General features: G+C 39.0%; 5 protein-coding genes across 5 annotated transcripts; 2 read left to right on the top strand and 3 right to left on the bottom strand.

Annotated features, from left to right (window-relative positions):
- Positions 1-6,200: 6,200 nt before the first annotated feature.
- On the bottom strand, positions 6,201-6,698 carry LOC122646758. Its single transcript, XM_043840359.1, has 2 exons — positions 6,512-6,698; positions 6,201-6,423 (listed from the first exon to the last, which is right to left on the bottom strand). Exons 1-2 carry the CDS (start codon positions 6,667-6,669, stop codon positions 6,240-6,242), a joined length of 342 nt encoding a protein of 113 aa, XP_043696294.1. The 5' UTR covers positions 6,670-6,698; the 3' UTR covers positions 6,201-6,239.
- Positions 6,699-12,850: 6,152 nt separating this feature from the next.
- LOC122646586 (auxin-responsive protein SAUR77) lies at positions 12,851-13,367 on the top strand. The gene has a single exon (XM_043840167.1). The coding sequence runs from the start codon at positions 12,973-12,975 to the stop codon at positions 13,348-13,350; it is 378 nt and encodes a 125-aa protein (XP_043696102.1). The 5' UTR covers positions 12,851-12,972; the 3' UTR covers positions 13,351-13,367.
- Positions 13,368-14,721: 1,354 nt separating this feature from the next.
- Positions 14,722-32,717, top strand: LOC122644763. Its single transcript, XM_043838149.1, has 9 exons — positions 14,722-15,086; positions 23,935-24,062; positions 24,182-24,253; positions 24,408-24,553; positions 24,691-24,805; positions 24,889-24,981; positions 31,061-31,198; positions 31,728-31,815; positions 32,464-32,717. Exons 1-9 carry the CDS (start codon positions 14,825-14,827, stop codon positions 32,601-32,603), a joined length of 1,182 nt encoding a protein of 393 aa, XP_043694084.1. The 5' UTR covers positions 14,722-14,824; the 3' UTR covers positions 32,604-32,717.
- Positions 32,718-33,306: 589 nt separating this feature from the next.
- On the bottom strand, positions 33,307-38,781 carry LOC122645101. Its single transcript, XM_043838446.1, has 5 exons — positions 38,049-38,781; positions 35,746-36,779; positions 34,581-35,649; positions 34,045-34,442; positions 33,307-33,951 (listed from the first exon to the last, which is right to left on the bottom strand). Exons 1-5 carry the CDS (start codon positions 38,779-38,781, stop codon positions 33,307-33,309), a joined length of 3,879 nt encoding a protein of 1,292 aa, XP_043694381.1.
- A 22,771-nt stretch (positions 38,782-61,552) lies between these two features.
- On the bottom strand, positions 61,553-62,553 carry LOC122646439 (AT-hook motif nuclear-localized protein 23-like). Its single transcript, XM_043839991.1, has one exon. The coding sequence runs from the start codon at positions 62,472-62,474 to the stop codon at positions 61,632-61,634; it is 843 nt and encodes a 280-aa protein (XP_043695926.1). The 5' UTR covers positions 62,475-62,553; the 3' UTR covers positions 61,553-61,631.
- Positions 62,554-72,089: the final 9,536 nt, after the last annotated feature.

Raw genomic sequence — 72,089 nt, forward strand, 5'->3', positions numbered from 1 at the left:
CTCCCTCATCAACGATTCCCTTGATAACCTTTTGAGTTTGGAATAGTTTCAATGGTTTGGGCTATTTCACGAGCAGTCATGGAGTGCGTTTCTTTCGAGGAGTTTACCCTTGGTAATTTGGGTTGGTGTTTGTCTACTTATTGTGGTTGCTTATTCGGGGTTGGTGGTTTTTTCTGCTCCCTGCATTTACTGAGACTGGATTCTAATGTGGTTTTTTCGGCTTTGGATGGTGCTTATGATCTATTAGTGGCCACCCTCTCTGCTTCCGTTGGGCCTTCTCGCCCTCTAGTGCCTTTAGCCTTCATCCATGAGGTCTATGGGGGGTTTCTCTTCTGTCGTCCTTATCCGTTAGCTTGGGTTTTGGTTTCTATTCCCATTTCTTCTTATCTTGCCTTTGAGTTTTCAACTGTTCTTTCTTTTCTGAAAAATTCTTTTCTTTATGATCCTTCCACTTTCATTTCCACGGTTTTTGACTTGACTGGACTGGTGATCGTTCTGGTGGTTCTGAATTGGGCAATATTGATTACTATTCTGTGGTTGGCATCTCCCATGTCTCGTATCCTGAAACGACTGAGGAAACACAGACACTTGACTCAGTACCTTTCTATTTGGCTACCATCCTTTCTTTAATTCTTCATTGTATTCCTTATCATCTTTTTTTATCTCCTTACATTTTTACCTTTTATCGTCGAACTTTGCTGCGCTCCTTCTTTCCTCTACGTGGTTATCGCTTCCGTTGGTACCTTTCTTTTTTGCTTATCATTTCCTTTAACCATGTTGTTCCTTTCTTGGAATACCCGTGGTTTTAATAATTTGCTTACTAAGACAAGCTTATCTTACCATGTGAATAAATTCCATCCTGATTTTCTATTTCTGTGCGAGACTAAGTGTTTGGATCACTCACTAGTAAAGCTCAAAGCTTCCCTTTCACATTATAATTCTGTTGCTTTTATCAATTGTGTTGGTACTAGAGGTGGTAAAGGAGGCCTTTGGGTCCATTCTAACCCAATTGTGCGAATCTTGACTGTTCGCAGCTTTAATTATTTTATTGGCATTAAAATTGCTGATGGGGGTGATGTTTGTTACTGGATAATTTTCTTATATGCTCCCCCCCATATTCCTAATCGCAGCAAATGTTGGGAGCTGCTATTTGACTTCCTTGTAACACTTGACTGCATGTTCTGCATCATTGGAGATTTTAATGAGGTGCTTAATCCCTGGGAGAAAATGGGAGGTCTACCCTTTCAACCCTCTTCTTCTACCCTTAAGCTCAAAAGTATTATCCATTCTTTTTCCCTCGAAGACATCAAAACGGATGGTTCTTACTTTACTTGGTCAAATAAACAAAAACCTCCCCGTCTTATTAAAGAGTGCCTAGACAAAGCTATGGCCTCCCCTCAATGGCTTGATTCTTTCCCTCTTGCTTCCCTTTCAAAGCTATCCCCCATTGGATCTGACCATAACCTCATCCTTCTTTCTACTTCTGGTTCTAGACCCTCATATAAAAAATTATTTTACTTTCAAGAAGCTTGGATCCATCACCCTGATTTTCTTTCTTTTTGTAACTCATCCTGGTCCAACTTTCCTATGGACTCTCTACCTGCTAAGTTGGCCTTTTTTTCTAACAAACTGAGAACTTGGAACAGGGATTTTTTCGAGCGCATTGAAGTTCTTAAACACAATTTGTTTAACAACGACCTTTGTAAGTCAGAAGAATCTAACCCCAATCTGGATTTGATGGCTAAAACCCAACAAAACTTTAAATGGATCTTTGATGTTGAGGAGTTTTTTTGGCTTAAAAAATCCAGACATCTATACATTCGGGATGGGGACAGGAATACAAAATTCTATTATTATGTTTCTAAGACCAATTTGAGGAAAAGGAAAATTAATATTTTTTGGTCTGAGGATGGTCAGAAACTTGATGACCCTAAGGACATGGCTAATGCTTTTGCGTCTCATCTCAAAAAGATGTTTTCGACTTCTAGCCCCTTGGATGCAGGCTTTGTGGAGTTTTTGTTCCCCCAAGTGTTATCTGAAGAGGATCCCTTGTTCCTTTGCACTCCGCCTTCTTTAGATGATCTGCGAAAGGTAGTTTTTTCTATTGGCCCTTATAAAGCTCCGGGAATTGATGGTTTTCAGGCTTGTTTCTTTCAGAAACTTTGGCCTTTGGTTCAGAATGACTTATTTTCTTTTGTAACCCATTTTTTTGAATCTAAATCCCTTCCCCAAGGCTTGAACCACACCCTTATTTGTCTTAATCCTAAGACAGATACGGCTTCTCACTTAGGAAATTTTAGACCCATTAGCCTGTGCAATGTTACCTATAAGATTCTATCCAAATTGATTGCTAACAAACTTAAAGTACATCTGCACTCTTTTATTTCTCCTTTTCAAGCCGCGTTCATCCCTGGAAGGCAAATTACTGATAATATTATTATTGCTCAGGAAATTTTTCACTTCTTCAAACATACCAAAGGTAAGACGGGTTATGTTGCTATTAAAATTGATATGTCTAAGGCTTACGATAAGCTGGAATGGAACTTGATCTTTTGGGATTTGGGGAGAATTGGTGTCAGTTAATCTTTGCTCTTATGTCTTCCACCTCTTTCTCAATTAAAATTGATGGCAGCCCCTTTAATTTTTCCCCTGCTTCTAGGGGCATTCGTCAGGGCTGCCCTTTGAGCCCTTACTTGTCTATTGTGGCTATGGAGGTCCTCTCCAGACTTTTTTCTGCTTATTGTGATCTTAACCTGTTCAAAGGGGTAAAGGTGGATAGAACAGCTCCGAAAATTTCTCATCTGCTTTTTGCCGGTGATATTCTCATTTTTTGTAGAGCCACCTCTAAGGACCTTTTAACCGTCAAGGCAATTTTGGACCTTTTTTCTGACTTATCGGATCAAGAAATCAATTTTTCTAAGAGTGGTGTTCATTTTAGCAAAAATGTTTCTTTTGTGGATAGGGCTAACCTATGTTCGATTTTAGGCATTAAATAAATGTACTAATCTTTTCCATGGCAGATCTAAAGTGAAGGAGCTTGCAAGTGTTGTACAAAGGATTCAGAACAAGTTATCAGCTTGGAAATCTAAATTCCTTTCATATGCATGGTGCTCTGTTTTAATGAAATTGGTTCTAGCCGCTACCCCTGCTTATCTTATGAACTGTTTTGAGTTTCCCCTTAAGGTTTGCAGATCCATTGATTCTATTTGTCTTAACTTCTAGATTGGCAATTATGGCTCTCAGAAGAAATCTACCCTTATTGCTTGGGATAAAATATGTATTTCTAAATCTCTGGGAGGGCTAGGATTTCGTAAAGCTGAGCATCATAATAAGGCTTTGTTGATGAAGTTGCGATGGAGATTAATTACTAATCAATCCTCCTTGTGGGCTCAAGTCCTAAAAGCCCGGTACTTCCCAAAGGTTTCTTTTTTTGACCCCAAAACAGTCTCTAAGAATGGTTCCTGGACCTGGAATAGTATTAGACATATTATTCCTTCTTTGAAAAAAATTGTGGTCAAGAAAATAGGTAATGGGAAATCGATTTTTTTTTTTACTGATCCATGGATTCCATCTATACTGCATGTTCTATCCCATCCCCAATTATTGCTGGTTTGACAGACAAAGTTGATAAATTCATTACTAATGCTCAGTGGAATTCTAGTTTGCTTAATTCTATTATCCCTGTGGATGTTTCTTTACATATTCATAGAATTGATTTGTCTGCCTCTGATGATAGTTGATGGTGCACTCTGACTAAATCTGGTAAATTCACCACTAAACTTGCTGCTAGATCTTTGTCGGCCCCAAATCCATCATTTAATTTTCTTCCTTCCAATTGGTGGAAGTTTTTTTGGCGACTTAAATTACATCCCAAATTTAAATCATTTTTCTGGCATGTGCTACATGCAAATCTCCCAATCGAGGCAACTTTACATAAATGGCTTCCGATCAACCCTTATTGTGCTCTTTGTGGAAACTTCGTTGAGTCATACTGGCACATATTCCTTTCATGTGACTGGGTTAAACGTATTTGGGCTGCTGGTCCGTTGGGGCTGAGAACCGAGTTCTTGTCTCACCCCTCTCTGGAAAAGTTATGTCTCTCTATGATGGTTAAGTTTAAGATGGACAAACAAGCTTTATCTTGGTTCTTTGGGGTTTTTATTATTTCTTGTTACTTTATTTGGTCTGATCGAAACAAGGTGGTCTATGGTCATGAGAAACCAGATCCAATTTGGTTATGAGAAACATTAATCGTTGGATAGCTGATTTGGATTTATCCCCCCCCCCCCCCCGCCCCACATTGTTCACTCCCATGATGTTTTTCCCCAGCTTGAGGAGGTGCCTCATCCTTCTAAATTTTCTAACTTACCTAATTTCAATTTTCCTGTCTTAATCTGTACAAGATTTCAAACCCCAGGTCTAAGTACAGCAGGATGGGCGTACCTTTTTTTGATAAATGGCAAGGTTAAGCTGCTCGCTGCAGGTTCGATCAAATTTACTCACCAGCTGGAACCCAAGCTTTTTTGTATTCGCACAGGGTTCGATCATGCTTCCAGTTTAGGACTGAAGATGAAAGAAGTGGGGTGTGCGAATCAACAGATCCCTGATCTTCTTCCATCACCAACTACTAATCCTGAGCCATGGCATCTTCTTCAGGACCTTCTATATATTAGCTCTACTGGCCAGGACTTGAACTTAAAGTTTAAAAAGTTAGGGAACCCTTTCTGTTATGCAATTGCTTCTAATCGGCCATAAAAGCCCTACACTATAACTCTATTGTATTTTCCTCTTGTTAGTTTGTTTTTTTGTTCTCATAAAAAAAAAACACCCTTTGCAATTTTTTGGCAAACCTTAACTAGGTTTAGCACATTGAGGGGATGATAATATGCATGGGGGAGATCCTTCCATACCCCAACTCATCATTGCAATGGATGGGTGTCAAAAAACTCTAGAGGCATTTTTGGACATTCATCTAGTGAGGGTAATAATACTGTACCTACTCGGTTTGGTTTTATTTGGCATCAAATATGGTTTTTATTCGATAAAAAATACAGTTTCTTATTCGATATCAAAATTATTTGACCTGCTAACAATGGAATCAGCTACCATGGACAACTATTCAGCCGGAATTAGCCAGGAATCGACCACAATCAGCTAGAACCCTAGAAATCAAATACAAATCTTAAAATTCACGATCCAATCCCAATTCCTCAAGCCGTGCAATGGATGCAAGCGCCAAGAACCAATATAACAAAGGAGTCCTTTGAAATGTTAGATTCTAGAAGACAAAATGACAGAATACACATCCACAGTTGTGTTTAGTTCTATTCCATATTGTTCATGACACAAACTTGATGATATGAACTAAACACCAACTCCATCAGATTAATAATTCAAGTTAATAGACTTTTTCTACCATAGAGAAATTAGGATTAAAAATTTAAAATGGTTATTACGTTTAGGGTTTTTGCATTATAGTATATAATTCGATTCGGTTCGATTCAATACATACCAAACAGTTTTGTCTTAAACACCGGTTTTTGTATCCAGTATTTATTTTTAGTTCTAAATTGACACCTTTATATAAGCAGCTTATGCATATAATGAGGATGCTTTAAAGCCATATTTTTTAATTTTTGCTAAAAGATCAACTGTATTGAAAAAAAAAAAAAAAACCAATAAAAAGAAATACAGGATTGACGACACGAATTTCGGATGAATACAAATACACAGAAAGAAACGACAATCCAAAACTGATAATCCACCTTCGACATTGCCATCACCGACATTGCCATCACCAAAACACCCCAAACTACAAAGAGGAAAAGATCAAAATATCTAGTAAAAAGCGATATGTCGGTCTACCCAAGATATCTTTTAGCAGATCATCTTGAACATGAGAAGGGAATATTCTAATCCAAGATAAGCTAATCCACTTTTAGCCGCCTCCTGGAAGAGAATCTGATATGGGATTTGCTTCCCTATATGTTATAGCATTGAGAGATCTTTCAAGTCGAGGCCACCAAGAAATCTTAAAGAAAACACCAATCTTGCATCACGAACCATGGAATCACTCTCGACTGAATAAAAAGCACCACCGCACGCGGAGGAGGAGTTACTCTCTATCCAAAAATTCTGCACGCCCAACTCCTTGATTCATACCAAAAATGAAGCCAGAGAACATAGATATAATCATTAATTACAAAACCTAATTAATACATAGATTCCCAAATCATTAATCACAGATCGTTTTGCTGCCTAGCGTGACCGGAGACGCTTCTTTTGACCTTCTTTGCCGCATCATTCACTGCATCTCCGGCAGCTTTAGCGATCCGTTCAGCAGTTTCTTCACTTTCCTCGAGACTCTTTACAGCAGCGTTTCTTATAAACTCCCCAGCATTTGACCCTCCTTCCTTTATTCTCCTGAAAAACGCAAAAAACAGATCAAAACAACCCAAAACCCATTTTTCAAATCATTCAGAGAGAGACAGAGATGAAAGAAAGAACTGACTCTGAATCAGGGATTTTGAAGTGATTCCAAGCAAGTTTAATAATAGATGTAAGTTTTTCAAAAGGGGTTACAAAGTTGATGCCTCTTTCAATAGCGTTTGGGCCTGGATCAGCACCTACACCTCCTCTATCTCCAACTGTGGATATGATCATCATCATCAAATGAGAGAAAACCAAAAGTGAAACTACCATTAGGGTTCTTTTACTGGTAGACCCTTTGGATATATCCATGGAGTTTTTAATTTTAGTTGCAGAAGATTGATTACCTAGGAAACCGTGTGTGTGGTATAGTTGTCCATAGAACAATATGGAAGAGAACATGGCGTGGAGGTCGATCCAGCCATTACATGACACGTTGGCTGACACGTGGAACATATATAGAATATGTTGGAGGCTATGCCGGTAGATTTATGTATTTAACTGGAGAGCTTCTGTTTAGATCTAGAAGATTTCATTTAGCAATTTGGATCCTATTAAATTCAATCACGGGGTTTCTGTAGACTGGTTTAGGATCAGCTCTGGCTCATGAGTTATCCATCAAGGCCCAGTTTGGTTGGAATTTATTTTACTTCACTTCTCCTTACACCTAACAAGGTAGGGCCCAAATAGTAAAAGGTGTCAAAATGGAATCGAAACCAACTGTTTTACGATCGAATAGAATCACATTGTAAAAAAACAATTTGACTCTAATTTCATTGGTTCTATTATCGATTTGATTCGATTCAAAATCGAAAAATCATCAATTAATCGAATAGAAATCAGATAGAAAATCGGGATTAAGAATATTCTGATTGGTTTAAGAAAGAGGTTAAACACTCTAAAATATTAAGACTTATACAGAGATGTTTTTGAATTTCAGTTTAAGTACCAAATTCATGAATGGACATCTCCAATCCATACCCCACTCAATTCATTAATAAAATCTATTAAGATATGCTCATTGCAATGATATTTTAGAGTGATTACTAGAATCCTCTGTTCGTTCATGAATTTGACACTCAAAACAAGATGATCCCATTGATTTGCGAGAAAGTGATATGCCGTTTTGGCTGAGAAAATCTAAAATGAAATATATTTTTTTGTAACTCAGTTCAATAATTGTGTACTTGTTTTATATATATAAAAAACTTATGAACTTGTTTTTACTTATACTTAAGGGTGTCAATGTGTACCGCGCATATCATATATCGATATCAGTACCATATCGGTTTATCTGTATTAAATCGTACAAAATAAATTCGGTATAGTATCAATATGAGATATATAGTACTTAGTTGGTATTCGATATAGACAAAACAATGAAAATGCACCTTATCGTATTAATACCGTACCAAACAATACTAAATAGATTCGATACGATATCGATATGAGATACCTGTACCGATAGGTTTTCTATAGTATTGATATGAGGTATATGTGCAATATACCATACCGAATACCAGAATCGTATCGATTGACACCCTGAGACTCTCACTCTGCAACAACCTTAAGAGCCCATGGATGAGCTATAAACAAATGCGGGCCCATAGAAGGCCCACTATACTGAGATAGGTTGGGATACTGATGTTACACCATAGAAGGACACGTGATCAAAAAAGAGGATTTACCAAAAAAAAAGTGATAAAAAAAGAGGGCCCACTGTTAGATCAATGAATTGAAAAGGATCCAATAGCCAAAAAATCTAGAAGGAATTAGAAGCAAGAAAGGACTCGGCTGATCAGATACGTATGTAAGAAGAATTGGCAAAAATACAAAGTGATGTTTTAATCAGAACAATAGCATTCACTGGGGTTGGTTGGAGATTGGAGTCGAGTAAAAACTATCTAAACTCACTTAATTCTCTCAATTCCTTCGTTTGGTTTCAAACAAAACCTTTTCTTTTCTAATCTAAAATTTTTGTTTCATGCTACCTCCAAAATTCCAATCAAATTCGTAACTCATTTTAGAACTCGTTTTGATTTTACTTCACTTCAAGATCAAAGTTCATTGTACGTTTCTCCTAATTTTACTTTGCTTCTATACCAACTTGTACTATATTGAACAAAGGCAGTCATTTTTCCTTTTGGTAGAGAGGGAAAAAAATGAGTTAAATCAGAAATCCATGTTGAACCATAAGGTTCATGCTGCTTTATGTTTTGATGATGAAATAACCTTTTTAGATAATGTATTTTGGATTATTAAATTCTGTATGTTTGTAAAAAGTCCAAACAATCCCTCGAGTATAAAGAAGAGTCCCAAGATTTTTCGTAAGTGGGCAAACAATATCGAGAAAAAGTCATGGAAATCTTCAAGATTTAATGGGAAATGTCTTACCAAGACTCATGTCAATCAGAGGATGAAGAAATCAAGTATTTTGGAGCATTAAAATGAAGATAGAAGAAGAAGAAGAAGAAATCTCCGTATCATAGGATTTTGTTCTTATTTTATAGGGGAAAGTTTTCATAAACGGTCATGTAAGCCGTGCATGTGAGAGAGTGGGAATTTTAAGACATTAATTAATGGGTGGGGATTTATAACTTTAACTTTCACATCCGTGTATGAAAACTTTCCCCTATTTTATAATATCTTCTTAATCCTATGTTTGTAAGTCTCTTACACCTAAAAAACCCTTAAGGTTACTAAAGACTTAACTGGAATTTCCCTTTATTTAGGTGGATAGCCATTCCGGATCAGGTAGTCCTTTCTAAGCGGAAAAGGCAGGCAATGAAAGCACCAATGTTATGGTTGGAAGAACATACCCTCATAAACCGGTCTAAAAGGGGGAGGGAACCCAATATTATATATGCCCACATCCAAGCCCTTACGAGACCGATGTAGGACTATTGTACATGATAGTACGTTTGTGTCTAGTAGGAGACGTTCGTACTCTTGTGAAGATGTTTGGTACTAAAATGGAAAATAGCTAGGTCCTTAGCCAAAATACGTCCGCATGTCAAAAAATTTGTTTATGCTCTCAGCTCGTGATTCTACTTTCTTAGAGGTTTATTTTTCTCTCTCTCCAAAAGAGTGTTGTTACCTTATGTGAAAGACACAAGAAGAATTGCATGGTGACTGAGCTAAGGGTTGGATGTGAGCCATTTGAAAAACACTTAGTTTGTAATAATACAAGAAAAAACTACGTGCTGAGCTATTTGAAAAAACACCTACGGGTTTGTGGTGAACCAAAGAAAACTGCTATATGGGTTTAATTATTACCAGGTGTTGTGACAAATTCTGACTTGAGTTGCGGTTGGCCTGGTCGGGTCGTCCTGCACAGGTAAATCACAAGAAAGACAAAAGCAGTGCAGGCCTGAGCCGGTTAGTACACTCTGATGCTTAAGTCAGAGTTTGCAACAGATAAAAATCTCAAGCTAGAGAGCTTAAGCAAGAAGAAGTGAAGTGTCCATACATTGACTGGGCATGGCCATTTATAGCTTTTAGATACCATACGGTACTCAAGCTTTACCTGTTTATGGATGATAACCTTGGTTTCATGTCGTCCTTGGTGGCATGATCTCTGATCGACACGTGTGTGACCTAGGGTCATGCGAAAAGTGTGATTAGGGTCATGCGTGAAGCATGTCCCTAACCTGACCATGGTTCCTTACTAGGTTGATTTGTTCGTTAACTATGGTTAACCGGGATTATCCCGAAGTCTATATACCAATCCGAGCCTTTGGTGTGTGGGCCAGAGCCGACCTGATCATCCACGTGTATGGTGGGGATTGATCCAGGTCAACTATGACCTATCACCAGGAAAGCAATTGAGAATGAAAAGTCAAGGCGATTCTGTAGAATTTGGAAGTAGATGTAGGGAAGGTTACCGGACCACTATAAAATTGTTGTCAATCTCCTTGCATATTTTTTCTTTTATTTATTTCTTATTGAGTGTGTGTGTTAAATACAAAATCTTATAGTTTCCATAACTAATTTATGGGGAAGAATTTTTTATTCGGGAGCGTGACCCTTACGTCAATGCGGAGGCCAATGGGACCGTGCAAGAAAGCGTCAATAATAGTGGGATTTATCCCCTTTATGCAGGTGGAGCGGTCATTTCACGCCATCATGTGTCTGAGCACGGAGACTACACTCGTGAATAGAGTCCTTTCTACCCTAATTTATTAAAAAGGTTTTCGAACTCTTAACTTTAGTTTTTAGAAACCCAATTCACCCTATTAGGATTAGGGGTGTAAATGAATAGCTGAAATCCGTTTCCGTATCCGTGTCCGTATACGTTTAACACTATTTGAATCCGTTTGAAAGCTAAACGGATGCGGATACGGATATGCTATAGCTATTCGAAAAGTTATATTTACATATAAATGGATAAAATATTCGATCCGTATCCGTATCCGTTTAGTATTATCCGAATCCATCAAAAAACTAATCGGATGCGGATGCGGATATAGCACTGTCCGAGCCGAATCTGATCCGTTTACATCTCTAATTAGGATAGCCTCCGGTCCAACAACCCCCATTGTGATGCATTTGGCTGTTAGGACCAACTGCTTGGAAGACTTAAAACACAGTTCAAAGTTCAAACTCACTTATAAGAATAGCAATGTAATGTCAAAAACAGCTTATGACTTATCACATCACCAATTTCTCATTCATTGATCAAGCATTGACCTAAAGGTGCTCATTTGTTCAGTTTCGACTCTTCATGAAATAGGTATATAGTTTTCCAAATCAAAACGTGTGATCTCTCCCTGGACTTAAGCTAGAACTTTATTGTATTGAAAGCCAACGCCATGCCACGCCAGAAGGCTCTTCCCCAACGAATATTTTCAACACCATGTAAATACATTAAAAATCTAAAACTTTCCAAAATCAAAGAATTGTACGGTTGTAATGATTTTGGATTGATTCAATCAAACTTCAATTTTGTTTCTATTTAGTTCACTAAATCGAGTTTTCCGCCACTCATGGTGAATGAGATCACTGCGAGGCAGGAGAGGATAGGAAAAGATATCAAAAGGGTATTTTGGAATATACTACAACCCTAGAAGGGGTTTGTGAACCGTCCTCTATGGATGGAGAGAAACTTAGTCTTAATTCACTAGTGTTTATAATTGATTTGGCTTTCAATTTTATTTAATTTATTGTTTCTTAATCAATTTAGAACCGACAATTTATTGGTTCACATGCAAACCGAATCGAAGCCTTATAATCCAAATGAAAACCGAACCGGTTAATGACTTTAAAGCGTATCTGATTAACCTATAGTGTGACACGAAAGGGGGAGGAGGGGAACAAAGTGACCGAGACAGCGAGTTTGAGAAAGAATCAGCCACGGTTGGTGACGCAACTACTCACAGTGGACGGGGTGGAGCGCGGTGTGGACTTTGGAGTGTGGACACGCACCGAGAAGGAATCACTACCGACGTCGCAGCGCGTCAAGGCAAACCGTGTCGTTGCCTCTGTCACCTCTCTCTGTTACTCAAGGTGCTTCTACAAACATCACTTACAATTGCCTTTACAATTCCGACTAAATGAACTTGTGGGCATGGATTGAGGTATCGGTACCTGTATGATTTGATCGTATCAGACTATCAGTATCAGTTGAGGCCGCTATTGATACCCAGGGATTGAGATATTGGTATCAATCTTTGTCGACACCGATCTGATATCGATTCGGATCGGCCTGTATCAATCTAGATCGAACAAATTCATCTCTAATTTTCATTAAAAATCGGGTTTTTTTTACTATTTTACCATCGATCTGATACTGCTTCCTAATCCAGGATCGGCCAAGTATCGGTATCAACCTTGACCAATACAATTTGGCTGATCCAATATTGATACCTGACTGATCCTGGATCAGGTATCAGTATCGGATCAAGGGTACATTAGTAAAAAACTCAATTTTGAATGACTATTATGAGTAAAATTGACCGATCCAAGCTGATACGATCGATTTGGATCGATATCGGTAGAGACTGATACCGATACCGATATCTCAATCCCTTCTTGTGGGAAATTCAACATGGTCCCTTGATTCAGCAGCTTAATTGGAGGGTCATTGAATCAGACGGTGTGGACTGAACTTGTGGCACAGGTGGGTCCAACTCCAAGTGGGTAGGTTTGTAATAGTAGCACTGTAGCAGAATAGGCTAGTTTCTACTTTCTACATAAACCAAGAGATTCTCACCGACCCAACACCAACGGCTCTTTACCAAAGCAAACTCAAAAAATCAACGATGGAGCTTGCTTATAAAATGGTCCGTGATAGCTTTGGTTGACCTATTCAATCAGAAACTTCTCCATCTCTCTCTCTGTCACTATCATCTGCAAGTGCAACAAGTCCATTACTCCCAACCAAACAAGCAAGCGCAATCCCATTCTGAGAAGATGCCCAATTGACAATAAAATCTATAAATCCTTGCATTCCACCAAATTCTAAACTTCACCAGCTCAGGATCACCTTCTGCCTCTGAAGCTTTTCAGCCTCAGTTCTTGCAGGACAAAACGCAAACACCTACAATGGATTGCTTGGTTCTACCTGTTACGATGTTACGACGGAGATTCTCGAATTCACGGCTTGGTTATCGTCCTCTTTCCGGCGAAGGATTTGAGAGCTCAGGTGGTCGGCCGGTGACTGTGGTTGTTGGGGAGGAAAAGAGAGAATTCTTGGTGGATCGTTATGTGTTAGAAGAAGACCCTTTTCGGATCTTGATAGAGACGATGAAGAAGGATAGCAAGGAGAGATTTGATGGAACCCGAGAAGAGAAATCCGTGATTTTTGTTGATGTTGATGCCATTTTGTTTGAACACATGCTATGGTTGATGTATAATGACTGTTCCTCTCTGTTTAAGCTCAACGTTGGGGACATCTTAGATTTCTATGGTGAAGATATCTGAAAAGAAGAATTGAAATGGAGAAGATCAGAAGGTGCCCTCTTTCTAATTAATTACCATTTTTTTTAATTTAATTGTATATTATATATCTTGATTAATGGAAGGACTGTTTATATTTACCATTAATAATTAAGTTCTAAAAAAAAGTGATATTGACTCAATTATTATGAAAGAAAGCTCTCATTCTTCTTGGTAATACACAAATTTTTGAAGTGTGAGAGTGAGACCCATTATTTGGGAACTATGTTGTTTTTTTTGGCGACTAATTTTGACAGATTTGGGAAGAATTAATTGGTAATTCCATGAGTATGTTTTGCTAGTTCTAGGCCAAAGATACCATTTCATTGGATTTAAAATTCCTTAGATAGAGCCTTTGGTTTGGAGTTGGCAAGAATAAGAGAGCTGGAGATGAAACAAGAAAATTAATCTTTGAAACTTGACATATAAAAATTTGAATTTTGCTACTATCCTCCCTCTATCCAGGCTCGCAGCTAAAGAAATGAAAGAAATCAAGTTCCCTTTGGGTTCAGAAATACCCTCTTAGATTTTAGTATTTCTTAAAATATCTTTTGAAATTCTATTTCTTTGGCTGCGTACCTAGGTAGTAGAAAAGTTCTTGCAATCCGGGTAACAACAAAATCTCATCCTTAAGAGGGAGACCTTTTATGTTTTAACTCATTACACGATCGCATGGTGTAGAAAAATGCATCTCTAAGGTGTTCTTATTAGCAAACGCAAGGGGTCAATGCAAGGTTGTGTGGCCCTTGCACTAGCGTGGGACCAATGGGAGTATACACAAGGCATTGACGAAAGGGATTTTCATTTTGTAGAAGGGTGTGGGTTTGTGTTTGGGCACATGTTGCATGCGGTTAAGCAATGCTTTTATTTTTTCTTTTTTTTAATGTGGAAAAAATTTTTATACGCGGTTTATAGTTGTATAAGCCGTGTATGTGAGAGGGTCTCTCACAAAGAATTGGAAAAGTTATAAATCTCCACCCATTAATTAATGTCTTGAAACTCCTTGAAAGGCACTGTGGCCCATCCAAACATAGAGGGATGCAAAATAACCACAATTGGCCCCTTGAAAAATGGAACCCCATCCTTCTTGATACTTCTGTGCACACTCCTATTGGCTCCCTCTAGCGCAGAGGCTACGTTGGTTTTCAGGAACCCTATCCTGAATTAATAATAGACCAATAAAAGAACCCATAAAAGAAGCCGTTAAATCGTTAATAGCCTGAAACCTACCAGATTTCGGTATGAACCAATATATGCTAGAAACCATTGAGATGGATCGAATCAAACCAAACCAAACCAAACCCATCATTGGACATCCCAGAGGGTTTGGCATTACATAGGTAACCGCCTTTCTCATTCACGGATTTACAGTTCATACTATCAATTTCTCTTTTTCCCGCGGGGTTCGCTGGTTAAAAAGCGCTTCTGAAGCAATTAGAAGAACTTCCGAATTTCAGAAATGGCTTCCGCTTCAACAAAAAAGCGCTCAAGATCAGCTCAGAAGAACCCTAGCACTATCCCAAACTCCTCTTTACTGTCTTTGTTCTTGAAAGAACCACCACCGGGTTTCTTCCCCTCCAAGGAAGAGTTCTTAAGGCTCCTTGTCGTCATCTCCATTGCAGTCTCCGTCTCCATGGCCTGTAATTTCACTGTCGATTTTCTCAATCGCCAGCCTAAGCTCTTCTGCGATAGTGATCAAACTTCTGAAGATGCACTATCTGGTGAGTTTTCATTCCTTTTTTCTTTAAATAAAATAATTAAAGATTCTGTTTGATACTTTGATTAGGAATATATGAATTATGCTCTGAGATTATCGATTACCGATATTATTGTAAACAAGCTAATCATTCTGAACTCTAAACTTGTTGAATCGTTTCGGCCTATTGGTTTGTTTATTTGTTTTTTTATTAATCTATGTTTTTTTGTGGATAAACTGAACTTGGGCGTACAACTTCGTTTTGAATAATTCATGTTCCTTAGATAACTGCATTACCATATGAGATGTTATGGGATGAATCCAATTACTATTTGCTGTTGAAATATATATCACAATGTCAATCTCATCCTTCTCATCAGGATTCAGGAATTCGGAATTGACTTCTATACTGCATCCAAATGAGTTTGTTCTGAAACAGTGATTATTGGGCATCTGTATACACAACTGGTAGAAGTAAACCTCCAGCTACATGATCCTAATTGTAAAGATCACTTCAATCATTTGATTAATCAGTAAACTCCTTGTCTTAATTTTAACACAATCTATTTATAAAATTTGATAAGGTCTGTGCTGGATGTAGATTTCTGGTACTTTATGTTCTACTGGTTTCTAATAGTATTGAACTTCTACTGATATCTTTATAAAGGAAAAAAGAAAGACTATCATGGGTTATTTCATTGATGGACCTTGGGTCTGTCCTTTATATTGTTGTAACCATTCATGCATTGTATTGGAGTTTGCAGTAAGAGAGCAATCTGAGAATCATCAATGGAGAAGGTTGATATATGTGAATACCGGATCGAATTGAGAGGGGGGGGGGTGAATCAGTTCCCTTAATTTTTACGTCATCTTCAAACCACACAGTCGCTTACAATCTCACCTCGCACAACCAGAATGTGGCCAGGTCTACCAAGACTGTAAACCCACTCTGCAAAACAGGATTAGTCTCCAACAAATAACAGTAGACAAATAGACACGATATACGTGGTTCACCTCACAGTATGTGAAAGCTACGTCCACGGAGCAATACCCCTTGGGGTTTCGTATATGCCCAATACTCAACACCAATACAGTTAGCCGCCCCTACGGTCAGGATACCCCTTACCCTACTTCAACCTCTCACCTCAGTGAGGACAAAGACTTCAATCCCCAATACAAAATGGCCTCAGCCTTACAATCAATCAACCCAATAATCAAATTTCAATCATAAACTCAACCCATAATAGATTACAATCTAGGTTCTGCCCAATACATTAAAAAACAAAGAGATAAACCTAGAACACAGAGACAATGGTTTGTGTTAGAATGTTGGAGTGTTTTTTTTTCTTATTAGTTCAAGCTGGAGCTTCTTTTTACTTATATGTATAATCCAGCTTGAGGGGGAGTGTTGGAATATGTAATCCAGATTATCGTGGGGGTATTTTGGTCCTTTTGGGCTTGCTTAGTTATTAAGTTATTAGGATTAGATTGCTGCTCTTATTGAGTTAGCTAGTTAGGGGTATTTTTGTCTATTTATGCCCCTTTGTAATATTTTCCTCTATTTATAATAGAGGGCTTACCTATCAATGAAATTAAGCCATTCTATTCTCTCATTCTCTCTTTCTAACTCACGGTTCTGCTAACATGGTATCAGAGCCAACTCTGATCTAGGTTAGAAAGAAGAAGAAAAAAAAAAACCTTTCTTTCTTCCATCACCTTTTCCCTTCCTTTCTCTCTCTCTTGGTTTCTCCTTCTTTTCGTTTTAAGCTTTTCTTCCTTGTAAGAGGGCAGCACTAATGAGGAAAACCTAAACCAATGATTTAGTTGCTGCCCTCCCACAACCTACCTATCTCTTTTTACACTTTTCTAATCGAAAACTGGTGGAACCATCTCTACGATTTGGAGTTTCCCAGAATTCTTTGAAGATCAGTTTTCTATAACCATGGAAGGCTGATCTTCCATTATTGGAGCTCCCTCTGCCTTCTTTTCCAGCACCTATGTACCTTATTCCATTGTTCTCTTTCCCTTTTTTTCTTCTCCAACTTTCATTAACCATTCCAGCCTTGATACACCCAATCGATCTCACCTTTTCAGGGTTTTTCAAAACCTTGACTCCAATCGATACTAGGGTTACTATTCTCTATTCATGCTGATTTTTTGTGGGTTGCTTTCCTCCATTACAAGGACTACTCGACCTCAATATTGCACCTTTCCGGGTTTTTTTTGAAGACCCTACCCCAATTGATCTCTACTTTTTAGGGTTTTCCAAAACCCTGACACAAGTCGATTATTGGGTTAGGGAGGTTTGCTGCTGCTGTGGTTTTTTTTGGAGGTGTTTCTACCATCAAGAGAGGCAATCTACTTCAACTATTCATGGCTTGAAAAAGTACTTTTACCTAAGATAGCTGCTGCCCTATTTTTTCTACACTTTTTGGTGTTTCTCCCTCTTGAAGATCAAGTGTCAAACACTACAAGAGATTGGTTGTTCGTATTGGAGATCCATGTAAGCAGCTGAGGATAACATATTACTAGAAATCATCACACTTTGACAAGTTATCATCAGGTTTTTTTGAAGCCCCCTTCCCTACAATCGATCTCAAGTTTCAGGGTTTTTTACAAAACCCTGACTATAATCGATCTAAGGGTTAGGGAAGTCTTCTCTTGCTGATTTTTTGAGGAGAGTTTTATCACCATCAGAGGAGTATTCGACCCAAGTTTCAGCATCATTCATGGAGTTTTTCGACAAAATTCAGGTTTCTTCCTTATGGTCAACTTGTACAACTATCAACGTTTTTTTTCTTCTAGTTCCTATGTGGCTGGCTGCATCAATTACTATTGGATCTGCTGAGTTATTGTCTTCTATTTGCTGGTTCTATTGAGCTTTCATTCATCCCTTGCTGGTTCTGTTGATTGGCCTTTGTAAGCATGATTGGTTAAGGTGTTATTGCTACCTTTATGAGGACTACTGCTGCCCTGGTCTTGAGACTGTGTTTGCCTAATATTGGAGATCGAATTTCTTTCACCTTATTGAAGAATCAAATCTACTACTTTGGAGGTCAGTTTCTATTTGGGATTACAACAGTTGTTCCATGGTTATTGGTTGCGACTACGAATCTATTTAGTTGTGTGAAGCTTTTCTCCAAGTTTATATTTAGCATACTTTGGGAGATTGTTCCAAGCATTATTGTTCTCTAATTCAGATTTGATCCAAGTTTTCGAGCAGCTTATTACATCAATTTTGCCTAGATATCTTCATCAGTTCTATTAAGCATATGAGAGTTTTGCACACTGGTTCTTCCTTGTTTGAAGATTGATCAAGTCTTGAAGATTGGAGTCTTTCCTTTCTTCAAATTAGATCTGCAAATTGGAGTTTGGTGTTTATCCCCTATAGGAGTTTCCATCTAAAAAGTTTGTTTGATCGATTGAAGAAGGTTGAAAATTGATATGGTGCATTGTTTTTTTCTCCATGACTCTTTATCCCACTGCTTCTTCAATTACCCATATCCCATACCATACCTTTTGCATTTACCCATAACCACTTTGGAAGTTTATGGTATACCCACTTGCCATTCCTTCCTTTTCCATACCCATAGCACCTTTGGAGAATTTTGGAAGTTTATACTTTTGCACTATCTCTTACATCATCTCCGTTATTTGTCTACGTGTACTACTACACGTGAGGGGGGGATTATGTACAATACACCTGCAGGCATTGCTGAACGTAGAACTTGCGAGAACATTGGTGAAAAACATAAAAGATCAGTTTTCTCCACCATTGCCATTGGGTATCCTTCATTATTGGGTTGAGTTTTTCCGTAAGGGGGAGATTGAAGTTTTGAAACGTATTGAAGATATTTGGTTGTTGCTTGCCTATTTGAGAGTTTACAGTTGGGTTGATTCAGTTGTTTCCGCTGTCTGATTCAGTTTATTCCGCTGCTTGCTGCCCTAGTCTTTCACTGTAAAATTTATGTCACTATGACAATATGAGATTCATCACTGGACCGCTATTGAAGATTGGTGAATGCTTTGCTAATCAAGTCTACCTAGTTTTTTGAAGATCAATTATTTAAAGTTTTTGAAGGTTTATTTGGGAGCTTCATTCATCTGTGAAGCTGGACTCTATTGCAACTCTGTTTCTTTCCATCTTATTCAAGTTTGGCATTAGTGCCTTATATGCGCCAACTTGAGGGGGAGTGTTAGAATGTTGGATTTTTTTTTTTCCTTATTAGTTCAAGTTGGAGCTTCTTTTTACTTATATGTATCATCCAACTTGATGGGGAGTGTTGGAATATGTAATCCATAATACCATGGGGGTATTCTGGTCCTTTTGGGCTTGCTTAGTTATTAAGTTATTAGGATTAGATTGCTGCTCTTATTGAGTCAGCTAGTTAGGGGTATTTTTGTCTATTTATATCCCTTTGTAATATTTCCTTTTGTTATAAATAGAGGGACTTACCTATTAATGAAATTAAGCCATTCTATTCTCTCATTCTCTCTTTCTAACTCACGGTTCTGCTAACAGTTTGTGAACATGTTTACCTTCTCAAAGGCAAACTCCCAACTCCAAACGAATGCTGTGAGACCTTCAACAGGACGTATCAAGAACTCGAATCCATCACTAACAACCAAACTGATGTTTTTAGACGATTTCCTTCGTGCCTATGCTCTCGAGTCACGCCGGAATGGTAGAAGACGACTTCTCATCGATTTCCTTCTTCTCTAGGGCTCTAAAGATGCGTTTTCGGTCCTCCCAATAGAATATATATATAATTCCAAGAGATACCCTTCGGACCAATAAGAAAGAAGTAAGAAAACGCAAGCCCAAAAATTCGCCTCGGGGGCTGCCGCCCCCGAACCCCCCCGCAAGACTATCGGGGGCACTGCCTCCAAACCCCCATGCCTACGGCAGGGATATTCCCTGCTAACCAACTGAATACTGCCTCCACAACCATATGCTGATGACCGCCATTGCCAAACCTTTGTTGCCAATAATGACAACACTTCTAAGAGCACTAACAATATAAACTTTTATTCATGGATAATGAGCAAGAAAATGTTAACTTCTCACAGGTCCTTTCATCGGATTATTTTAGAGAGAGAATGCAAGATATCACATGGGATATATTCCTGCAGGTTGGTCATCTTCTTTCACTCCTTTGGAACTCTCTATTTGCTTCCTACTTGTGGTGATGAGGAAAAGATGAATTCAGCATTTGAACCAACATAGTCCAGGATCCTCAGGTATCTAGGATGTTGCTATGTACAATCAGGAAGATTGTTTTTGGTCTGCTTGCTCTGTAGGTTCTAGAAACTCAAACTTGGTGGAAGCTATATCTCTAACTCCTGACCTTGGAGTGACTCTTGATTAGTGTTGTAAAGGTAATGTAGAAGAAGTTCAAGTAAGAACCACTCTACAGTAGGATCGATGATAGGCCAACAGTAGATTCCAGCAACAATGATCTCTAGTTGAATGATGAACAAATCAGTATTATTTTCCAGTTTATTGATCTTCTAACCGGCAGCAACAATGAAGCTTTGATTGTGTCTCAGATGTAGATTAACCCATAGAACAATAAAATAGAAACTAAGGATGATACAGAAAATAGACAAGAAGGGGAAGAATAAGGGATAGGGATGGGTCTCCCTCCCACGGCCTCTCACCGTGCTTGTTTCTCACAGCCATTGCACAAAGCAACATTCCTTTTTTTTGTAATCTAAATTGTTGGCTGATCAATATAGCCTCTTGATTTTATTTATAATTAAAGCATGGTTACAATATAGTAATTCCCCTTTTGGCTGTTGGGAAGGATTACAAAATAGAAACCAAACGAAAATAGAAACTAAATCTAACTAAAAGGAAAGAAAGGATTGAAATAGAAATTTGTAAATAAAAGCTTAGCCTACTTTCTAAATAGGAAATTAGAAACTATATCTAGCTATTACATGGAAATAGAAGTAAAAAAGAATGTAGCTAAAATAGAAAGTAAATATTGTCCTCCATGCAAGTCAATATTCTGGACTGGGCTGCCTAATGAGATGCTCCCATCAAACCAACAAAAACCTGCCACGCCATCAGACCAGGCTGCCTCCCACAGCAGTTGAATCCCACGACTTCATTGGGCTGGTTTTGGGGCCTTGTTCCTGCGACCACACATGGACCTGTGATCTACATCAGCCCTCCCCATCTTTAAACAAAACTTGTCCACAAGTTTAGTGGAGTCATCAAATCAGATTTTGATGATCAATCTTTAATCGGAAGTAGAATACAATGGTTGATCTTGTCTACCGCCTGATGCAGATTCATCATCAAATAGGGCTTGTTTCATTGGGAATAAGTGTAGGGTTGGGATATATATATGTTGGGCCTTTGTTCCCAAGGGTTTTCTATGCATTAGGCCACTTTAGTGGGCCTGAAATAGGGGTATATAGGTTGCATACGGGATTAGCCCAATACTTAGTTTTTATTTTGTGTTTTTAATTGAACCGGTTTAAATTGGTTGCATCCAATTGTTTCAATTGGTCTAATTTAAGTGAAGTGATCCTATTGGCTAAGAGGTTCTTATATCCTATTGGCTATTAGGGAATCTTCATTATTTTAAGTAGTTTAAGTTGTTTTAAGTCATTAGGACTCTATTTTGAGTCTATTTGGGTTTCCTAGTCAGTTTAAGTTGCCTAATAGGTTACGGATAAGGTTAGGCCATTTCTTTTTAATGTCTAAGTCTATTTTTAAGTCTTCTATATAAGTTTGTAAGGGAGGCCAGCATTGAATACGAATTTGATTAATGAAAAAGCTTTTGTTTGCTGCCATAGCTGCTGCTCTGCTCTGTTGAGTGAACCTTGTGAGTAATATCAAGGCTACCTTGTGGGTAATATCAAGGTGAAGGGATTGGTGGACTCCGATCGACTCCTTGCATCTTGTAGATCGGGAGGTCCTTCTTCTAGTTCTTCAAAGCTGCTACCATTGAAGATTTAATCTTTCAAGTAAGTAGTTTATTAATTCAGCATTTAACCTTCTTCTTCTAATCCTTTAACCTAAGCTCCATCTACTCGTATTATCACCCCTTCCATTAATCCATAGATCCATTAGAACCCTAAAACCCTAAATCCAATTCTGCCCTAAATTGTAGAATTTTGTAACTCATCCAAACCCTAACTTCTTTATACCAAAATAACCCCTTAGACCTGCCCATTAATACCCTATAAACCTCTTTCCTAAAATCTGCCCCTAAACCCTAGATCTTACAAACAGTCCATTTTCATAAGGCATCCTACCCAAAACCCTAGAATTCCAACCTCAACCAAATTTGATCCAACTTATACCATTAGACTCATAAAATTCTGCACATCATTATCAAATAAAACCCTAAGTCGAAACCCTAACCATAACCCTAATTTTGCCCTAATTAGCCTAAGCTGTCCCAATCGGCCAGCCTTGTTAAGAGATCCTATTACCTTGGTTCCTAGTGGGATTACTCCTACCTATGACTACATTACCGCCTCTCCTTATCTCTGATACCAAATAATGTAGAAGAAATTCAAGTAAAAACCACTACAGTACGGTTGATGATAGGCCAACAGTAGATTCCAGCAACAATGATCTCTAGTTGAATGATGAACAAATCAGTAGTATTCTCCAGTATATAGATCTTCTAATCAGCAGCAACAATGAAGCTTCGATTGTGTCTCAGATGTGGATTAAGTCACAGAACAATAAAATATAAACTAAAAACGAAACTGAAAATAGACAAGAAGGGGAAGAAGAAGGAACCCACGGCCTCTCTCCGTGCCTGTCTCTCACAGCCATTGCACAAAGCAACATTCCATTTTTTTTTTAATCTAAATCGTTAGCTGATCAATACAGCCTCTTGCCTTTATTTATACTTAAAGCATGGTTACAAAATGGTAACTCCCCTTTTGGCTATTGGGAAGGATTACAAAATACAAACCAAACGAAAATAGAAACTAAATCTAACTAAAAGGAAACAAAGGTTGAAATAGAAACTTGTAAATAAAAGCTAAGCCTACTTTCTAAATCGGAAATTAGAAACTACATCTAGCTATTACATGGAAATAGAAGTAATTAAAAATAGAAGGTAGCTAAAATAGAAAGTAAATATTGTCCTCCATGCAAGTCAATATTCTGGATTGGGCTGCCTTATGAGATGCTCCATCGAACCAACAAAAACCTGCCACACCATCATACCAGGCTACCTCCCACAGCAGTTGAATCCCACAACTTCATTGGGCTGGTTTTGGGGCCTTGTTCCTGTGGCTACACATGGACCTGTGATCTACATTAAAAGGGTGATTCGAGGAATGGTTTAAATTATGGGTTGGGTAGAAGAAAGGGCCACAGAGGATGGTCTCATAAGTTATATATTAAAAAAAGAAGGCCTTTAGCTTCTTACTAGAATATCCCTTTCTCTCCAATGTTAACATTGGCTATTGGGGGGGGTGACTGTGCTAGCCAAATTGCTTATATCTGAGGGCAGCCATATATGGAGGTTAAACTATTTCTTTGTAAACTGGTCTTTTTGTATGTTGCCTTGGTGTGGTGGTGCAGTCTTAGTGTACATAACCTTTTTTGTTACCTTGCTTTTCTGAAAAATTCATTATATATTGAAACAACAAATATTTACAAAGCAATGTGTCTAGTTTCTGTTTCTTAATGTTTGTATAATTGATGAATAGAGTTATTTTTAGTTTCTAAGTATAACGTGTGAGCTGTTACTGGTGTTTATCATACTTCTAATTCTTTCTAGATATTATTACTCTTGTTCTTTCCTTGTTTAACATGATATTTCTTTGATTGGTTGTAGCGTCATGCTTATAGCCTATAAAGACATCCCATTAACCTATGCTTATTGTTACAGATTATTGTGAACCTTGTCCAGATAATGGAGAATGTTTTAATGGCAAGTTGGAATGTGTCCGTGGCTATAAAAAGCTTGGGAGGTTATGTATAGAAGATGGAGAAATTAGTCAAACAGCAAAGAAACTTGTGTGTTTTTAACTCATTTATTCTGCACTGTGGGGCTGTCTTTGGAGATAGGATGAGAAACACAGTTATTCTTTTTTCTCGATTTTCTAATTAGTAATTACAGTGTTCTGGAAATGCAGTCAGAATGGGTAAAACAACATGTCTGTGAAGCACATGCTCAGTTTTTATGTGATGGAACTGGCACAATTTGGGTTTGTCATCATAACTACTCCTTGATTTCATGCAACAAATCTTTTGATTTACTTATTATGTATAAGTAAACATGGATCAATTAGCAATGCTTTGAGTAAGAGTAACAACACTTCTATCAATATTCATGGTTCATAGTACACTTTCATTTTTCAGGTTCAAGAGGTGGACATATGGAAGGAAATTGATGGAGGCAAATTACACAGAATTTTTGACTTGAACAATGACACTTTCCAGTATACGAAACAAAAGGTACTGGAGACCATTAGAAGCTCATTGGAGATGAGGGAAGATTTTCAAGGGTATGTTCATTATTTAATTGTAAAAAATACTAAAAATGGTTGGTGTAAATATTGAATTTTAACCATTCTCTTATATTATCTCTATTTCTCCATCTCTTGTCTCCTTTTTCTCCATTTCCCTTTTTGTTGACATGTAGGATCAAAGAGTTGAAATGTCCGGACTGGCTAGCTGAACAGTACAAACCACTCCTCTGCTACATCCGTCAATGGATCTCCAAGCATGCTTTGATTTTAGTTCCAGTTTCTACAGTGGTGTGCTCCCTTGAGAAGAAACCTGTTAAGATTTTCTTTATAGTCTTTACTTGTCAAACTTGTTGATGTTATTGAGATTACAGCTTATAGGATTCATAACTTTGTCTGCTTCATTGGTACGAAGAGTCCGTCGGAGTCGATATCTAACGACCAGAGCAGAACAGCTCTACCAGCAGGTATGCATGAGTTCCATAAATTGCAGCTTATTGAACAGAATGCTATGATAGTTTCAGCGCAGGGAGAACAATTATGTAAGTTATGTATTGACATAGTTCGCAAATGTATGGTGCCTTTAACATTTGTGTTTGACATTTGTGGTAGGGGGAAATTATCCTACAAATCATAGTTGTCAAGGCATCGCCTAGGCACCGCCTAGTCATCCATGCTCTTTCCTGGGTCCAAGGCAACATCACGCCTTGTTGACACTTCACAAATTTAAGTTGATTTATGTTTATTGCTTTGTTTTTCGATGAAGATTCTTATATTTTATTCTATGCTTTTTTTATTATATGTTGATTTTTCTTATATTTTATCCTATACTTTGTTTATTATATGTTGATTTTCTCATATTAGGTCATTCCTAGCATAATTATATCATATTGCATTGCTATGTCTTCTATGTTGCATATAAGCATATGATATAAAAGGAAAAGAATTTTCTAGAGAGAGAGAGAGAGAGAGAGAGAGAGAGAGAGAGAGAGATGAATAATGTAGAAGTCAGTTCAACTAAGAACCATTCTATAGTAGGATCGATGGTACGTCAGAATTGATGCTGAAAATTAGTATTCAATTGCTGGACAGAATAGGAGATCGATTACTTTATTCAGCAACAGATTTACTCTTCAGTCGCAGGACTTGTAGCAAATCACAGTATCACACAATGAAAATAAAGAAAAGGAAAAACTAGAAGATAGGATAGGGTAGACTATCTCAGCCTTGGCACCCACAGCTATCTCAGCTGTTGTAACAAAGATTTCTCTCAGATCTCAAGGGTTGCAAGCAAGCTTCAAATTTCATTGATTAAAACTGTTGAACATCATAACTGATGGCTCCCTTATATAGCTTGGCCAGGTTTCCCAACAATAGAAGGTTGAAATTTAGAAAGTTAAGAAATAGAAACTTACAACCAAAAAGGAAAGAACATAAAATTAGTAGGTACCTAAAATGAAAACTACTCAAAATAGGAAACTACTTGCCTAACTTCAACTTACTAAAATATTAAAAACTAACTTGCTTGTTTGTTAACAATCATCATAAAAATAGAAGTAAATCAGTCTTCTAGAAACTGTAGCTGATCTCCTAATGCAAAAGTTGACCTCGAACCAGGGAAAACCAGCAAGAGATCGAGCGCAGCCAGGATCAACACAATAATGAGGAACAAATTAACTAACTGAAACTTTTATTGCCTTTTCTTTTCTGTTTACATATGAAAGAAAAAGAAAAACCAAAATGGATAAGAAGAAAGGAGAAGAAGATAAAGAAGAGAAGAAAGGGGGTGGGGGAATGGCTATCTCAGCCTGGGTCTCTCACCCACAACTATCTCAGCTGTTGAAACATGGAATTTTTCCCATAACCGATGGCAACAAGACCTGAAAATTCTTTTCTCCAAATCTGATCATTCCTTACAATAGGGGGCCTATGAATAGCTTAGGCAAGCTTACAAAATAGAAGGTAGAAAATAGAAACTTCCTAAAACCAAAATAGAAGGTAGTAAAATAGCAATTAATGAAAAATAGAAACTAGATGAAAATAGAAACTACTAAAGCTTTATAGATCCAGCCTTCTAAACAAGCAAGGAAACAAAAATAGAAATATACTGAAATTAGAAGCTACCTAAATGAAATAAAATAAACTTTCTAAAACTGAAAATAGAAACTAAAATGGCCGCATTAGGATGGAATCTTTCTCCACTTGATGGGCCCACAAAATCTTCTAAAAAATATCTCCACACAAGGAAAATATGGGCTGTGACATTGTTCAAGTGAACAGTGCGTGAACAGTATTTTGGTCTTTTAACTGCTTCATGCTTCACTCTAGGCTTGGGCTGAGGCTGCCTTAGGTGATGCTCCATCGAACCAGCAAAAACTTGCCACATCATTAGACCAGACTGCTTCTCACAACAGTCGAATCCATAACCTTGCTGGGCTGATTCTGGGGCTTGTTCCTGCGGGTACATATGGACTTGTGATCTACATCAGCTCTCCCCATCTTGAAAAAAAAACTCGCCTCGAGTTGGTGGAGTTATCAAATCAGACTTGCATGATGAATCTTCAATTGAAAGTACAATGCAACAACCGTCGATCGTGTCTACCACCTCTCCTTAGCTCTGATACCAAATAATGCAAAAGTCGACCTCGAACTAGGGAAAACCAGCGAGAGATTAATTGCAGCCAGGATCAACACAATAATGAGGAACAAATTAACTAACTAAAACTTTTATTGCTTTTTCTTTTCTGTTTACATATGAAAGAAGAAGAAGAAGAACCAAAAAGGATAAGAAGAAAGGAGAAGAAGATAAAGAAGAGAAGAAAGGGGGTAGGGGAATGGCTATCTCAGCCTGGGTCTCTCACCCACAGCTATCCCAACTGTTGAAACATGAAATTTCTCCCATAACCGATGGCAATAAGGTTTGAAAATTCATTTATCCAGATCTGATCATTCCTTACAATAGGGGGCCTATTAATAGCTTAGGCAAGCTTACAAAATAGAAGGTAGAAAATAGAAACTTCTTAAAACCAAAATAGAAGGTAGTAAAATAGCAACTAATGATAAATAGAAACTAGATGAAAATAGAAACTATTAAGGCTTTATAGAGCCAGCCTTCTAAACAAGCAAGGAAACAAAAATAGAAACAAATTGAAATTAGAAGCTACCTAAATGAAATAAAATGAACTTTCTAAAACTGAAAATAGAAACTAAACTTTGGCAGCGTTAGGATGGAATCTTTCTCCACTTGATGGGCATACAAAATCTTCTAAAAAATATCTCCACACAAGGACAATATGGGCGGTGACACTGTTCACGTGAACAGTGCGTGAACAGTATTTTGGTCTTTTAACTTCTTCGTGCTTCACTCTGGGCTTGGGCTGAGGCTGCTTTATGTGATGCTCCATTGAACCAGCAAAAACTTGCCACATCGTCAGCCCAGGCTGCTTCTCACAGCAGTCAAATCCACAACCTTGCTGATGGAACGCATTAAATCAGGCCCTTTAACCTATCCCATACTAGGCTGACCCAATCTAGTGCCCATACACTATAGTGGGCGCCCTTAGGCATATAAAAAACCCCCATGCTTTTGCAGCTGTCGTGTTCGGCGGCTCTCACTCTAGGCAACTTTCACTGTAGCGGTAGGTAGCCTTTTCCAAGCGGTTCCACTCTATTAGTTGCTTAACGCTCTCTTCAAGTGTAAGTGGCTTTTGGGGGTAATCTTTTCAAAGAGAGAGCTTTCTTCGCATATGTTCCGGTAGGTACTTATTCTTCAACTTGTACTTCATCTCTTCCCAAGTCCTAGGTTCACATCTTCTAACTCTGAGTCTCTCTTCATGGAGTTTCCACCAGTGTCTAGCATAACCAGTCAATCGGGAGTAAACAAGCCTATGCTTCCGCTCCTCTATTGGGTTGTACCAGTCAAAATATTCCTCTAGAGAATCCAACCAATCAAGGAAGAAGAATAGATCCCTCTGCCCAGCAAAGGAAGGAACTTCTGACTTCATCTTCCTTGTATTAACATCAACTCATTGATTGGAAAGAAAAATAGCGTGAATCAGCCCTCCAAAGATCAGCTTCAATGGATGGCTATAAATTGAGATATGACAGGATAACAGAAATAGAAACTAAGTTCAAAATTAGTATATCGTCAGATTCAGTTGGATAAGGGGATTCTGTGCTCCAAATATCTCCCAATCCCAGCGGCTGGTTGTAGAGATGTGGTGGTCTGAAATTGTAGCAGAAAATAGAAACAAAGCCCAGCTGCAGGTGTGATTTGACTCTCAGATCAGCAACTAACCCCAAATACCCACAATACAATAGAACCAATCAACAGTCAAAACCCTAGCCGCAGGTCAGCTTTAATTCCTATAACAGATCCTCAATGTCCAGCCCTGAGATGGGCCTGAAATTTAGGTCGAGTGTAAGCCAGAAGCAGTATTGGGGCTCCAATCTGAGGTCGAAGGTAGGGAATAGAGACAGGAAACAGCCCTCCAAAACTCTGTTGAATCTGAGCAGCAGATGCAGAGATATCGTGGCTTGAGTTTGCAGCAGGTTCTGGTCTGGTATTTGGGCCGCAGGTATGCAGGGTCACTCCTAATACTTCTGGGTTGCAGCAGCAGTCCTTGATGGAGTCTTAGGGCTGATCTGGTCTTCACAATGGTTGTAGCTCTGATACTGAATAATGTAGAAGTCAGTTCAACTAAGACCACTCTACAGTAGAATCGATGATCGGTCAGAATTTATGCTTGAAATTGATATTCAATTGCTGGACAGAATAGGAGATCAATCACTTTGTTCAGCAGCAGTTTTACTCTTCGATCGCAGGACTTTTAGCAAATCACAGTATCACTCAATGAAAATAAAAAAAGGAAAAAAATAGAAGATAAGATAGAAGAAGGATAGAAGGATAGGGTAGGCTATCTCAGCGGTTGTAACAAAGATCTCTCTCAGATCTCAAGGGTTGCAAGCAAGCTTCAAATTTCGTTGATTAAAACTGTTGAACATTATAACTGATGGCTCCCTTATATAGGTTGGCCAGACTTCTCAACAATAGAAGGTTGAAATTTAGAGAGTTAAGAAAATAGAAACTTACAACCAGAAAGGAAAGAACATAAAATTAGAAGGTACCTAGAATGGGAACTACTCAAAATAGGAAACTACTTGCCTAACTTCAACTTACTAAAAACTAACTTGCTTGCTTGTTGAACAATCAACATAAAATTGAAGTGAATCAGTCTTCTAGAAGCTGTAGTTGATCTCCCCTGCTAGCTGCTGACTTGGTTTCTTAATAAGACAAAATAGGGGGTAGATTCTGGTCTTCAACTTGGGTCTTCTAGAAGGATTCCCAATATGACTGTGACACTGTTCACGTGAACAGTGTTTTGGCCTTTTTTCCTTCATATTTCGATCTACATCACTGAACAGCGATAGATTCAGTAGTCAATTTCTATCACTGGTGAGGGAGCTTTATTCATAGATAACCATAACAGTGTTACAAGAAAATAAGGAAACATAAAGCAAAAAGGAAACTACCACCTAGACAGCAAGTACTAACTAGGACTCTTACTAACTAAACAACTCAGCTACCGCCAACAATATGAAAGGGTACTGCTCCTATAGGACCACTTTAACTTAACAATTATCATTGCTATATTACATATAATAAACTGCACACCTAGGGCTCTTAGGCAACACTTAGGCGGGCACCTTGTCGTCTAGGCGCCTCTCCAAAGCCTTGGGTCGCCTTGACAAGTATGCTACAAGTCGTAAGTTCCTACAAGATTTGTGCACATTCCTCAAGAGTTTTGAATGTGCATTTTTAGTTCCCTGGATATCCAGGCATGACCAGAATTATTCATTTTGTATCTTAAACTTGACTTGCTGATTCTACCCAAAAAAAAGTTGAATTACTGGGTACTCTTATCAGTATTTATACTAAACGTTGGTTAAGGTCAAAACGTATTGTCTACTTAAAAATCTGACAAACTTGTTGAAAACATCGTGGAAACAATTCTATGAGGTTCAAGATCTAAAATGTCCACTTGTGGTTTTGAACATCAAATGTGCCAAGAACGTGTAATCATGTAGAACAAAAGATCAAATAATTTCCTTACCAGAGAAAAGGAAAAAGAGATCAATTTAATTTTTGGACCTTCATAGCTAAAGTTAGATTTTATTATGTGTACAATTTTTAGTTTTGTTTTATTCCCTTATTTTTTGTAGGATGATCTGTACTGGTTGCATTTAGTGGAAGTGTGCAAGATCAATGGGCTTTTTCTTGCATTAAAATTAGTTTTATTTTATTTAATTTTTGCGAGAAGATGGATTATTGAGAAAGGAAATTTCTTTTTGTGACTTCACATGCTAACCTTTATGCAACCATTGGGTTTAAAAACATCATTGCGTGCATATTGTCATCCATGGCAACCAGAACAAGTTTATTACTTTTTCAGTTTTATCTCTAATTGAACTTTTTAATTTTACTTTTTTTTCATTATGCTGTCTATCCCATTGGCTGAACATAAGCAACTGATGCAACTCCTTCAGGTCTGTGACATACTTGAAGAAACTGCAATAACAACAAAGAGTGTAACCGGACAAGGTGAACCTTGGGTGGTTGCTTCTCGTTTACGAGATCATCTACTTCTGCCAAGAGAGAGGAAAGACCCCATGTTATGGAGAAAGGTATTCAATCTCCCTTTTAAGGGTTTCGGTTTGATAAAAATCTCTCTCCCCCCTTCCCCTTCTGTAATGTTAGTATTTTGTCAGACCATTTCATGGTTACCTTATCTTTCATCTTGAATACACAGATACTTTTAATATTATTTGCTTATCTGAGAGGGCATGTAAGCAGTAAGCATGAGGGAGCGAGAGTAGTATATATTTTGGCCATGGTTACTGTATACCCATGAGGTTAACCTGGGTCAACCTGATGGAGCCCAATTATGAACAAGAGTGGGCAAGACATAACAAGGAGAAGCTCATTAGAAGTCCCGGGGGGGGCGGGGATCGAAGAAGTGAATGAATACATAGGTGTATAATAATTAACAAAGAGCTTGCTGTATTTTAACCCATCAAAACAATCACAGGTCTACCAAGAGTTAACCTGATCTCAATCTGACACTCGTTTGGCTAATGCAATGGTTTCTATTATTATGTATTTTCAGATGTTAGTTGATATTCTGAATAATAAATTATTGCATCTCCATTGTAGGTTGAGGAGTTTGTCCAAGAAGATTCTCGTGTTGATCAATACCCGAAGCTTGTGAAGGGTGATTCAAAAGTGGTGTGGGAATGGCAAGGTATACAAGGAATCATATTGAATTTGAAGGGATAGTTCAATTAAGCAACCTTTCTAATGAGGACACTCTTTTTTCTTTGGGGGGGGGGGGGTGGTAGTGGTGTGAGGTTCTTTGTGTGGTCCTCAAAGGAAGGCCTTTCTATGTTATCCACCTGCCACGTGGGAGGGTGATGTGGCATCTCCAACCACTGGATGGATTGGGCATGGTTTGGATTGACCATGTGTTAATTTTCAGGGCCAAACCAATCATATACCTCCATTATGTGTTGGTAGAGTCCCTTGTATTTTTTCCGTCTTCTTTTTTTTTAAACCATTTTTCAAAAGTTTCAGTTTCTTAGGGAGTTTTAAAAGCTTTATTTTGCAACATGGCCAGTTGTCTGGGATGACATTTGACATGTGAGCAGTGGACTTGTGACCTACCTGTCCACAAAGTTTGGACCCAGTCCAACCTACCATGTGGCAGTAATTAGTGCTGTAGAGGAAACCTTCTTAACTGCGTTGTGCAGCATACCATCTGCTTTTTTTGAAAATCTAATTAGTATCTGGAGATCAGTCACTATTACTGCTTCATGTTCTTGTACTTTTGAATGATGCCCTTTTTGTACTCGCCAATTCCTGAAGGATTAATTTTTCCCCCTTAATTTTGTAGTTGAGGGTTCACTGAGTTCCTCAAAGATGAGAAAGAAAGGGCCAACAAGCAAAGTGCAACCCAGTGGAGACATGTATGAGTCACCTGGTCAACCACGCAGGCAATCCACATTGAAGGCTGGACGGGCACTTTACTGTTGAATTGTCCACAAGGATTAGATTTGTATGTTGTAAATTATTAAAATTTATGCTCCAGAACCTCCTCATGTCACCCCCCCCCCCCAAAAAAAAAAAAAAAAAAAAAAAAAAAAATAATCTCCCTCTTTGTGAAGCGCTAGCACAGTACAACTAGCATTGCAGGCTGTGGATTCAATTTGATTTGATTTGATTTTCCTTCCCTTTATTCCCCTTCAACCAAACCGTCCCTAACATGGTCAAAAATTTTGTTGAGAGAACAATTTCTAGCCTTTTTGAGCCACGTGAAGCATATCTTTGGTTAAACCAATTATTGGTTGGAAAGGTCCTTTATTGGAGTAACCACATGCTAAGTTTTGGGTTCCACCTTATATTGTCCACTGTATCAAGACCTTTTTTTTGGTAGAAAAGGATCTATATATTAGAAGAGCGTGAAAAACGCATGGTATCCGAGTTACACAAGTCAGATAGCCACGGAGTGGATATGGGCCAACTAGTCCTACACGCAATGGACCCTGCCTTTCGAGCCAGGGAGTCAGCCACGCTATTAATCTCCTTGGGAATGTAAGAAAAGGTACAAGATAACGGGTAAGTAGCTAAGTGTCTAATGTCTTGTATTATAGTCGAGACCTCTATGATGGTATTTTGAGTGGGTTCCTCTCTCAGAAGGGAGACAAGCACTTGATTATCACTCTCAACCAGCAGGTGATCACAGACCAGCCCGCACCGCCAAAGTCTCTCCTTGAAGAATGGAGTTAAACTTAATCGGCTCAGAGCAAGCTACAAGAGGCTCCCCTATACTGTTTCTAAACACAAAACCAATACCACTAGTCCCATCACTCAACGAAGCATCAGTGTTTAGTTTGTACATATGTTCAGGAGGAGTCCAAGAGAGGTTGTCCCTATTAACCTTTGGCTGCTGAGACTCTGTATTGGGCTTCTGAGGATGTTGACTGGAGAACTCCCGGAATTCCTTCTCGGCAGAAAAAAGAACCTCCTTGGGGGATCCCAACTGTCCGTTAAAGACCAAATTATTGCGGGCCTTCCACAGGTTCCAGCAGATGAAGGAAGAAAGCCCTATAACTTCTTTGCTAGGTTGAGAGGTGACAGGGAAGATGGAGCTCCAATCGTTGATAACTTGGGTGAGGGAAGGATTATGAATTGGAGGAATGTAAGAAAGTTGGGAACCAAACCAAGTCGCCCTAGAGAACGGGCAATCAAGGATAATGTGATCGATGGTTTCCTCCTCTGCTCCACATCTCGCACACTCTGGGTTTACATTGCACTGTCGCTTGACCAATGCTGCTCCCGTTGCAACTCCATTAGCACAGGCCCTCCATAAAAAACTCCTAATCTTAGGCAGGGAATACGAATTCTAAATAGATTGCCACACAGTTTTAGGCACCCTGTTGAACGATCTACTAGTGGGGGAGGAGGGGAGACTAGCCCGTTGAAGCTCTTGTTGATTGCAGAGAAAGTGGTATCCAGATTTTGCTGAGTAAACACCATTTTGAGATCCACTCCACACCCGGTAATCCTGGGAAGGAAATAGACTGAGTTGAACATGGAGAATCGCTTTTCTATCAATTGGATGGAACAATGAATTAATCAACTCTAAGTTCCAACATCTGTTAACTTCATCAATTAACTCTGAGACATAAACCAGCCGCTGCTCACCATAATCTGGGAACTGAAGCCGAAGGGAGGGAGAGGAGGGGAGCCAGGCATCCTCCCAAATCCTGGTGTTCTTCCCATCCCCAATAATCCAAACCAGACCATCCAACAGTACCTTACGCCCCTCAATCACACTACGCCAAGCCCAAGAAGGGGAGGATCCAAGACGGGCTTCAAGGATATCAGAAGTGGGATAGTACAACTATTTCATAGTAGTAGCCCAGAGAGAGGATGGATATTTCCACAGGCGCCATGCCAGTTTTCCAAGAAGAGCTTGGTTATGGATCGATGGGTCTCGAAAACCAAGACCTCCATTCTCTTTCGATTTGCACAATCGATTCCAAGATATCCAACTGATCTTATGAGTATCGTCCATTCCTCCCCAATAAAATTGAGTAACAGCTTGCCTAATGCCGCGGTGGTGTGCCTCTGGGAGTTTGAAATGCGAGCTAGCATAGGTGTTCAGGGAAAGGGCTACTGACTTGATCAAGACCTCCTTTCCAGCATGAGACAAGAGCCCTTTCCAGCCCTGCAATCTCTTATAGGTCTTTTCCTGAATCTCCCTAAAAAGGCCCTTCTTAGCTGTCCCAAACTCAGTTGGCAGACCTAGATACTTCTTTGGGCCGCTTCCATAAGGGATTTTAAGTAATCTGGAGAACCATCTTCGAAACTTGGGCACAGTGTTGGGGCTGAAGGTGAGAAGAGATTTCTTCAAGTTTATTTGTTGACCACTTGCTCTACAGTAGATGTCCATACACCCTTTCAGATTGAGAACTTCATCGATGTTAACCTCAGTAAAGAGAAGGCTGTCATCTGCAAACAACAGATGTGAGAGGGGCATAGCTCTATTTCTGATTTTCATACCTTTGATCAACCCTGCCTCTTGAGCTTGAAGTAGAAGGGAACTGAGAGCTTGAGAGCATAGAACAAAAAGGGTAGGGGATAGAGGATCCCCTTGTCTTATCCCCCTAGTAGGAGAAACTGAACCTCTAACAGCCCCATTAATGATCAAGCCATAAGAAACCAAAGAGATACAGGCCATGACAAGAGCAACAAACTTCTGATCAAACCCCATTCGAAGAAGAACCCTTTCAATGAATCCCCATTCAAGGCAATCATACGCCTTCTTCATGTCTAACTTAAGAGCCACAAATCTTTTCTGCCCCTTCTTCTTGTGGTTAATATAATGAAATGCCTCATGTGCAAGCAAAATATTATCAGATATTAGGCGATCAGGGATAAATGCTGACTGGTTTGGGGCGATGATTTTATCCAAAGTATGCTTCAGCCGAGTAGCCAAAATCTTGGTGATGATCTTAACCACCACATTACATAAATTTATTGGCCGATATTGGTCCACCCCTTCAGGCTGATTATTCTTTGGGATAAGACACAGCAAGGTAGAGTTAAGAGCAGGGGGAATAATGCCATTAGTAAAGAAATCCTAGACAAAGTTTAAAATATCAGTACTCACCAAATCCCAATATCGCTGAAAAAAACTGGGGGGAAGACCATCAGGGCCGGGAGACTTCAGTGGAGCCATGGCCAGTAAGGCTTGGTGGACTTCCTTCAGATCAGGGATCTTGCAGAGGTGCTCATTGGTTTGGCTATCGATGACAGGCCGAATAGAGAGATTCACCAGATGCAGGGCTTCCTCATCTAAGCCCTCAGAGCTGAAGTTGAGTTGATAGTGACTGAGAAATTCCCTGAAAATTTCAGGTTCAGCCTGAGACCAATCGCCATTAGGGAGCTTTAGTTTTAAAAATTTGTTGCGGTGGCGGCGCTGGAGAGTAGAGGCATGAAAAAACTTGGTGTTTCTATCTCCGCACATCAGCCAAAGATTCCTAGATTTTTTATGCCACAACATTTCTTCTCTGTCCAATTCAACTTCAAGAAGGGATCGAAGTTCCTGCTCGCGACTGTGGTGAAGATCAGTAGAGGGGCAATCTTGAAGGGCAGCGAGCTCATGGAGAAGACCTTCAATCTTTCTTTGAACATTACCAAAATTTTCCCTATTCCATTTGGTGAATTTTTGTTGAACATTAGCAGACTTTAGATGTATACGGTTCCCTGCATTGCCCGGAGGATGAAGAGACCAAGCTTCTTGTGCTACGGCTTTGCAATCTGGATGAGAGAACCACATGGCCTCGAATCGAAAGGGCTTGGCACCATGAATTTTCCCCCCTTGAGTGTCAACATAAACCGGGAAGTGATCAGAACCAATGGAGGGGCGAACATAAGCAGTGGCATCCTCAAACGTCCTTCGCCAGGCCTGGTTACAGAGCACCCTATCCAATTTAATTTTAATGTTGGCTCCACCACGTCTTCTATTAGTCCAAGTGTAAGAGGGGCCATGAGCAGCAATATCCATAAGATTACACCCTTGAAGTACCTGACGAAACTGTTGCACATCATGGTGCCTATGAAGGTATCCCCCCAATTTCTCATGCCATGAGAGAAATGAATTAAAATCACCAATAAGAGCCCAATTCTCAGTACGGTTAGATCCTAATGAGATCAAATTGTTCCAAACCTTATGCCTAAGGTGTTTAACCAGGTCCCCATAAATGAAAGAGAGAAAGAAACTGGGTTCAGTCTAAGGAGTTACCTTGGTGTCGATGATACGCAGGTCTGCAGAGATTATAGATAGCTGAACACTGTGATCCCAAAGAATAGATAATCCCCCAGCTGAGTTGAGAGATTGATAGAAAACGAATGCTCCATGTGTAACCTTCTCCTGAGGCGATGAATCTTGTTCTCCTTACAACGAGTTTCCATAAGAAATATGATGTTTGGCCGAATCTGTTGTTGGATATGGGAGAGGGATTGAATTGTCAGGGGTCTCCCTAGTCCCTGGCAATTCCAACTCAAGATCTTCATGAGGAACCGTGGGATTGATTCCCCCCAATCACCAAGGGGCCACTCAATAAAAAATGCTCCTGGGTGGTGGATTCAGCCATGGATGAGTTCTGAGTATCCTCTTGCTGGCTCTGTTGTTGAAGTTTGGCCTTCTTAGGTCTGGTTTTGAGAGAAGTGGAAGCCACTGGGCTGAGACGATGAGCAGGCTTAGTGGAGTCTGCCTGATCCAGCTGCTGTGTTAGGTGGTCCCTGATATCGGCTTGAGAGGGGCTTGTGTTGGTGCCAGATGGTACGGAGTGGGGTGTATCAGGTGTTATGGAGAGAGGGGTGGGGGGTGGTTCGATGGATAGCTGAGCAGGGTTTTGGGAAGCTGGGTTTTAGGACCACATATGCAAAGGCGTAACTGTAGCAGGATGGGTCACCATGGGGAGGTTTTGGTTTAGACTGGCCTGGTTTGGATCAGAAAGGTTGATTTTGGATAGGAGGGGTAGAAGGGAAAGGACCGGGTTTACCTGACCTAGGTGTTGTTGGATATGTGAGTGGAGAGTGGCTAGAAGGTTCACGGTCATTTCGTTAGGGTTGGGAATAGAGCCTGAAAAGGGGGCATATGATTGACTAGGGTAGGGAATAACGAAAGTGGTGATAGGTGCTAATGTGGCAGGGTATTGGGGAAAGGGGTTGGCAGCGGAAGGAATGTGGGATGATCGGGTAGCAGGTGTCAGGGGGGACAAGGGTGACAGGTGCCTTGCGTGTTGAGGGGACCGTTGAGCACATGTATTACTCCGTACTGGAGATATTACGTGTCTAGTGTGGCCCTGAGGAGCATCATTACTTGCAGCGGGCAGATCTTGCCGGAGGGGCTGAGGGGTGGTTGAGGGGGGGGGGGAAACATCGGGAAAACCACTGCATTGGAGGAACCATGCGCATAGTGGTGGTTCTGTTGGGCCTCAAAATAAGCCACACAACGTCGTTCTTCATGACCAAAGCACCCACAGAAATAGCAGAAGAGGGGTAAACGTTCGTACCCCATTGGGACACGGACTTGTGTGCCATTATGTCTCTTTACAATGACCTCTGCCTTCAAGGGTTGTTGGACATTGACAGTAATCCGACATCGAAAGAAGGAGCGGCGAAGGTTGGTATAAGTATCCTGAATTAGCATCACCGAGCTCGGCACACCAACCTTCCTCGCTAGTTGCAGACCCAAATCCAGAAATAGTAACTCAGGGGGGATTTTGAGAGAGTGGACCCAGAAATCAGTGGAGTTAAATGGGAAGTTACCTTCCTCATTCCAGTGTTCCAGTATCAGTAGGTTGCCTGAGACTGCCCAAGGTTCACCCTCCAGGACATTAATAACATCCATGGGATGGGAAAACTGGAAGATGAAGCAGTTGTTCGCCGTCGGAGTGATATGTACACCCTGAATGAGGTGCCAAGTTGCAACCAGAGCTTCATGTACGGCTTGTCTCCGATATGGTTTCCCTTCTAAAATCTTCCCAACTAAGACAAGGTTGGAGTTGGCTTCAAGTTCGTCTTCCAACTCATTGTCAAGGCATAAGGTATCCTCTGCAGAGTCCGGTGCAGGGTCTGAGTGAGGCTGAGAGGAACTAGCTCTTAGAGGGGAAATAATACGAGTGATTTCGCCGGCCATGGGAGGGGCAGAAAAAGCAAAAAACTAGAAGCCAGCCGGAGGAAAGCAGGGGGAGGCAAGAGGACAGGGGAAGCCAAGAAAAGCCGAGAGAAAGATCAGAGCAAGTATTCAATAAAAAACACTAAGGCCCCAAACATCTCCAGAGAAAAGTATGCGAAGAGGAGGATGACAATGAATAGGTGACAGATGAGAGGATCAATAAAAGATTTAAGAAATTCCTCGTCGAAGTAAGCCACTAGGGCAACAGGGTTGAAGAAACACTCACTAGCGGAGGAAACTTTCCACCCATAGCGAAGGAATTTTACTAGCGGTTACCGTCATTATACTGTATCAAGACTTCTTATGTTTGGTTTTTAATAGTTCAGACACATTACCACAAGAGTGTCATTGAAATCTCAATCCTATATCTCCTAACCCCATCTTCCCATCAACCCCTTGTCGGGATATGCTAAGCATGGGATTCCCTACTTCTGGATAGAGAGGATTTTGCAAAATCATCCCCAATAGTTTTTTTTTCTGTTTAGTCGACTTCACAGCTCATTAACTATCTATTTCCATTCTTGATTTTAAGACAAACTGATGAGTTAGGGAAGGCTGGTATCGAATCCAACAATGTGAGGTTTACCTAAAACTTTAGATTAGCCATCTGTAAAATTTGGTGACTTCTCTTAATCATATGGTGCACCATGTATATGGGATTATTCTAGATTTCTCATTGATTACTTTCAAACTTACTTTTATTGATTTTTAAAAATTTTCAAACCTCCAATGACGGAATGAGATACTAAGTTGCTTGGAATATTAATCATATGGTGAAATGATGAAGCAAAAAGCTTGGGATAGGGGTTCCAGATAATGTTGTGATGAAACTTTGAATAATTTGTGTTGGTCCCAAGTTGACATTGAGAGTGTGTGTGTGGGGGGGGGGGGTTGGGGGTGTTGAATCAGTGTCTTCTAGATTTTTAGAACATTGGATTGCATTGCTTGACACGAAGATGATGAAACAATCTGTAGCGATGAATGGTTAGCACCGATCAATTTTACTAGTTGGTGCAGACCAATTTTACTAATCACATACAATTCATATGCACACCCAACTCGCTACCACAATGTGGCTAGGCCTAACAGGTGGTGCACACCCACTCTGTAGACACACACCCATCAATCTCCAAATAACAGACAAACCACAGAGACACTAATATACATGGTTCAGCAATGTGCCTACTTCCACAAAACAATCCTCTCACTGGGCTTTGTATATTGTTGCTCGATACACTTCACTATTTTGATTGCTACGATTACCAAAGAGCCTTTACCCCTATTACACACCTTTGTAATACCGCAACAGAGAGGTCTGCCACCTGAGAATTAGAGCAAGAAGCACCCTCCCACTCTTGAGTGGTTCAATGGTGTCTAAATCTGGCATCTTTGCCTCTTCTTGTTTGGGGTATCGTATCGATAGTCTAGCATGAAAGGGAAAAAGTACAGGAGCTCCAACAAAGATATTTAGGGCCAAAACCCTAACTCTATCAAGCTCCAACCTGATAGCCCTTACAATGATAATGATAAATAAAATCAAATCTCAACCCTTACATACAAAATAATACGTTTGCTTAATAAACTAAAACTAAAATATACACATAGGGATTTGCACAATGAGTCACCTCAACCTCAGTAACTCCAACTGGAAGAATTATTGTCGATGTTCTCCTCTTAAATCTTATCTTCTAATAGGAATAGACAATGAAAATATCCTTTTCATGAACTTCTCAGAGAACCATTGACATGGATGAATCAAGGACTTTGCTTAAAATGGTTTCTCCATGTCTCTCTTTTCTTTTTAATCACATCTTTTAGAGATTTTCCATCTTTTTTGCCCTAGAAAAAATGAGCAATTAAGTCTTAAAAGCTTCATTAAGTATGCAAACAATAGCCCCAAATCCGTGCATGGTCCAACAATTAGGTTTAGATCGGTGTCTGCGCAATGCCGCCAAAACTTTGATATCTCTCAATCTAAGTCCGATTGAGCTCATTCTAGTTGCATTTGAAATATAACTTCAATATCTAAAACTTTTTTGGGAATAACATTCTCTAATTCGGCCTAGAACATGCTCAAATATTGATCCAAAGTCATATAAACCAAAAACATCATGAGTTGACATTGCACTCCACTTGAAAAGCCTGACTTGACAATGAGGGACCTTCCCTTGAAAGTGGTTCGTTTATAGGCCCTTGAATGTCGAACATAATATTATGGTTTTCGAGAATTTCAGACCTAAAACTCAACATTGGGACACTCTAGATTGACATCTAGGCACTATCGATCGATAGTGGTTTGCTGGCAATTCTGGGCAGTTGCACACTTTTACGAAAATAACCTATCTTCCTCGTCTGACCTCCAATGGACTGTAAAGAAGACTTAAAGGGATACATTTATTATGAAGACATGTTTAACTAAAAATCAATACACGGACCCCAAAACTGACCTTGAATCTGATTGATATGGAGAACACTGCCTTCCTGAAACAGAACAGACTATGTCGGTTGCCAAAACTTCCAACTCCCATATCAGATTGATCTAAAATTTAAATGGTTGAAAATCTAACTGAGAGATATTCATTTCATATCTTTTGAGCTCATATAGATTTCAATTAAAGGATAATGGATAACTCAAAGTTCCCACGAATTTACTATTGTTGCACCACTCCAAGCTCTCCAATACCACCGAACACATATCATCACTATGTGTAGGTTATCACCAAGAGTTGTCAACAATGACAACACTTCAACACGCTTAACAATATTCTTTAGATAACTTCATTGTACACCTTCAACAATAAGATCTCATCATACCAGCTACATCATCCCTACTGCCTACTGCCAACAATGCCAACTTGCTATCCATTTCGTTGACAACTATACATGATGCCTTGCCAACTGTACCATCTCACTGACACTTCCACTGCCATATTGAATGTTGCCTATGCATGACTCATATGACAACTAGGCTCAACCATGTAAGGCTATCTCTTCTCAACTCATGCTCTTTCAATTCACATGTCACATCATCTGCTTGCTAGCCAACACTAGAAATACTGTGTAAGTATGATAAAAATCTGACCATGTTGACAACAATGACAATATCATCAAATAAAGCTCTAACAATCTCCCCCTTTGGATCTGTTGGCAACACACACATATGCAACCACTATAACTACACTCGCCTGGCTCAACACATGAAGGGTTCTTGCATATGTCACACTCTCTCTCTCCCTTTGATAACAAGTCCAAAAGTAACATAAAAGATTCCTCCTGAATCTTACATCTCTCTGGCATTACTCTCGTTTGAAAATTACTGATGATGTGGGCTCTTCTTCTCCTTTAACAATAATCACAAAGGGGTTAAGTGAACTCCCCCTGAGTCCATATAGAAGGAAATTTAAAATCTTCAAATCTCCCCCAGAGTCCATGCAAGAAATCTCCAAAAGACAATTCTCCATCTAATGCACACTCTCATTTCAGGACATACTCCCACTTTCCAGACTTCCTTTTTGCACTTGAGTCAATTTTCCCTTGCATATGATATCTCCCTCTTGTATATCAGTACCAAAGATCACTTCAGGTGACTCATCCTGAGTCTAACTAGAAGCAAGGAATACAACAATGATGACACGCTCCACCTATTAGATGCACCTTGGTGCATCTTAAAGCCTGGAAGAAGTACATATACTCAAATTGGGTAATGGTAGAGTAGAAAGGTACACTACATGCTCTTTAGTGTGCTTCTCTCTCCACTTTCTCTGCTCAATTGTCTTAGGCTTCTGCTTGTGTCTTTTCTGTATCTTTTTCTCAGAAGTTCTCTTACAATGTCTGACCCCAAACGGCTTCCGTAGCCTCTGTCCAAGCAAACATGATGTCAACTTTTCTTTATTGCTATGCCAACTAATGTACTAACTTTCTTAAAGTCTTCCTGCATTGCCAATAAACGAACATCTTCCCTTGATTTGCTCTTTTCTTTCCTAATTCTGTTTACTAATGTCTTAGACTTCTATTTGGGTATCTCAACTGGTGCTTGTGTCTTAGGTACATTCTTTTCTCTACACACACTACACAATGCAACTTGAGATTTGTGTTTGGGCTACTTCCTTTTGGTCAATTTCTTCCTTTTCTCATTAGGAACCTTTGTTGTACACTTGATTCCATAGGATTGACTAGCATTTCCTGATGATACTGAGATGGAAAGATAGATCTACAATCTCTGGCAAAATGCCCATACTTGTGACATCTATAGAACTCTACAAAATGTACCAATGGGTGTGAAAAGAAGCTCTTTCTCCCAAACCTCTTTGACTCAACTCTATAATTGCACTCTATATTCCTGTGGCCATACCCATTGCACCTATAATAATACACATAAAAGTGAGAATAATTCAATTAGGCCTTTCGTGGGTAAACTCGCTGAATCTGTCAAGAAGACTCCCTTTTCTGTGACTAACCCAGTACGAGTAATAGCTAGCAAGTCTCTGATAATCCTCAGGCATATCTAACACACTAGGTTTATGTTCAAGTACATGAAGATTACACCTTTATTGATTTAATGCTAACATTTGTAACCTCAAAGTTGTACTTTTATCTTCCAACTGACAGTAGTCCTCACTCACTCTTCTTTCTGAGTTGAGCTTCAAGTGCTTCTACAACATGGAGCTCACATCTCTCATTTGTTAAATGTGAGGTATTGGCCTTCTCAAACTTTGACAGCTGTGCTCTTCGAATAGTAGTCTCTTCCTTAAGGTTGTAGCACCTGTCGTCTCTTCTGATGACTTGAGCTTCAATTTCTTCAATGATGAGCTTAGACTCTTTCACCAGAGATCTCAAACCATGAATAGTTTCATTTTTCTCTCTGAGATCTTTGGAGGTCACTTTGAGTCTCTTCCTCTTTATATTCAAGTCATCCAAAGCTAAATTAACTCTTCTTCCAAATCAACCTGCGTTTCCACATCTTCATCATCAGACTCCTTATAAAGTGTATCTTTTAGCTGCTTCATTAGAGATCGTATTTGATAAATCATTTCTTCCATTTTCAGAATTACTGCATGAACTCCCATCTGAAGATCTGACACGTGCCTCTGATATTAAATCAATCTCTATTGACTGCCCAACATTGATGCTTGACCCATCTTCATAAAGACTCTGTAACCTATCCCGTAAAGTCTTTGTCGAATTGCATGTACTAACCTCTAATCTGGTTTCATTGCTTGACATAGAGACGGTGAAACAACCTGTAGCGATGATTGGGTGATGCTAACCAATTTTACCAATCACATACAATTTATATGCACAATTACCTCGCCCACACTCCTGATTTTGTCCATAAATCGTTCATGAAAGATTATCAAAATATCCATGTTGTCAAAATCATAGAAAAAAAATTCAAAACTTCAGAAAAATTCCAATACCCAGACCATATTTATCTAATAGGTCTATGCCCCTAATAAAAAAGATTCTATTTCTAGGGAAAAGAACCTACACTAGAGACAGTACTAGCCATCTAGTCAAAGTCCTAGTTCCCCTATTAAGCCGAAGGGTAAAAAAAATTGAAAGAATGGCTTTTGAATCATCTAAAGTAGAAGAACAGATAAAAAAATATGGGCATTTGAGAATCCTAGTCAATTCTAGACATGCCTTGCCTTGCTTAGCCTAGACCAACCTAGAATTGGCTTGATGCAAAAGTGAACTGGTCTTGGTGGAAAAAATGTCAAATTCGACATCACTAAGAGAGCTTGACAACTAGAGCCACCCCTGAGTTGATTACGAACCATATCCAACCCGGGCTTCTCGACATCAAGTCTTACCTACCCTTTATCTAACATAACGTTCCTATTGTCGACTGCACCAAAAAACATATATAAAAAACTAGAAAACATTGGTCAATATTCGAAGACTCCAAGTCACGAACGAAACATATTCTTCGACTGAGCCTCGTTGTTGAGTAGCCTCCAACATCTTTTCTTCAGGATCCTTCACTTTGGTAATCCTTGTACCATTTTATTATATTATACTTTTTTCCCTCTTTTCTTTTGAGGGAAATACAGACGGGTGTATGTGAGATTGTACACACCCTTATGCACATAATCTTACTTCTTCAGATGTGAGTCATGAACAACTATGTGGAATGATCTCTTTCTTATGGATGATGGTCATTCAAAACCCTTTGTACACATGGTAGTGTATCCATATGTCTTCCCTTTGAAATAAGGGGTGGTATATATGTTCATCATGCTAGTGTGATGTGTGTTTCCCTTTATTTTTCGCATATGATGATTAATATATTTATGCGTTTAGCCTTAAATTCGTTCTAACCACCATGTTTTGTTTGCTCACTTAGTCTCTCATATACTTGTTCATGTCATATTAGGATAAGTTAGGAATCAATGTGTTTTAATGTTTTGTTTCTTTCTCATATCGTGTTTAAACATCATCGACCTTTTCTTCATCTTTTCCTTTCTTTGACCATGAATATGGATCCCGTATGTTATGATATGTATTTTATTTGTTTTTTTTACCTTCTTGTATACTAACATTTGCCTTGCAGCCAAGTTCCCTGAGTAAGTATATAAAACTCATCCTTTTATATATTTTCTATAGTATTTATTCCTTATGTAGCAATGTAATTTTTTTCCTACACAGTACTTTGAGTCATGCCTAGTAATAGAAAGACCGATTTTGACTGGACGGACCATAACCAAATACTTATCCCGACTCATGATTTACTCAGTCCCCAGAGAGCCAATTTGGAGTTAATTTTACTTTCAGTGACCCCAACGATCTAGGTGGCAACTCCTACATGACATATATCTATTTTCTCCTTAAGGGTGGAGTGAACGACCCATGGCGGTTTTCCATTGTTGAAACCCCCGAAACCATTGTCCTTATAGGTCCACAGACATAACTCTATCAATCCTTAACTTGACAGCCTTGACAATGATAATGATGAATAAAATCAAATCTCAACCCTTACATATAACATAATAAGTTTGCTCAATAAACTAAACTTAGAATCATAAACATAAGGTCACAAACGAAGAGGACAACCAGGGTAGTGTACTGGAAAACAATTAGGAAAGAGCATGCCATCAAGTCTAGTTCCAATCTGATTGGAACCAAAAGAACTTTGGTTTTCCACATAGGCCATGCACCTGATGAGGAGAGGACGCATTAGATAATGTACGAGTTCACTGTCAAAGGCAAAGGCCAGGTATATAACTATGATTCTTTCGTCATCTACCGTCTTCAAAAAAAGATTCTAATTTATGCATATGATGATAGTTCAAACAACAATTCAGTGAGTCAAGGAGATTTTGCAACGACAAATGTTGGTCTTTTCGTTGTGGTCCGGATCACCTTAGAATTGAAATGAAGTAGGCAGCAACTGAAATGTGGGAAGAAATTGAGGAAACATAATGATTATCCACACAGTAGAGCAACAATTCAGATTTCCTCTTTAGATAACAGAGTGAATCTACATCTGATTCAGTTTAGAAGAATGGAGAATGCTTTAGCCAGAAGGATCATGATGCAGAAGATGATTGCTTTGCTGATATTTTGATTGAGGATATCATCCAATTTGATTACTCTTCACTGCGAGAAAGTCCTTCCCTATTGCCAAAAGCCGACAAGATATCTTTGACTAAGACAATATCTAAATAGAGGGCAAATGCAGTGAAGTCTTTGGAGCTTCCTAGCCAAGGTACAACACGATGGAGAATTAGATTGATAAAGCAAGAAGTAAGGTTTTATCGTGCAGAGACCTTGGAAGTAGCCGATGTACAAATTGTAAATAAAATAATAAGGCAGAACACGAGGAATTGTTTTAAAAGAATGGAGTATATTTTCAATTGGGACAGACACTAGGCTCATATTTATGATTTTCAAGATCATGACCTTGTTGGTTTTGTTCCTTCTGGTACCCAAATGCATTAATCATCTCAAATTGTTCACTTGTAATATCAAGATGTGAGGATTTTATGGTAGATGATTGAGCATAGGATGTTGTGGTTTCTTTAAGCCTAGTCTGATTCAATATATTGATCATAATATGGCAACTCAAAGATGAGATCCATTCATGTAGCAGCAGTCAAGATGTAGTTGGAATTTGTTCTATTTTATTAGGTGGAATTTGATGGTCATGTATATAAGTAATGGGGTGCACTCATATCATACTAAAATAAAGAAGCATATATTCAAATAAACCAGACTATATAATTCTTCAGTAACGTTTCCATAGTAGGTACATGCATTCAGAATCAATTATCCACATAAATTGCATAATGCAACATTAGCACATGGTAAGATGTTTTCATATGCAATTTGGTTGTCTACAATGAGTTTCACCTTTTTAACATTAAAACATAATCAAAATGAGATTACACATTAACACACAAAAAAAAAGTAACTTCAACCTCAGTAACTCTATCTGGAAGAAGTGCAAATGATGTTTTTTCCTTCAATCTCACTTTTTAACAGGTATATACGATGGAGATCTTCTTTTTCCGAATTTTTCAAAGAACCATTGACATGTATGAATGAAGGACTTTGCATGGAATGATTTTTTTCCCATTCTCTCTCCCTCTTCTTTCTCTCCTCCTCTTTAGGGTTTTCTCTCCTTTTGCATTTGAAAGAATGAGTAATGATGTCTTAAAAACTTCATTAAGTATACAAACAACAGCCTCAAATCCATGCATGGTCCAACCATTTGGTTCAAACTGGTGTCTGTGTGATGTTGCAAAAACTTTGATATCTCTCTCAATATAAGTTAAATTGAGGTGATTTTAGTTGCATTTGAAATATAATTTCAATATCTAAAACTTTTTAAGACGTAGAATTTCTCTAATTTGGACTGGAACATGCTAAAAAATCGATCCAAAATCATGAAGAAAAAACATCAGGAATTGACATTGCTTGCCACTCAAAATGCCCAACTTGATAACGAGAGACCTTCTCTCGATAGTGGTTTGTTATCTAGGACCCCTTGAGTGTTGAACAAAATCTTCTGATTGTCGAGCATTTTAACATAAACATTGATACTAGGGCATTCTGGGTCGACATCTAGGTACTATCGATTGACATTATCTTGATGGCAATTTAAGGCAACTGTGCACTTTAATGGAACGACCAAATCTTCCTCATATGAACTTTGATTGACTCGATTTCTTTTTTGTGTAAAGAAGATTCAAAAGGATTCATTTATTATGAAGACATCTTTAACTGAATATTGAAGTAAGGATGCCGAAACTTACCTTGAGTCTGACTGATGTAAAGAACACTGCCTTCCTAAAACACAATAGACCATGTCTAATGTTTTTGCCATAACTTTCAACTCTTATGCTAGATTGATCTAAAACTTGAATGGTTGGATAGCTGACTAAAAGTTATTCATTTCATGTCATTCCAACTAAAGGATATCTCAAATTCTTCATGAATTAACTACTGTTGCACTACTCCAAGCTCTTCAGCACCACCAAACACATATCATCACAATGTGTAGGTTGTCACCAAGAAGGTTGTCAACAATTACTACACATCAACATGCCCAAAAATCATATTTACATAACTTCATTATACACCTTCGGAAACAAAACCTCATGCACATTAGGACTAGTGTCTGCATCCTCATCATACCAACCACATCATCCCTACTGCCTACTGCCAACAATGCTAACTTTGTCAACTTTGTCATCTATCTCACTGACAACTATACATGATGCCTTGCCAACTGTACCATCTCATTGACATTGTCATTGCCATTGTCATATTATATGTTGCCTATGTGTGACTCATATGACAACCTGGCTTAACCATGTAAGCCCATCTCTTCTCAGCCCATGCTCATTGAGTTCACATGTCACATCATCAATATGCTTTCTAACATCTCTACTCTATTCTTTCACACATGTCATCTACCATGAAATACTAGAAATATTGTGTGAGTGTGATGGACTATATGACTGTGTTGACAACATCAACGATCAAAGCTCCAACAATTTGGATAATTCGTATATGACCTTTGGTTAATTCTTCGCCATTAAAGCAAAATTTGATACTAAGTGTTCTAGTAGGAAATAATGTTGTTATGGAGGGTGATTTGAAAATTCTGACCATTCAATGTTTAGGAAAATATGTAGGTTTTCCATATCTCAAATTTCAGACAGATATTCAATGTATCTTCTCATATAGAGGCATATCCTCCCATATCAGTCCATGCACCCCATAGTAATCACTTGGTAGTCCTTGATTTTTTCAATAATTTATTTTACCACTTGGCAAACTTTGATTGGACTGAAATTTAAGAATTCAATAGAAGACCCTAGTGTCTACCAATATATAAATTTTCAGCTCCACCTGAACTACTATGTAGTATTATAGAAAGCGTGTTATATTAATTCCAACTGAGGGCATTCTTAGAGTCTAAGAGCCCGCTCCTTTTAAATATTACCTTTAAGGGCAAAAACATCAATACCTAAATCAACCACGAAAACTAGGTTGAGGTTTGTGACATCAACACCACGATGCCTCAAAGAGTGACTTTCTAATTTCTTTTTCTAAATTTCAACACAATGTTTTTTACCTCCTCCCTAATCTCTCTACAACTTATTTTACACTCATTTTTTAAGAGCAAAAAAAGAAATGAACAATATAAATTTCTCTCCTTTACTTAGAAAATAAGATATTCATGAGACAAACCATGAAGCCTGAGTCTTGAGATTCCATGGCTCTAAGGAAGGAATCAGGTTCATATTCATTATTAAATAAATCATACTATAACCACCAGCAGTCTCAACCTTCCAAGTTTGAAATCTAACATTTCTTCGAGCAGTACACTAAAAATATTGCTATATGAGCATCTCCTGATGCCAAATGTCCATTCTTCACAAGCATCTGATCCTAAAAACTCTTTTCAAAGTACATCTGTCGTGCATCTCCCTATAGTGTCCATCGTTGTCATTACAATCAATGATGAAGAGACACCAAATACGGTCTTGATGTTGGGTTTCCTCCTCACCAATACATTAATGAGAGGGACCACATCAAAACATACAAAAAAATGGCTTCGTATTCCACTTTCTCACGTTATATCAATATATATATATGGGGAATTATTATCGTAACAAGGGTTTGTTATTTATCCAAACATAACAAGACACCAACTATCCTCATAAGAGTACAGTAAAGGACATGGTCGAAAATAAATTTACAGGGATAATTGAGTGAATTCACATTCACGGTTGGAATCTTAAAAAAAATAGAAGTAATTAAAGAACTTAAACGAGATTTTGAAATAAAGGGTTAAGTTGTAATTGATCACATACATCTCTTTGTTTTCCCGCAGAACTGAAAGCTCCCTTGAAGTGGCCGGGGAATACTACGAAGCTGCCTCGACAACATTATAATTCCTCTTGTTATTTGCGACAAGGAAGCCTCCTTGTCCTTGGTTCCCAATATACATTTTGTTATAATGCAAGGAGCGGCAGGTGGGGGTGAAGAGCAGGTGTGGTGATTGTATGTTTCCACCATATCAAAAGATAGATGATTTAGAAACAAATCAGAAGAACCAATAACAGATTGACAAGAAAAGAAAATAGAGCAACAATAGAAGCAGTTCAGGACTCTGGTGAAGAATCTCTCTCTTTCTAATTTCATCTGCAGCAAAAGAAATTCCATCTCTCGTACGTAGCTCTGCGTTGCACATTTCCCCCCCTCTCTGTCTCTAATATATTTCTGTGTTGTTTTCCAGCATTTACGCATTATTTTTTTTTTTCGATCGATTGAAGAATTTGTTAGCACCATGGCATTCGGATGTTGACTAGGCTTTTGCTGCTCTAGTTCCCCATTCTCCAACGAAAGATTCCAGATTCTAGGACTGGGTCTTAGCGGAGGGCACCACCAAACTCAATAAGATATCTCCAACAACACGAATAAGAAGAAAACAACCACGACGATTGTTGCAACAGCAAGGAGGCTTCGATGTAAGAAAATCAAAACCCTAACCTCTCTGGCACAGGGAACCACTGATCCTGCAGGAAAAGAGAGAGAAGGGGAAAAGACAGAAATGCCATTTGTACTGTTAATTTACAAAATAATCATAACATTTAAAGAAAGAAAAAAAATGTCTAAATTACCCCAACTAATTGATACTTTAATGTTCCATTGCTTATTACTTATTGGTCTTTTCATCATTTTGTTACTTTTCCAAATGTAACCCACCCTTGTTACATGAATAACAACCCTATATATATATATATATATATATATATATATATATATATATATATATATATATATAAGTAGAAAAGAGGTATATGAGTCTTTACCTCTTATTTCTGTACATCCCTTTTCTTCTCTTGATATTTCTTGTTTGTGAGTAGAGAAGTAAAAGAAAGAGAAAACTCGGGTTTTAATTGGGTGCTTTTCTCATGTTTTTTCATATATGCATTGCAACATGACAATGTTTTTCTATCAAGAGAAGAAAAGGCAGAATTATGGTTTTTCCTATATTTGTCCCAACGGGCTTTTAGGCGAGTTCAATATTCATGTTAATCCACATTGTTTGGTGAGTTGTTATATTATCTAAGAAGGTTTATTATTATTGATGTTTAGTAGCCTTTAGTATTGGTTATAGAAAAGACTTTGCAATCCCATTATTGATTATAACAGAAGGTTTTACCTAGACGAGGTCCCACGATTTTTTCCTTTCACCTTCGAGAGATTTTGTATATTAAAATTAGTATGTACTTTTGCAGTTGGCTTGATCTGTTTCAATGTATAATTTATTTTAGGGAAATTTACACATACCCCCCCTGAGGTTTGACAAAAGGATATTTTCAACCCCCAGGTTTGGAAAATTCTGCGTACCCCCCTGAGGTTTGCAAACGGTAACAGATAGGTCCATTCCATCAGTCCATGACTAACACTGTTAAAAAATAGACTTGAACTAACGGAATTGCCCTTACAAAAAAAAAACCTGCAACTCCTCTTCCCCAAATCGATTGGGGAAGATGAGTTGTAGGTTTTATAGAGAATAAGTTTAAAAAGGTCTTTTAATTCATGGATAAATGGGGAAAAACAAAGAAATTAAAGAAAGGAACAAGAGTTGTGATCCGGAATCCATCTTCGTCATCTAGTTTGGCAATATTGGATACCATCTTCGCCATCTTGGTCGTCTCCTTCTCCACCTTCACATCTTAGCCAGTTTTGTTGTTTCCTCCTCCACATTCGCCAACTTAGCACTACACTCACCGTCTCCGTCTTCACCACCTCTGCCAAATCCTTTGGAGCATCTACAACAGAATTTGAAGCTTCCACCGCTGCCTTTACCACCTCAGCAACCGCTGTCTTCACCGCCTCAGCATAATCCTTGTTTATGACTAGGGTTCGAAAAGAAAATTCAGCAATATGGCAGACTAGCATCATAGAGAGCATGGTACCGCAGGGAACATAATAGATATTATCAGATCTTTAATTAATGAGGCAGCAACATCAACAATTACAGAGTGAAAAAAAACCCATGTGCATACGACAAAATCTTCTCCTTTCGCAGAAACCCTAGATTCAGATTAAGGCTTCTTCAACTTTATAGATGAATGGAAAGGGTTTTTTCAAGATCTTACTCATTTGTAATCGGATTGGTGCAAAATTCTAGGATAACCTTCTCTCTATACCAAGGGAGATTCGACTCTGATTTGAGGGCAATCAGAGCCCTCTATCTATCTGCAATTTGGAGTTCTTGGTTTACTGCGCAAATAAGCTATTCCAGAACCTTGGGTTACCCCTATGAAATCGAGATGACAAATAGTGGAACAAAGAAATGTTCTCTGCTCAACAATAAGGCTTCGATTCAAGCATCGGAATGACTGGATCCCATTATCATAAACAATTTCCATGAACAATCTAAAGAAACATTCAGATGCTAGTATCAACAATCCTTCTTTGTAAAAATTACAGAAAATCAAACACCAGATACATTTGACGGAGGAGTCGCAATGGCTTTGGTGCCAGAAGCTTCAGGAATACATTTACTCTCTCGGTCTGTTGCTTTCCTCTGCTCTTTCTTGAAAATTTCTGGTCAATTTCGAAATTATTTTATGCTCTTTCTAAAAAAGTGCTGGTGTGATGGTTACTTTCCTCTGGTCTTTCTTAAAAGTTTTGAAATTCTTTTCTGTTCTTTTAGAAAAATTGCTGGTATGATTACTTTCCTCTTCTCTTTCTTGAAAGTTTTGAATTTTTTTTGCCTCGCCTGATGGTTGACCATTAATTGACTTTGATAATTCTTGTTTTTGAAAACTAGAAATCGAAACCCCGAAACCTCACCGAAGATGTTCCATTAGAAGCCATGGATGGAGTAATTGATGGGATACCTGTAACTCATCTTCCCCAATCGATTTGGGGAAGAGGAGTTGCAGGTTTTTTTTTAAGGGCAATTCCGTCAATTCAAGTCTACTTTTTAACAGCGTTAGTCATGAACTGACGGAATGGACTTATCTGTTACCGTTTGCAAACCACAGGGGGGTACGTAGAATTTTCTTAACCTGGGGGGTGAAAATATCCTTTCATCAAACCTCAGGGGGGTATGTGTAAATTTCCCTTTATTTTATGCATATTTAGTTATTGATGTGTATCTCCATTAATTATATACAGATTGAGAAGTTAGTTTTTTTTTTTTTTTTTTTTTCTTCTTTTCAATAAGTGGTATTAAAGCGAGGCTTGAAATTGTGTGTGAATGATAGAAGGAAACATCACAACAAGGATGATTAATGTGAGTGACTGCAAGTATCTTTACGCACTCGTAGAGGGTGATACGATGAAACACTAAAAAAAAAGTCTGATGCTGAATGGAAGAAATGAGATAAAAAATTTGTTAGATTTATCCAAAAATTTCTAGATGACATTGTTTTCCATTATGTATCCATAGAGATGATAAAATATTTGCTATGAAAGAAGCTAAAAGGATTGTACGAAAGGAAGACTGCTGGCAACAAAACTCTCTTGATTAGGAAATTTGTGAACCTGAAGTATAGAAAAGGAAGTTTGGTTGCAAAACATTTGAATCAACTATAAAATATTTTGAAAAATATTTTCTCAATGAAGATAATGTTTGACGATGAGTTACTGATAGTGTCTCCTAATAATTTTGTACCAGATAGGGTTACTCACATTGAATCAAGTCATAAGAAGTCTGTTAAATGAACAAATAAGAAACAAATTCTTGGGTTCATCTTAAAAACACAATTGTCATAGAAAATTGGGGGAAAAAGTAAAACAAAGCAAAGAAAAAGATTACATGCTGCTATTGCAAAAAGAAAAGAGTAGTCAAGTGCCTAGCACACTTGGTAGCTAGTGGTGCATAAAGACCCATTGTTACCAGGAGGACTTGAGTTCAAGTCTACTCTTGCGGTTTTGTTTTTGGGTCTTTGACCCCTTTGTTCCTTTAATACAATGATCTTCTAGCAAAAAAAAAAAAAAATAGATAGTAGAAAATCTTATCATACCTCCTCAAGAGATTATTAATACTGATGACTCATTGATCTTGTTCTATATCTTAGTCACATGGCACATTGATGCAGGCACATCCTATAATGTAAAACTAATTGAAGTTCAAATTGAACCAACCAATAATTTCATCCTAGATTTATTTTCTCATCCTTACTTCAAGACGAAGGAGATATGACATAAACGACAGAGGTCGTGCATTGTGTTCAAAATCTTATATCTACACATGCAATGAGTTCACATGCATTTTAAGGTATGACACATTTGAAATTAGCAGAAATACAATTCATGAAAGTTGTAGAGCATTGAGTGCTCTTTTCAGTGCCACCAGAATCGAATTAGTCCGACATTGGGAGCATGAAATATGCATTTTCTATTGAGATTGCACAATCTAGACTGCCCAAAAGAATTCACGTCTAAGATAAAAAATTAGCCAAAGAAAGAAACTAGTTGTATTTGAATTTGACATATCATTGGTTGAGAAAATGTCTTAAGGTACGTCTGGCTCATATGAATCACAACTCGATTCAAGTTCCTCAAATGATTCATAATTTAATGCAAGATCCTTATTAGAAAAATTGTTGAAAATGAGATGTTCAAATTCGGTTGAGTTGAGTTAAGAGAATCGTGGAATTATTCCTTGTATAATCCACTTGAAGAACACTCACTTTTATTAAGTATATGTTGATCTTTTTGACAACGATAATTCATTTCTCTCATCCTACGCTTGTCCACTTAATTCGAGAATCAACAGTGGATACCGAAACAACACCAACACATAACGAGATAAAACGTAGGTTTTTCGTTTCCAACAGCTAAGTGCCCCTCCATATACTCATTTCAAGTTTTGGTTTTTAGCTATAAGGGGAATTCATCCTACTTTCATTTGATCCCGGCGGCACCCAAAACTATTTTTGGTTGGCTCCAAGAATTCGAGGACGAATTCTTTCAAACAAGGGGAGTATGATGTAAGCCCGTCCTCCAACATAAAACTAATTGAATCCCAAATCGATCCATCCCATAATTCCATCATGGATATATTTTCTCATCCATGCATAAGTGTTCTAATGCTCCAAGAAATATGTCAATTCAAGGTTAAACGAATGAGATATAACTTAAATGACAGAGGTCGTGCATTGTGTTCAGAATATTTCTTCTGCACAGGCAATGGGTTCACCTGCATTTTAAGGCATGGTACGTTTGGATTTAATAGAGACGCAATTCAGATAAAGTGATTTATTGACAATTCTCAGCCCATATCTAGACCCTACCCTAGGTTGGTGGGCCATGTCCGTAGGGCCCACATACATTATTTATCTTTACTGTAAGGGACCTAACATAGGGTTTGACACTATGAGCTAGTGAGTAGGACTTGTTGTTTTATGCTTACAACGATTTTCTTTTAGGGTTTTGGATTTAGGCTTGCTGGTATATGATGTGTTAAGACCCACATAAATTTGTTTCTTGACATGAACACAGAGTAAAAGGATTATACTTATAGAATTGCATCTGAAACCCTAGTTTTTGTTCTCTCTAAGTATTAGAAAAGGTTGCATATGATGAATTAAGATTTAATTCTTATATGTTGTGACCTTAAAAGAATGCACTTTAACTACTTATTGTTTGGTTATGGTTATGGTTATGGGTAATTAAAATTAATAAATCAATATATGTATATATTAATAGATATGTGATGCGTGTATGCTTCTCTCTCTCTCCCTCTCTCTCTCTCTCTCCACTATCTTTCTAAAACTTATGTACTCCCTTGGACAACCAATTTGGTGGGCTATTCAAGGTATTAGAGAGTCCTGTTGCACAAACAACTGATAGTGATTCACGCATGACACTCATAATGATAATGTCCAATACACATACATTATGAATGCTCATGTTTATTATCTTAAATCGCATTCTGGGAAATATACAACGTGACAACCCTTTTAACAATAAGCTCAATAATGTCCCTAGTTGTGAACACTTTAAGGTATGACCATAGGACAACACACCGCACATAAAATGATGATGCAAATTAAAATGCTTAATTAGAGTTTGATGGACACATATCCACTAACAAATTCTTTTGTATTTTCTAGCAGAAAGTTCTCTCTTGACTTTTTTCGTTGAATAAATAAATTCTCTTTGTTTAACAAAAAATTGGTAGATTGTACACATTTTCTACTCCTACAAAAATTTTCTACATTTTTAGTAAACTGATTTAATTTCAAATATAAAAAAATGAAATAGGTCCTACCAGTTTTATTTATTTATTGTCACAAAAAAAACCAAATATTTATGACGTCTTAATTGTATATTTTTGTGCATGAGTTCCAGAAGTTATTCTTGTTGTGCTAGGCTTGAAAGATGTATACAACTATTTTTCACAAGGATTGATAAAAAACACAAAAATTCTGCTTGAAATTGTGAAGAAATAAAAGAATTGGAAAACATTATAGAAATCTGGCTTCCTTCCATTATTATGTATTTGTGCCACATAGTTGAAACATTTAGCTCCAACAAGAAATAAACAATTTGAAAATGAGACATATGATACGAATATGGAATAATACTTTATTTATTCATAAAAGGTAAAAGGCTTTGTGCACGGCGGTGCATGATGCACTATTGTGCCTGCTACCGTTGGATTGGGATGAGGAACCGTGTACTGTACATGATCATATCAATCCAACAATTAAAAACACAACCGAGCACCATGCATGACCGTGAAAAAATTTTCTCCCCCCTCCTCCTCCAAAACCCCAAAGGAAATGCCATATATAGTTTTTGTGAAGTAGATCAAGTAAGTGTCCATAGCCAAGGCCATAGACCTAATCATAAATTGTAATATTTTTCCTTGCGAATTAATATAATAGGTGGCATATTCAACATCAGCATTGGATTAATATTTCTATTGCATTGAGTGTACGATCTTGATGTGAAGCTCACTTTATCCTAAGGAATACAGATTCGATAATGGTGGCTTCTACATTGGGCCCTGGTCCCATGCCATCATGCACCACCACAGGACTAAAGTCCATATGGAATCTTTGCTTCTCCAAAGGAGTGGCCCAAATCTCCAAGAGGTACTACACAAGTATTATTAGTAGAAAACGAGAATCAAAGAACCCTAGGAAGCATTGTGCTCCCACCTCATCTTTAACTTATCTAAATAGTTTTGAGTTCAGAGATATGCTAAGTACATGATTGGGTAAGATTGCTATATCAAGAAAATTAAAGAAGCAAGAGGAAAGTTGAGCTATTGTCTCCATTTGCCAAAGAATGCAAAGATCAAGGTAGAGGAGAAGCTTCAAAAAAAAATCCATAATAAAATGATACTATTTGAATGTGTTATTGAAAAAGTGTTAAGATCACCATGGATTCACAATGTTTTGCATTGTTTCCGAGTATTTGAGGTGTTCAAGTGTCTTTTTCAAACTTAACGGCGAGTACCGCATCTAGAATCTATGCCTGAGAATTTTGGCCAAACTAATTATGTTGCCTTGAAAAGAAAAAGTTCAATTAGTTACTATAATATTATTCGGCGAAAGCGTAATGGTGACATTTTATGACTGATTACTGCTCTTATATTAATATTAGTTGATCTCCATTGGAAGCAAAGCACTCCCCTACATTCCTTTGGGATCTAAGAGGCATTGGGCTAATGGAAAAATCACTTAAAAGTTTTCAATTGTTAATTAGCAAAATCTTGGTGAACCCTAATCCTATACTTGGCAGATCTCTTCAAAACAAGGACATCACACCTATTGGATTTGGTCATTTGATCAGTAATAGGTTTTTCTATTGACCTTACCATTTCAGTTATCATAGTTTTACCAATCTGAATAGGCTAAAGCCCACAAGTTTGTTTTGGGTTGAACTATCCTAGAGTTGGCCTATTAAATCAATAATTTAGGTTGTTGAGTCAGTGGTTATCTTGTCTGAAGTGGTTATACCATTCATTCATAATGTAATCTGAACAATAAGAATAGTTTATTCATAGACATTATATTATATCTAGAACCCTAACTACTACTGCTGCTGATTGCTGCATCAAAGTCAGCCAATTTATAGTGCAACAAAAGTGAATGTTCACACAAACTGTGGAAAATGTGAATATGATCTTAAGAGGAAGTTTCTATAACAGTAAGGGTAAGAGAATTAAAAAAAAAATCAAACATTCCATTATCAGTCAAATTTCAAGAGTCTAATGCCAATGGTTATGAATGCAAGTGTTTACAGCATCAATAAGGACATAAAAATAGAAGCTGTGAAGGTGGATGGAACCATAGACCCACAAAAATTAAGTTTATCCATAAGAACCTTCACAAACATGCTGACATCATTGCCACTAGACAAGAGATGAAGGAGCAAAACAAAGAAAAGGTGAAAGAAGTGGAATTTTTTTTTCTTTTTTTCTTTTTGATAGGTAAAACCAGATGAAAGCAAGATTCAATGCTAAGACTTGGCAGCAACATGGCAAGGTCTATTTCCTTGGCAAAGGTGGGGAAGAAAAGTTGAAAGAGGAACTGAAAGTTTAAGAAAAAAACATCCATTCCAAAAGCCATTATGTTTATGCCCCACAACTTAGTTTTCAGTTTCTCCTGTGATACTTTATTTATTTGATGGAACAACAATTCTCTGTAGTTAATCTACAAACTCAGTTTCCTCTCCACAAGCAAAAAATTTTAGTTTTAATCATCTTTAATTTGATGCTATGGAATTATTTGATGAAATCAGGACTAAACTTGCAGCACAGTACATAAAATGGCTTATGGTTTCTGAATCTAATTTATGACATGAACACATATGCACCTCATTATCGATCACATGATCATTGTGCACTACTGTGAAGGTTTATATGTGTGAGGATCATTAAATCATGCATCAATTTTTGTATATAAAAGCAAATTGTCAAGAACATGAATATGTAAGTCTTGTGTATCTGAATCCTGTCAAAAAGTGTTCATTTTTCTTTTTCTAAATAGAGCATATTGACGGTTGTAGTGTGATTCGCGGTTGTAGTGTGATATGGTTTCCATGTTTATCTAGGATACTTTAGGATAGAGGATTATTGTGAACTTTAGTTTCCTTGTATATCTATATTTTATGTTCCTTGTATTCATACAATTCCATTTCTGTAAGGTCTCTTGACCATGTACATACCACTGCTTATACCATGAGCTATCAATGAATGAAACACATCTTCTAGTAGATGTTTGAGACTTCCCCCCTCCTCCCCCCCCCCCAAAAAAAAAAAAGTCCCAACAAAAGAAATGCCAAAGTCTTGTGACAGAACTCCATTAATTATCATTTATCCATCACATAGACAAGAAGGCTTTGGAATTTTGAGGTCTTGGATGAAAAAAAAAACAAAAATTAGAAAAAAAAGGAAGAAGATAACAGAAAAATACCTAATTAAGCATAAATACTAATGTTGTTGATGATTATGATATGAACAGTGTGTGTGGTCTCTTCTTCTGTTGTTGTTTTTCTCAGGTTATATCATATGTCAGTTCCAAAGTTGGATTAATGGAATAACATAACCATGAAGACAAAACACAGCAAGATTACTTGAATTTTCTTCACTGCCATATCCTATTTTTGTAGGTAAGATTAGTTGAAATAGGATTGAAAATTTGTAATTAGGATGAGTTCATCCTGAGAAGAGTCTTCCCACAAGACCAACTTGAGCTTTCAGGAGATTGCCATAAATGGATATGAAAATTAATAGAACTCATCTGTGATGAACAATATTTCACTTTGGTTTCTAATGCCTTGCTTTTAATTTTTTCTTCCACCCCCCAAAAAAAAAAAAAATTTTAAAAATAAAAAACAGAAGAAAAATATTCTTGGAGGTAGAGAACTTCCACTTCATTTAAGGTTATCTCAAGCTTGCAATGATTGAGGAAAATTGACACAAATTTGGCATTGAAACTCTGTGGGTCCAATTGCATTTTAAAAAAAGAAGAAAAGATGGAAAGAAATACTGAGTTATATGAATTCAAAATTTGGTTTGAGTTTGATTTCTGATTAATACTAAAGTATTTAAGTTACAAATATTAGCATATAACTAATATCAATCCCTCCTTTGATAAAACTCACCTTATTGCTAGAGTGAACCTTTTTAGTTCTAAATTTTCTTTAGAATGGCTAAGGTCAAGAACCCTTCAAAGATGGAAAATAGAAATTTAAAAGAATCTAAATGTGATAAAAGTTAGACATAATTATTGATTAATACCTGGCTATGGGGCTAAGAGAGATTAATAAATCAATTATCTCCATATGATCACACTTCCCTATGAAAGTATTGGACATATATATATGGAGGTATGAAACTAAATGAAAGGAGAAAAGGCAGAAAAAGAGAAAGATTATTGACATATAAAAAGGCTTGCACAATTAACAACTTACATTTCCAAAGCATCTCATGAAGAAGAAGAAGAAGATCTTCCCTTAGGTATTACTTCCAACCAAATGAAAGCTTAGAGAATGAGACCCATGATGCAAGTAGCTAAGATGCTTAAGTTTAAGACTAAAAAAAAAGAAATTACTTTAAAACCAAAACAAATCTTTACAATTTATGACCCATACAAGTGCCTTAATTTATTCTCTGTAGTATTTTAATTTCAGTACTGTTGACCAAAGAAAGTACCTCAGTATAGAAGTGAAGAAAAAAAACAATTTTGGAAAAGATGATAAAATGAGAGAGAGAGAGAGAGAGAGAGAGAGAGAGTTCCTAGTTTCTTCCCAGATGTTTTGAAGGTGTATCTATTTTATTTCTTCCTTATTATTTCCATTTTTATAATCTTTTTTTTCTTAAAAAAACAAGTGAGGAAGAAAGAGAGAGATTAAGAGATAAGAGAAAGAAATTAGAGACATGATATAAAAATAGAAGTTAGTTTATGGCTTCACCACTAACTGTTACTACTTAATTAATTAGCACTAGTAATAGTGATTAATTAGAAGAGTAGCAGCAGCAGTTGTAGCAGTTAAAGTGGCAGAAGAAGGTTAAGAGACATTAAATATCCAAAACATCATAAAACCCAAAATCTCACAAATCCTTAAAACCCCATTTCTTACTAAGAAAAGGGTTTCCATTAAGATCAAGAAATTAATAACAACAACAATATAACAACTAGAGAGAGAAAGATTTCCATAAATCAAAACCAACAAGTACTTAAAGAAGAAACTAAATTGTACATGAAGAGTTTTTTTTTGTAAATTCCATAAATTTGGTCTGACCTTTCTCTCAGCATTCTTCCATTTCATTCTTTGGATTACAGAAACTTCCGGTTTTCAAAATCAGTTCTTCAGTACTGAGCCCTTCCACCTGTGTTACCTGCCCAACCGTCAACCGGTAAATTCCCCATATTAAGCGGCAAATTGAAAAATGGTAAACCCGAAGATGGATCCGGAAACGGATTGATCATACCACCACCACCACCGCCTCCAGCACCGCCACCAGAAGATTGCGAAACCGGTGGTTGCATCTGAAGCGCCTCTTCTTCTTCTAACGGCAACCGTTCATAAGCCACGTTTGTAAACGAAGCAGCTATTACAATAACCGGTCCAGCAGCAATTAAAGCACCCACAACACTTCCTCCGACAACCTGACCTTGCCCGCCGGCCAAAAATATCGTCAAACTAGTTGCACCCGGTGGTGCCGGTGGTGGCAAAAACGAACCCGATAACGACAAAATCTCAAACCTCCCATGTAACGTCACGATCGCACCTGCTGCCGCCGGTTGCCTTAAACTTACATTAGTAACAGTACCACTTCCACTTAGTATACAGATCCCACGCTGCCGGCGTCTGGCATAAGTAGCTACACAATCGAAAACATCACAACCGTTTCCGACTTCTAAGATATGAGCTCGAAGAGTATTTGCACTTTCTCTGGTTATAATTACCGGCGGTTTTGGTTTGTTTTTTGAACCGGGTGGTCGACCTCTTGGTCGACGAGCTACGATATCTCCTGGACCGGAGTTAGCTGATATAAGCTCTAGTCCTTGATGAGTTGTATCGTCACGATCACCGGAAAATTGATCTCTGTTGTTTTCATCATCGGAATCTTCTTGTCTCTGTAAGTGTAATTCCGGCCGGTGAAGTTGATGAACATAACGAGATGCTGTTCCTAAATCTAAACCCGCCATGACCACATCAAAAGAAACCCAGAAAAAAAATAAGTAAAAAATATTTATAAATATAAATAAACAACTAATAATGATTTTTAAAAGATGGAGAGAGAGAGAGGATAAAAGAAAAGGAAGAACTCGAAACCCTACACAGAAATAGAAAACAAAGAAGATCGAGTGCAGAGAAAGGGAAGGGAAGAAGGAAGATGAAGGAGATTAAGAAGCAAACTAAGCAGCCATTCTCTCTCTTCTCTATTTTATTATATAAAGAGAAGAGGAGACAAGGAGAGAGAGAGAGAGAGAGAGAGAGAGAGAGAGAGCAATATAGAGGGAGAGTTGTAGTAAGAGTGTGTTTGGGTCTTATCAGAATGGGAAGCAAACTATGGTTAAGGAAGTTGACTAGGGTGGGTTAAAGGGATGGATTTAAACCGTTGGATTGGAATTTTAAATGGAAGGGAGGGTGGGGGGGGATCTTAGGTGAGGAAAGTTTTGTTTTGATTGGCGCCGTAGTCTACGTTGTCTTTTTAAGATTTCAAAAAAAGTTTACGAAATGCGAAACCGAGGGGTAGGGACAAGTGGGAGGGAGTTGGTGGAGCTGCGGCGGGTGGGCCCATCTCTTGTCGTCTGGACCCAACCTGGACCGGCCCATATAGGCCCACTTTGGTCCACCTTGGCCTTCTCCATTCTCTATATTTGCTTTGCGTTGTTGCCTTTCAGCTGTAGCCGCCTTCTTTGCCTCTTGACTTGGCTCGGCTTCCATCATCCTTACTCTCTCATAAATGGGTGATAAAATTAGGTGATTGTTTGGTTGTAGATACTGTTCTGCTCTTCTCTGAGCTACTATAAGCATTCCATGCAACCTAATCTTGACTCCGGATTGGTTATCCTAATTGGACCCAATGAGACTTGTTTAAAGGGTTAGGGTTGACTGATCTAATTTGGTTTTGAACCAAATGGGAATGAGGCTAACTAGAAAACCGATTGGGCTGATGTGGATGAGCAAGTCTCCAAGACTAAAGAGCAAAGGGCATAAGAGAGGATCAAAGCTGATTTCAAGGTGGACTTTTCGTTGCTTAAGTCAATTCTCCTGGCAATAATACGAAGTAGCAAAGCAATTGCACAAGAGAGTGAAAGATTGATCCCTTTACCTCTGGTTTTTATAGGATGAAATGATATCGCCATGCTCAGAGTTGGTGCTGGGAGTCTAATATTGGCAGGTAACCTCTGAAAGGAATTTGATTCATTGTGAGAATATGATATGGAACAATATCATCGTTAAGAATCTTAAAGGGGGAAGTCCTGATATGGTGCGGCACCTTAACAAGATAGAAGAAGGAGAGTCTTGATATAACAAGACAATTTAGCGTATCCCACGATTTGAGAATTATCCTTGCCTCGTGTTGCTTGCTTATTGATGAGTGATACTTATGGGTATCACTAACTCTGATAAGGAGAGGTGAAATTATTACTTGTGGATGGCTTAGAAACTCATCATCCAAAAGTTCCCACACTCATTTCCAACCTTGTTTTATTTTGAAAAAAAAAAATAAAAAACATCTGCATGACTTCGTATATATTTTTTTATCAATTAAATTCTAAAAATATTGTTTCCAAGTCAAAAAGTACAATTGTTTTTTCTTTTTTTATCTTGAATTTACCTAATTAAACATATACATATATCCCAAAAAAATTTTAATCACAATAAAAAATGGATAATTTATTATATTTTTCTTTTCATTCTTTTTGGGGTTTAAACAATGAAGGTAAAGAAGAATGGAAAAACCAAAAAGCTATGAAGAAGTCTCAAAAGCAAGACCTACAGAGAGAAGAATTCAATAGAGAGGTTAGTTAAGAAGGAACTCAAAGTAGAAAGAAGCCCTGAAAGGTCACATACATAAATATGAAAGACAACAGGATTTGATAACCTTTCAACTTGACTATGACTTACCTAATCCAAATAGAAATTAAACAAAGAAGAAATTAATTAAAAATTTTAAATTAAATTAAAAAAAAATTGAAATAACCCTTCATCAATCATATCTGTCTTCCCTCTAACCCATCTCCTCTTGTCACGTTTGATATTCAAACATGTACTAATTGTGTTAGAATAAGGTTGGGACAATTGGGGTATGGGCCCTTTATCAGACACGTATAAGTGGGCCCCACTATTGTACAGCATATGATACAGATGTATTGGGTGCGTGGGTGTCTTGTGTATTAAAAGAAAGAGTCAGAGAGAGCAGTGTGGGAAGAAAGAGTCTTTCAAGGTTCAAAAAAACATACAGAACATCTCAATCTAAAACGTCAAATCCAATCCTTGTGGATCCACGTAACAATCTCCCAGCTTGAACTTAAATTCTTCTAACTCAGAATCTGAGATCGAGAGAGAGAGAGAGTTGAGGCCGTGAGGGTCTACCATGCCCTCGTGCACATCACCTAGCGTCTAGTTTCGTACTATCTTTATAGTGGCGTTGAAAAAAGGATCAATTCCCTTGTCAGCTGAGGTTACTGTCTCAGACATCAGACATCACACATCAGGAGTTCCTCTCGTTCTCTTCAATAAATTTGCTTTCGATCAGAAAAAAAAAAAAAAAAAAAAAAAAACCAATTCAAGTACATATAAATTGACGAAAATGTTCTTAGATGAAATAAATCTGACCCTTCAAGAGGACAGGGTGACCTACAGAAAGTAGGGTATTAATAACGTACATTATCTTCCCCGCACCCCATATCTGTATCTGTTTCTGTATCAGATCAGAATCTCAGAGAAGTCAGACACTCACATCATCCCCTATCGCATCTATCCAGGGTCTTATCTTTGTCAGACTAATCTTCAACACACGAACTGATTAAATTATGAGGTCATTTTAGTAAATTTAAGTGAAAAACAAAATAAAACAAATTTAAAATACAAACACACAGGATTTCTTGGATTTGGATTTCATAAATTCAGCCGTGAAACAAGCTAAGTTGTGTGAAATTCTGAAATCAGGCTTTAACACAAAGCCATTGGGTTTGATCATTGCATGTGAGTCTGGATGGATGTTGGATTGGGCCAATCTAATTAACCACGAATGTTAGAATTACTTGCAGGGCTCGCGGACACGTCCTCCATCACTAAATGGATATTGGAAAGGAGGGTGAGCGGGAATACAGAAGACACAGTGTGTAGAGCACTATCCGACCGCCCTCTGTGTTTGGACACGCAACCTAACACACAGGCAGGGTGTTGGATTGCATGCCCAAACACACAGGGCCATTGAAGGGATGGGATACATCTGATCAATCTGAGATGTTTGAAATAGGGGGAATGGAAGTAATGAATTATACGTTAGGCAAGAGTTCTTTGTTGGGGGGAGCGTGGCCCCTGCATGTATAGGGGGCCTATGAGAGCGTGTGTCAAAACATCATGGGGTTAGATTTCCACTTTTCATTGGGAACAGGACGATCATTGTGTAATCACTAACGTGGCGAAAGTGATACACTCTTTCATATAAAAACTTTTCTTTATATATAAAAAAAACGTTTCATGTGGGAGAATGTACCATCCATGTCTAGACACAAAGGAGAGCAAAATAAATGCTCAGGCTCCCATGAAAGGCGAAAATCTCACCCCTATAATGCCAACACGTGCTCTCAATAACCCCCAAGTGTGCAAGGGCCATGCTCTTCACAAAGATATATATATATATGGGAAACAGAACGCCACCAGATCATGCCAGACATGTTGCCCTTGCACCCTGACACAGGGACGCATGACATGACCATTAAAACCTTGATCATTGCCAAGGTTCCAGAGGGGTGTGGTGGTCATATCGTGTGCCCCCTATGTCAAGGTGCATGGGTTCGACGTGTTTGGCATGACCAGGTGACTCCTAGATGGTCGTGTGGTTCTTGCACCTAGACATATGAGCATACAAAATTACTAACCAACTCCTTGTGAAATTAAATATAAAAAAATCCATTCATATTGATGCCCCTTGTGTGTGTTATCATTGGCCCCTACGTTGATTAGACGACCAGATAACAGTATATATGTGTGGGTAAAAGAATGCTAATCGATTGTGTAACTCCTACTCCAAAACTCAAAAAGTGTGAAGTTACCATTTCACCCGGTGGAAGTCGAACATCTCATCCATATTGATGCCCATGCGGACATTTTCATTGATCTTTGCACTGATGCTGGGCCTACATGCCTAGATAACCATTATATAAATTTATATTAGAATTCATGGACGGATAGGATCATCCACAACCTGTGTGGGTCCCACATAACTTGAACATCCAAGGGCTCCCAAGGTGCAGCTGGGGCGTTAGTAGTTTTTGTAGTTGTGCGTGTGTGTGCACCTTTCAGTAGTAGGTCGGTAGGTAGTAGTAGCAGTAGTAGTTAGATGATAGATAAAGAGGTTCAGAATCCTAGGCAAACTCCATCTGCCCTTTACGAACAACAAGTGTGCAACGAGGGGGGGGAAGGAAATAGAAGAAGAAGAGGAGAGAAACCCCAGAAAGGGCAGAAACCATCATCAAAGCTCTGACTGAATTCATTTTGCATTGAACCCTAAACTTACACTGCTAGTTCTGGCATTTGCGAACTCCCACTCCAAAATCACCAGCGAGGAAGACTGATCGAATTATAAAACGATCCAACTAAATAATCTGCGCGAGCCGCGCGAGAGTCGAGAGTCGAGAGTCGAGAGTCGAATCACGGATCTCTCTCTCTCTCTCTCTCTCTCTCTCTCTCTCTGTGGGTGTGTGTGTGTGTGAGGCTGTGAGCTGGCACAAGGTGCAAGTTAGCTGCAAAGGACGTGAAGAGAAGGAGATCACGTGCGGGTGATGGGGAGTCATAAAAATAAAACCAAAGGAGCACCGTATAGCTGTCGGCCACGAGGCAGCAGTCGCTTTCATTGGGAATTGGTCAAACCTCTCCCCTCTTTGACTCTTTCCTTTACGTTGCCCATAAAACCCGGGCATTTAAGTTATGCGTTTATTTATTGGCAATAGCCAATAGCTGGTGGTTTAGTCAGGTCAGATTAGGGCAGGGAATAGGGCAATTAGTAGGACCAGGGCCAGCCGGCCAGAAGGTCACTCAGGCCAGGTGAGAGAGAGAGAGAGAGACACAGGGAAGGGTTCTGTGATTTCCGTCCATTTGGTATTAATTATTTAATTAACTCTGCTTTTAGTTGGCTAAAGCCTAAACTAAAGACTAAGCTAAATTATTGGGTCTGTAATAAAAGCCTTCCCTAGGTCACCACCCCCCATTGCCTCTGGAGAACTCCCGACCCCATTGGAAGAAAAGCTCCCCGAATTTAAGGGCGTCAGAAATACCACCATAGCAGTAGCAGGTCCACACCACCTCCTCTCTCTCTCTCTCTCTCTCTCTCTCTCTCTCATATACACAACTCTCTATATATTTTGAAGTTTGAACATTGATGGGCTGTGTTGGGATATAGGACCGGGCATGATGAGAACGGGCTGTAGAGGTCGTGGATCCAGGACCGGGTCACGGGCTCAGCAGATACAAGCGCGTGTACCCAACCTCGTGCCAACAGCGCACAGCTTGTCATCTTGCGAGGTGATAGTGAGAACGAAAGGAACAACTTTCACCGTTTACGTAAACAACTCCAAGTCCATCATGGACTGTTGGTGGAAAATTCAACACCTACATGACGACGTGAACAGTGATAAATGTAGGGCGTGCCAGAACCTTTGACGCAGGTTCAAACGGACTGGGACTAGCGGCCTATCTAACTACCAACCAAGGACGTTGAATTCCATCGTGCCTAAGTTATCTCCAAGGACTTTTAGGTTAGACTATATGGCGATAGATCCAAGAAGAATGCTTGTAAAGATCCAATTGAGAAAGACGACTGAATTAGAATAAATTACTAAATTAAATAATGAGGAATATACTAACCACCTTAAGCCAGATCCAAACTCCACCAAGGCAGAATTTCCCAATGATCGGCTCAGTGAGACAACAAGTACACTCCTCTAAGGACTGAAAAACTAGACTAAAAACAAAGTAAAGTGACAAAAGTAAAGATAAATGCCAAGGGTGTTGAATGTGTGTGTTCTTCTCCTTCGTCTGCAACTGCTGCCCTCTATAGTGGCCCCCTGGCAGGTTCCCTGTTGGACTCTAACTCTTCTCTCCCATCTCCATGTGGCAAAAGACGTTGCCTATTTCCTGGGCCCCACCATTTTAAAAGAGGCGTGGCTCACCCCTCTCTTCCCTAACGTTGAGGACCTCTTCCCTCATGGGCGAGATTCCCTCCTACGGCTCCATGCTCTGCTAACGTGGCTCCTCTCCTAACGGGCCTTGGCCGATGCTACTACCATGGGGCCCAATCCAAAATTACCCCTAACAATCGCCCCTCACAACTCCCTAAGGCGGTGCCACATGGCCCATCCTAGCATCGGGGAGTTGTGTGCCGTCTTCGTCCTGGGTCTTGGTGCCTTCATAATGGCGCAACGCCCTATACTTCCTACTAGACCTGCTCTCTTCAGCCAACGCGTCCCGTTCGGATGGCCTTGGTTTTGTTTCTGTCCACTTCTATTCCTTTCCTGTGGATGAGGAAACCCAGGAAATTTCCAGCCGCCACTCCAAACGCACACTTGAGCGGGTTCATCTTCAGGCCGTGAGACCTCATCCTTTCAAACGTCTTCCGCAAATGAACCAGATGTTCTCCCTCGGCCTCGGATTTTATCACTACATCATCAATGTACACCTCGGCAAACTTGCCAATCATGTCGTGGAAGATGGCATTCATGGCCCTCTAGTACGTTGCCCCAACGTTTTTTAGGCCGAATGGCATTACAACGCATTCGTAGGCTCCCAACGCTCCAGGACATCGGAAGGCCATTTTTGGTACATCCTCCTCAGCTATGAAGATTTGATTGTAGCCCGCGTGTCCATCCATGAAGGACATTATCTGGCTCCTGGACGCAGAGTCCACCAGCATGTCCGCTATGGGCATTGGGTATTCGTCCTTTGGGGTTGCCTTGTTAAGGCCCCGAAAGTCGATACATACTCCCAATTTACCATTTTTCTTAACTACGGGGACTATATTGGATAACCAGTCGACATAGCGGGCAGGCCGTATAAATCCGACCTTGAGTAACCGTTCAACCTCGTCTTTCACCTTTAGGACGACATCGGGCGCCATGCGCCTGGGCGGCTGCTTTATCTGCCTGAAATTATCTTTAATGGACAACCTATGTTCGACCAATTTTTGGTCTAGGCCTGGCATCTCGGAATAGTCTCAAGCAAAGCAATCTTTAGATTCTTTTAAAAGGGCTACAAGTTTCTTCTGAAATATAGGGCTAAGTAAACTACTAACAAAGGTAGGACGTCTGTCGTCTTGTTCTCCTAGGTTGACCTTCGTTAACGGGTCTTGTACTTCGGCCGGTGTTTCCTCCAACTTTGGCGGCGCGGGGTGCAGATCTTCCATTCTGATTTCTGTCTTGAGCTCCTTTTGTTTCTTGGCCGTCACTTCAACCACGAAGCCTTCTTCAGTAGACATCCTCCTTTCCAGGCCTGAGACTGACAGCCTCCGAAGGATGCTTGCTACTGTTCCACTGGTTGTCTTAATCATGATGACCGGTGATAAGGAATCACCCGTCCTATGCTGATGGAGATTCTAACCGCTCCGACGCTGCCCTCGCCTGAAGGATTGGTTGCATCACGGTTGCTGTTGTGACCAAAGATGTTGGTCTCCCGTCCTCATCCGCCCCTACAAACTTGATCGGTCCAATGCCTCTCCCATAAAGGATGGCGTCGGCATGGCTAGCTTCTACCACGAATGGCCTGCTATCTCTGTCACTACCCTGATATCACCTTCATTGTCCCAGAAGATGAGGATCTGGTGTAGGGATGATGGCACGCATGCGTTGGCATGTATCTAGTCTCGTCCAAGTAGGGCATTGTAATGGGCCGATGTATCCATGACAAAGAACGCCGTCATGGAGGTACATTCCCAGACCTTCAATTCTATGGGCAGTACGCCCTTTGGCTTTGTAGCACCCCCCAGGGAAATTCATCACGGATACTTCAGCAGGAATAAGGTCCAATTCGTCCTTTCCTAAATGCTTCATCATTCGGGCTAGGAGGATGTTTACAGCTGCCCCATTATCGACCAACACCCTAGAAACGGGCTTGCCCTCCATATGTGTGTGGACGTACAAAGGTTTCAAGTGCTAGCACATCTCCTTTGACGGTCTGCCTAGGACGTCTGGCACTCACCCCCTAGCAATTGGGGTATCAACCGTTCATTCGGTTTCTCTAGTGATTACTGTCTGAACATTTTTTGGCGGCTAATCTTCTCTGTCTGGGACTATTTCGATGTCCATTACTCCGAATGTTATCTCCTCCAGGACGTCTCCCTCCAGCTGACTTGCCTGTCCAGGTTGATACTTGAATATCTGAGGGATAATATACACCATGGAGACCTAAACTTGTGTTTCTACCGAACCAAACATCATACTCATGAACTCAACAAAGTCCGTTTCTTCCTCGGGTGTACTTCCTTGTGTGGCAGAATGCCTGTCCCCCAATTGTTCCACTTGTGGGGCCTCCTCGATGGGTTGGCCGTCATTCTGGTTTGGGGAGTTGCTTACCAAGACCTCGAAGTCGCTCTCCTCTGTCTTATAGTCTGACACTTCGGACTTCAGGGCCTGTCCCTTACCCCTGAGGTCCTGTTCACCACGCCTAAGAATGGTGGCCGAAGGCCATTCTACAACTGCCTCCCCATTTTCCTGTCCTGCCCCTGGTCGAATTCTTCTTAGGGCGGCCTGCTTCCGTTGCCACCTCCTTCTTTGGGTCCTTATCATTTCCATCACCCTAGGTTCAGTCGAGAATTTTGGGTGTCTAGCGACTGTCCAATCGTCCGTCCTGATAAGCTTGGGGAGGATAGTCCTTCGCCTTCCTCCTGGCCTTGACTGGCTTTCAACGAAGCTCGGATCTCCAGAATTGTAAGCCAAGCGGCGCTTCACCGGTGTCCTGCCTAAACGGTCTCTGATCGAAGGTCGTGACGTTGTCTACCATTCGGTAGTCCGTGTTGTGCGAGGCCAACTTTCATCTCTTTTTCTTGTAATCCCCTGCTGGGGAGGGGTAGTATACAACGCGGGCGTCTGTCTGTCCTTCCCGGGACTCTAGTCTTCGATCAACCACTTGTAGTGGGTGCATACCCCCCATTGAAATGTGTGGGATTCTTTGGGTGATGAGGCCCCAGGGTTGCTGCTATACTCCTTGAACGTGCTAAATGGCTTTGGTCGGGTATTGCTCTCTCGATAACCTTCATCCTAGAGTCCCCTTGGTGACTTGTCTTGCCTGGTGCGTTTAGGGGTAGCCTGAGACATACTAGCGGTTGGCCTGTTTTCCTTTGCCAAAGTTGTCATCTTAGCTGGGGAAGAGGGTGCAAAGACGGTCTGGGTTTCGGGGCTGCTCTTCTGAACCCTGCTTTTGGGCTGTCCCGACTCTATGCCTGCAGGTCTAGTAGGGCTAGCTGTGTTTGCTGCTTCCGCCTTGGCCATCTTTGACAAGTCCGCACTGATCATGTTGACTGGGAAGGGGTTTTCATCGATGGTCATCACTCCTTTCTCCCTTTTAGGAAACTTGATTCGTCCTTCAATATTGGC

This window comes from Telopea speciosissima, chromosome 11, assembly GCF_018873765.1.
Source record: "Telopea speciosissima isolate NSW1024214 ecotype Mountain lineage chromosome 11, Tspe_v1, whole genome shotgun sequence".
Classification (NCBI taxonomy): domain Eukaryota; kingdom Viridiplantae; phylum Streptophyta; class Magnoliopsida; order Proteales; family Proteaceae; genus Telopea; species Telopea speciosissima.

What these genes read in the sequence shown, in the direction of transcription:
- LOC122646758 (XM_043840359.1), bottom strand. Translation starts at nt 6,669, where the DNA reads ATGATGATGATCATATCCACAGTTGGAGATAGAGGAGGTGTAGGTGCT. An exon ending in TTCAAAATCCCTGATTCAGA is followed by an intron (nt 6,424 to 6,511) that starts GTCAGTTCTTTC and finishes TGCGTTTTTCAG; the next exon opens with GAGAATAAAGGAAGGAGGGT.
- LOC122646586 (XM_043840167.1), top strand. Translation starts at nt 12,973, where the DNA reads ATGGATTGCTTGGTTCTACCTGTTACGATGTTACGACGGAGATTCTCG.
- LOC122644763 (XM_043838149.1), top strand. Translation starts at nt 14,825, where the DNA reads ATGGCTTCCGCTTCAACAAAAAAGCGCTCAAGATCAGCTCAGAAGAAC. An exon ending in ATGAGGGAAGATTTTCAAGG is followed by an intron (nt 24,554 to 24,690) that starts GTATGTTCATTA and finishes GTTGACATGTAG; the next exon opens with GATCAAAGAGTTGAAATGTC. An exon ending in AGTGGTGTGGGAATGGCAAG is followed by an intron (nt 31,816 to 32,463) that starts GTATACAAGGAA and finishes TTAATTTTGTAG; the next exon opens with TTGAGGGTTCACTGAGTTCC.
- LOC122645101 (XM_043838446.1), bottom strand. Translation starts at nt 38,781, where the DNA reads ATGGCCGGCGAAATCACTCGTATTATTTCCCCTCTAAGAGCTAGTTCC. An exon ending in GAACCACCACTATGCGCATG is followed by an intron (nt 36,780 to 38,048) that starts GTTCCTCCAATG and finishes TGATCTCATTAG; the next exon opens with GATCTAACCGTACTGAGAAT. An exon ending in TTCAGCGATATTGGGATTTG is followed by an intron (nt 35,650 to 35,745) that starts GTGAGTACTGAT and finishes CTTATCCCAAAG; the next exon opens with AATAATCAGCCTGAAGGGGT.
- LOC122646439 (XM_043839991.1), bottom strand. Translation starts at nt 62,474, where the DNA reads ATGGCGGGTTTAGATTTAGGAACAGCATCTCGTTATGTTCATCAACTT.